The sequence below is a fragment of the Mustelus asterias genome, unplaced genomic scaffold (genome assembly GCF_964213995.1).
Source record: "Mustelus asterias unplaced genomic scaffold, sMusAst1.hap1.1 HAP1_SCAFFOLD_1918, whole genome shotgun sequence".
Lineage (NCBI taxonomy): Eukaryota > Metazoa > Chordata > Chondrichthyes > Carcharhiniformes > Triakidae > Mustelus > Mustelus asterias.
The window spans coordinates 1-70,774 of NW_027591863.1; the positions used below are offsets into that span (position 1 = coordinate 1).

A 70,774-nucleotide genomic window follows, 5' to 3' on the forward strand; every position below is an offset into this window, starting at 1 on the left:
TAGAGAGAGAGTGTGTGAAAATAGAGAGAGAGAGAGTGTGTGAAAATAGAGAGAGAGAGAGTGTGTGAAAATAGAGAGAGGAGAGAGTGTGTGAAAAATAGAGAGAGAGAGAGTGTGTGAAAATAGAGAGAGAGAGAGTGTGTGAAAATAGAGAGAGAGAGAGTGTGTGAAAATAGAGAGAGAGAGAGTGTGTGAAAATAGTGAGAGAGAGTGTGTGAAAATAGAGAGAGAGAGAGTGTGTGAAAATAGAGAGAGAGAGTGTGTGAAAATAGAGAGTGTGTGAAAATAGAGAGAGTGTGAAAATAGAGAGAGTGTGAAAATAGAGAGAGTGTGAAAATAGAGAGCGAGAGAGAGAGTGTGAAAATAGAGAGAGAGAGAGTGTGAAAATAGAGAGAGAGAGAGAGAGTGTGAAAATAGAGAGAGAGAGAGAGAGTGTGAAAATAGAGAGAGAGTGTGAAAATAGAGAGAGTGTGAAAATAGAGAGAGTGTGAAAAATAGAGAGAGAGTGTGAAAATAGAGAGAGAGTGTGAAAATAGAGAGAGAGAGAGAGAGAGTGTGAAAATAGAGAGAGAGTATGAAAATAGAGAGTGTGAGAGTGTGAAAATAGAGAGTGTGAGAGTGTGAAAATAGAGAGAGAGTGTGAAAATAGAGAGAGAGTGTGAAAATAGAGAGAGAGAGAGAGTGTGAAAATAGAGAGAGAGTATGAAAATAGAGAGAGTGTGAGAGTGTGAAAATAGAGAGAGAGAGAGTGTGAAAATAGAGAGCGAGTGTGAAAAATAGAGAGCGAGTGTGAAATAGAGAGAGAGTGTGAAAATAGAGAGAGTGTGTGAAAATAGAGAGAGAGAGAGTGTGTGAAAATAGAGAGAGAGAGAGTGTGTGAAAATAGAGAGAGAGAGAGTGTGTGAAAATAGAGAGAGAGAGAGTGTGTGAAAATAGAGAGAGAGAGAGTGTGTGAAAATAGAGAGAGAGAGAGTGTGTGAAAATAGAGAGAGAGAGAGTGTGTGAAAATAGAGAGAGAGAGTGTGTGAAAATAGAGAGAGAGAGAGTGTGTGAAAATAGAGAGAGAGAGAGTGTGTGAAAATAGAGAGAGAGAGAGTGTGTGAAAATAGAGAGAGAGAGAGTGTGTGAAAATAGAGAGAGAGAGAGTGTGTGAAAATAGAGAGAGAGAGAGTGTGTGAAAATAGAGAGAGAGAGAGTGTGTGAAAAATAGAGAGAGAGTGTGTGAAAATAGAGAGAGAGAGAGTGTGTGAAAATAGAGAGAGAGAGAGTGTGTGAAAATAGAGAGAGAGAGAGTGTGTGAAAATAGAGAGAGAGAGAGTGTGTGAAAATAGAGAGAGAGAGAGTGTGTGAAAATAGAGAGAGAGAGAGTGTGTGAAAATAGAGAGAGAGAGAGTGTGTGAAAATAGTGAGAGAGAGTGTGTGAAAATAGAGAGAGAGAGAGTGTGTGAAAATAGAGAGAGAGAGTGTGTGAAAATAGAGAGTGTGTGAAAATAGAGAGTGTGAAAATAGAGAGAGTGTGAAAATAGAGAGAGTGTGAAAATAGAGAGCGAGAGAGAGAGTGTGAAAATAGAGAGAGAGAGAGTGTGAAAATAGAGAGAGAGAGAGAGAGTGTGAAAATAGAGAGAGAGAGAGAGAGTGTGAAAATAGAGAGAGAGTGTGAAAATAGAGAGAGTGTGAAAATAGAGAGAGTGTGAAAATAGAGAGAGAGTGTGAAAATAGAGAGAGAGTGTGAAAATAGAGAGAGAGAGAGAGAGAGTGTGAAAATAGAGAGAGAGTATGAAAATAGAGAGTGTGAGAGTGTGAAAATAGAGAGTGTGAGAGTGTGAAAATAGAGAGAGAGTGTGAAAATAGAGAGAGAGTGTGAAAATAGAGAGAGAGAGAGAGTGTGAAAATAGAGAGAGAGTATGAAAATAGAGAGAGTGTGAGAGTGTGAAAATAGAGAGAGAGAGAGTGTGAAAATAGAGAGCGAGTGTGAAAATAGAGAGCGAGTGTGAAAATAGAGAGAGAGTGTGAAAATAGAGAGAGAGTGTGAAAATAGAGAGAGAGAGAGAGTGTGAAAATAGAAAGAGAGAGAGTGTGAAAAGAGAGAGAGAGAGAGAGAGAGTGTGAAAATAGAGAGAGAGAGAGAGAGAGTGTGTGTGAAAATAGAGAGAGAGAGAGAGAGTGTGAAAATAGAGAGAGAGAGTGAAAATAGAGAGAGAGTGTGAAAATAGAGAGAGAGAGAGAGTGTGAAAATAGAAAGAGAGAGAGTGTGAAAATAGAAAGAGAGAGAGTGTGAAAATAGAGAGAGAGAGAGAGAGTGTGAAAAATAGAGAGAGAGAGTGAAAAATAGAGAGAGAGTGTGAAAATAGAGAAGAGAGAGAGAGTGTGAAAATAGAAAGAGAGAGAGTGTGAAAATAGAGAGAGAGAGAGAGAGTGTGAAAATAGAGAGAGAGAGAGAGAGAGTGTGAAAATAGAGAGAGAGAGAGAGTGAAAATAGAGAGAGAGAGTGGAAAATAGAGAGAGAGAGAGTGAAAATAGAGAGAGAGTGTGAAAATAGAGAGAGAGTGTGAAAATAGAGAGAGAGAGAGAGTGTGAAAATAGAAAGAGAGAGAGTGTGAAAATAGAGAGAGAGAGAGAGAGTGTGAAAATAGAGAGAGAGAGAGAGAGAGAGTGTGAAAATAGAGAGAGAGAGAGTGTGAAAATAGAGAGAGAGAGTGAAAATAGAGAGAGAGTGTGAAAATGGAGAGAGAGAGAGTGTGAAAATGGAGAGAGTGTGAAAATGGAGAGAGAGAGAGTGTGAAAATGGAGAGAGAGAGAGCGTGAAAATGGAGAGAGAGAGAGTGAAAATGGAGAGAGAGAGTGTGTGAAAATGGAGAGAGAGAGAGTGTGAAAATAGAGAGAGTGTGAAAATGGAGAGAGAGAGAGTGTGAAAATGGAGAGAGAGAGAGTGTGAAAATGTGAGAGCGAGAGAGTGTGAAAATGGAGAGAGAGAGAGTGAAAATGGAGAGAGAGGGAGTGTGAAAATGGAGAGAGAGGGAGTGTGAAAATGGAGAGAGAGGGAGTGTGAAAATGGAGAGAGAGGGAGTGTGAAAATGGAGAGAGAGGGAGTGTGAAAATGGGGAGAGAGGGAGTGTGAAAATGGAGAGAGAGGGAGTGTGAAAATGGAGAGAGAGGGAGTGTGAAAATGGAGAGAGAGGGAGTGTGAAAATGGAGAGAGAGGGAGTGTGAAAATGGAGAGAGAGAGAGAGAGTGAAAATGGAGAGAGAGAGAGTGAAAATGGAGAGAGAGAGAGAGTGAAAATGGAGAGAGAGAGAGAGTGAAAATGGAGAGAGAGAGAGAGAGAGTGAAAATGGAGAGAGAGAGAGAGTGAAAATGGAGAGAGAGAGAGAGAGTGAAAATGGAGAGTGAGAGAGAGTGTGAAAATAGAGAGAGTGTGAAAAATAGAGAGTGTGTGAAAATAGAGAGAGAGAGAGCCGTGTGAAATAGAGAGAGAGACAGTGTGAAAATAGAGAGAGATAGAGAGATAGTGTGAAAATAGAGTGTGTGAAAATAGAGAGACAGAGTGTGAAAATAGAGAGAGGGGGGATAGAGAGAGGGGATAGAGAGAGACGGAGGGATAGGGGATACAGACAGAGTGTGAAAATAGAGAGAGAGAGAGGGATAGAAGGGATAGCGAGAGAAACAGACTGTGGAAATAGAGAGAGAGAGAGAGGGGGGGATAGAGAGAGGGGATAGAGAGAGACGGAGGGATAGGGGATACAGACAGAGTGTGAAAATAGAGAGAGAGAGAGGGATAGAAGGGATAGCGAGAGAAACAGACTGTGGAAATAGATAGAGAGAGAGAGGGGGGGGATAGAGAGAGAGAGGGGGGGATAGAGAGAGGGGGGGACAGAGAGAGAGAGAGGGGGGATAGAGAGAGAGAGAGGGGGGGATAGAGAGAGAAAATAGAGAGATAGAGTGTGTGAAAATAGAGAGAGAGAGAGGGGGATAGAAGGGATAGAGAGATAGACAGAGTGTGAAAAGAGGGAGAGAGGGGGAGAGACTGTGGAAATAGAGAGAGAGAGGGATAGGGGATAGAGAGAGAGAGACAGAGTGTGAAAATATATATATATAGAGAGAGAGAGACAGAGTGTGGAAATGGAGAGAGAGAGAGAGGGATGGGGGGTGAGAGAGTGTGAAAATAGACAGAGGGATAGGGGAGAGAGAGACGGTGTGAAAATAGAGAGCAAGAGGGACAGAGAGAGAGGGAGAGACAGTGAGGGGACAGAGAGAGAGAGTGTGAAAATAGAGAGATAGAGAGAGAGGGTGAAAATAGAGAGAGTGAGGGGGGAGAGAGAGAGAGACAGTGTGAAAATAGAGAGAGAGGGATAGGGGGGAGAGAGAGAGTGTGAATATATATAGAGAGAGGGATAGGGAGAGAGAGAGAGTGTGAATATCGAGAGAGCGAGAGAGAGATAGGGGAGAGAGGGATAGTGTGGAAATAGAGAGGGAGAGAGAGAGTGATAATAGAGAGATAGAGAGAGTGTGGAAATAGAGAGAGGGATGGGGGAGAGAGAGTGTGAAAATAGAGTGAAAGAGAGAGGGATAGGGGAGAGAGAGAGAGTGAATATATATATATAGAGAGAGAGAGGGATAGGGGAGAGATAGAGTGTGAATATAGAGAGAGCGAGAGAGAGATAGGGGAGAGAGGGATGGTGTGGAAATAGAGAGGGAGAGAGAGTGATAATAGATAGAGTGTGGAAATAGAGAGAGAGGGATAGAGAGAGGGGATAGAGAGAGAGAGGGATGGGGGAAGAGAGAGTGTGAAAATAGAGAGATAGAGAGAGGGATAGGGGAGATAGAGAGTGAGGGGGGGAAAAGAGAGAGACAGAGTGTGAAAATAGAGAGAGGGGATAGGGGGGAGAGAGAGAGTGTGAAAGTAGAGAGAGGGGGAGAGAGAAAGAGAGACAGAGACAGAGTGTGAAAGTAGAAAGAGAGTGATGGGGAGAGACAGAATGTGGAAATAGAGAGAGGAGGGAGAGGGGAGAGAGAGAGGGAGTGAGGGGAGAGAGACAGAGTGTGGAAATAGAGAGAAAAAATAGAGAGATAGGGGAGAGAGACGGAGTGAGGGGATAGAGAGACAGAGTGTGAAAGTAGAAAGAGAGTGATGGGGAGAGACAGAATGTGGAAATAGAGAGAGGGGGGAGAGAGAGACGGAGTGAGGGGATACAGAGACAGAGACAGGGAGGAGAGGGAGAGGAGTGGGTGGAGGATCCGTGCCTCCGCTGAACCGTTCCTCGTTGCGTGCGGTTGCAGGAACATGTTGATGCTGAAGTGATCCATTCATTGTGTTGACATAATTCACAATTACCTGATGCCCCTGTCAACCATTGCCCATTGCAATACTGAGGGAGCGCCGCACTGTCAGAGGGTCAGTGCTGAGGGAGTGCCGCACTGTCAGAGGGTCAGTGCTGAGGGAGTGCCGCACTGTCAGAGGGTCAGTACTGAGGGAGCGCCGCACTGTCAGAGGGTCAGTACTGAGGGAGTGCCGCACTGTCAGAGAGTCAGTGCTGAGGGAGTGCCGCACTGTCAGAGAGTCAGTGCTGAGGGAGCGCCGCACTGTCAGAGAGTCAGTGCTGAGGGAGTGCCGCACTGTCAGAGAGTCAGTGCTGAGGGAGTGCCGCACTGTCAGAGAGTCAGTGCTGAGGGAGCGCCGCACTGTCAGAGAGTCAGTGCTGAGGGAGTGCCGCACTGTCAGAGAGTCAGTGCTGAGGGAGCGCCGCACTGTCAGAGAGTCAGTGCTGAGGGAGTGCCGCACTGTCAGAGGGTCAGTGCTGAGGGAGTGCCGCACTGTCAGAGAGTCAGTGCTGAGGGAGTGCCGCACTGTCAGAGGGTCAGTACTGAGGGAGCGCCGCACTGTCAGAGAGTCAGTGCTGAGGGAGTGCCGCACTGTCAGAGAGTCAGTGCTGAGGGAGCGCCGCACTGTCAGAGAGTCAGTGCTGAGGGAGTGCCGCACTGTCAGAGAGTCAGTGCTGAGGGAGCGCCGCACTGTCAGAGAGTCAGTGCTGAGGGAGTGCCGCACTGTCAGAGGGTCAGTGCTGAGGGAGTGCCGCACTGTCAGAGAGTCAGTGCTGAGGGAGTGCCGCACTGTCAGAGGTTCAGTGCTGAGGGAGTGCCGCACTGTCAGAGAGTCAGTGCTGAGGAAGTGCCGCACTGTCAGAGGGTCAGTGCTGAGGGAGTGCCGCACTGTCAGAGAGTCAGTGCTGAGGGAGTGCCGCACTGTCAGAGGGTCAGTGCTGAGGGAGCGCCGCACTGTTAGAGAGTCAGTGCTGAGGGAGTGCCGCACTGTCAGAGGGTCAGCGCTGAGGGAGTGCCGCACTGTCAGAGAGTCAGTGCTGAGGGAGTGCCGCACTGTCAGAGGGTCAGTGCTGAGGGAGTGCCGCACTGTCAGAGGGTCAGTGCTGAGGGAGTGCCGCACTGTCAGAGGGTCAGTACTGAGGGAGTGCCGCACTGTCAGAGGGTCAGTGCTGAGGGAGTGCCGCACTGTCAGAGGGTCAGTGCTGAGGGAGTGCCGCACTGTCAGAGGGTCAGTACTGAGGGAGTGCCGCACTGTCAGAGGATCAGTGCTGAGGGAGTGCCGCACTGTCTGAGGATCAGTGCTGAGGGAGTGCCGCACTGTCAGAGGGTCAGTACTGAGGGAGCGCCGCACGGTCAGAGAGTCAGTGCTGAGGGAGTGCCGCACTGTCAGAGGGTCAGTACTGAGGGAGTGCCGCACTGTCAGAGGGTCAGTGCTGAGGGAGTGCCGCACTGTCAGAGGGTCAGTGCTGAGGGAGTGCCGCACTGTCAGAGGGTCAGTGCTGAGGGAGCTCCGCACTGTCAGAGGGTCAGTGCTGAGGGAGTGCCGCACTGTCAGAGGGTCAGTGCTGAGGGAGTGCCGCACTGTCAGAGGGTCAGTACTGAGGGAGTGCCGCACTGTCAGAGGGTCAGTGCTGAGGGAGTGCCGCACTGTCAGAGGGTCGGTACTGAGGGAGTTCCGCACTGTCAGAGGGTCAGTGCTGAGGGAGTGCCGCACTGTCAGAGGGTCAGTGCTGAGGGAGTGCCGCACTGTCAGAGGGTCCCTTAGTGTCCAAAGATGTGTGTAGGTTAGGTGGATTGGCCATGCTAAATTGCCCCTCAGTGTCCGAAGATGTGCGGGTTAGGGGGATTACCGTGGTAATTACGTTCGGTTCCGGGGATCGGGCCTGGTTAAGATGCTGTGTCTGAGAGTTGGTGCAGGCTGGATGGGCCGAATCGGCCCTCAGTGCGCTGTCGGGAGTTGTCTGATTCCCGCCGCTGTTAGAGATGTGGTGTGAAGGTGAGTTGTTGCTGGTTTCCCTGTGTTGTGTTTGGGAGAGCTGGCTGCCGTGTTTTATGTGACAACATTGATGGGAAGTGGGAGAAGATGCAGCGTGTCGGAGTGCTTTGTGACATACTCAGAACGGCCTGACTCAGGTGGCTGCTCTGTCCCTGTTATTCGTGGAGTAGTAATATTCCCGTTTCCCCCCCCCATCCCAATTCTGAGTCCAGGCACCCTGTAATAGCCCACACTGTTCTCTGAGTGGGTGTGCAATTCGGCCGTGGAGGGAGGTGACAGCGCTGCCCTGGCCCTGACTTGTCTGTCGCCCGCTTTGCTTTGCTGCCCTCTGTGTCTGGGGCCCCGTGCTGCCGGGCACATACGGTGAGCCCAGCAGTGGCCCTGCACTTGCGTATGTTGTTGCTGTGGGATGTGAGGATCTGCACAGTGAGTGTGCGCGCGCGAAGGTGATTGTGTGTCTTTACGCCGCTCCCCTGCTACTGCGATGTGTTGTTATTGTTTAACGAGAATCAGGCTCCCTCTACCCTGCCGAACACCAATATTAGGTCATGCTCGGAAACAGCTTCACTGTGAGCGGCTCTGCGCACCTTATCCACTGGCACAGAGGTGAGCGCAGGAGTCGAGTTTTGTTTGGTGAGTTGTGAGGGTGCGATTTCCGGGTGGATTCTTGTTTCTAATTCACCGTCACAGCTCCTGTCCTCAGTCGGGGGCTGTGCGTGGCCAGTGATCGCTGGTGAAGTGTCTCCTCTCCATCCCTTGCCCATCCACGTGGGGTTAAAGGAGGGTGGGTCAGAGGGCACGGAACCTCGTGGCGAAAACAAATTCTCTGTGGAAGGTGTTGTTTCATTCCGAGGGATCTTGTCAGTGGTTGTGTGTGTGTTCTGTCACAGAGCAGCCCTCGGGTTGTGGTTGCTGCAGTGATGTACACTCTGCTGGGTGTGATGCCCAGTCAGTATAAAGACTGTGTTGGTGAGGGTGGCACAGGTAACTCTCCACAAGCTACCAGCTCCGTTACTGAGCTCCGGCAGTTAGTTACCTCCCGGTGGAACAAGGCGGGCACGAGTAATTTTGTAAATTAAACTGTGAAATAGCGATGCAGCATTTGGGGCAGAGAGGGGAATCTGCGGATGGGGCAGAGAGGGGGGAATCTGCGGATGGGGCAGAGAGGGGGGAATCTGTGGATGGGGCAGAGAGGGGAATCTGCGGACGGGGTGGAGAGGGGGGAATCTGTGACTGGGGCGGAGAGGGGGGAATCTGTGACTGGGGCAGAGAGGGGAATCTGCGACTGGGGCGAAGAGGGGGGAATCTGTGGATGGGGCAGAGAGGGGGGAATCTGCGGATGGGGCAGAGAGGGGAATCTGCGGATGGGGCAGAGAGGGGGGAATCTGCGGACGGGGTGGAGAGGGGGGAATCTGTGACTGGGGCGGAGAGGGGGGAATCTGTGACTGGGGCGGAGAGGGGGGAATCTGCGGATGGGGCAGAGAGGGGGGAATCTGTGACTGGGGCGAAGAGGGGGGAATCTGTGACTGGGGCGAAGAGGGGGGAATCTGTGACTAGGGCAGAGAGGGGAATCTGTGACTGGGGCGGAGAGGGGAATCTGTGACTGGGGCAGAGAGGGGAATCTGTGACTGGGGCGGAGAGGGGAATCTGTGACTGGGGCAGAGAGGGGAATCTGTGACTGGGGCAGAGAGGGGAATCTGCGACTGGGGCAGAGAGGGGAACCTGTGACTGGGGCAGAGAGGGGAACCTGTGACTGGGGCGGAGAGGGGGGAATCTGCGGACGGGGTGGAGAGGGGGGAATCTGTGGATGGGGGAATCTGTGGATGGGGGAATCTGTGGATGGGGGAATCTGCGGACGGCGTGGAGGGGGGGGAATCTGTGGAGGGGGGAACCTGCGGACGGGGTGGATATGTCCACACGTTCAGCACCATCGAGTGATAATGGCTGTGGTTGCGGTGCAGCTCTGTAACTGAACGTGTCACACGGACCGAGATCACTGGCAACAAGGGGCAATAAGTTGAAAAGATTGTCACACAGTCCCAGCTCATTCAGTACTGGCCTGCAGGGAACTGACCGCGAGCCTCTCCGACCCACAGAGCAAATCCAACACCTGCACTGCAGCCCGGCCAAACCGAAGGGGACTGGATTCTCAATGTATACAAATCCCCGAGAGAGTGGGCTGTATATATCAACCTGAACCCCTCCCGCAGCTCCCCCAGAGTGGGCAATAAATATCACCCGAAACCCCACCCAGACCCCCCCCCCCCCACAGAGTGGGTAATAAATATCTGTCATTCTATAACACTGGGGTACAGTACTGGTGGGGACGGGTCTGTCACTGTAACACTGGGGTACAGTACTGGTGGGGATGGGTCTGTCACTGTATAACACTGGGGTACAGTACTGGTGGGGACGGGTCTGTCACTGTATAACACTGGGGTACAGTACTGGTGGGGACGGTTCTGTCACTGTATAACACTGGGGTACAGTACTGGTGGGGACGGGTCTGTCACTGTATAACACTGGGGTACAGTACTGGTGGGGACGGTTCTGTCACTGTATAACACTGGGGTACAGTACTGGTGGGGATGGGTCTGTCACTGTATAACACTGGGGTACAGTACTGGTGGGGACGGGTCTGTCACTGTATAACACTGGGGTACAGTACTGGTGGGGACAGGTCTGTCACTGTATAACACTGGGGTACAGTACTGGTGGGGACAGGTCTGTCACTGTATAACACTGGGGTACAGTACTGGTGGGGACGGGTCTGTCACTGTATAACACTGGGTTACAGTACTGGTGGGGATGGGTCTGTCACTGTATAACACTGGGGTACAGTACTGGTGTGGATGGGTCTGTCACTGTATAACACTGGGGTACAGTACTGGTGTGGATGGGTCTGTCACTGTATAACACTGGGGTACAGTACTGGTGGGGATGGGTCTGTCACTGTATAACACTGGGGTACAGTACTGGTGGGGACGGGTCTGTCACTGTGTAACACTGTGGTACAGTACTGGTGGGGACGGGTCTGTCACTGCATAACACTGGGGTACAGTATTGGTGGGGACGGGTCTGTCACTGTATAACACTGGGGTACAGTACTGGTGGGGACGGTTCTGTCACTGTATAACACTGGGGTACAGTACTGGTGGGGATGGGTCTGTCACTGTATAACACTGGGGTACAGTACTGGTGTGGATGGGTCTGTCACTGTATAACACTGGGGTACAGTACTGGTGGGGACGGGTCTGTCACTGTGTAACACTGTGGTACAGTACTGGTGGGGACGGGTCTGTCACTGTATAACACTGGGGTACAGTACTGGTGGGGACGGGTCTGTCACTGTATAACACTGGGGTACAGTACTGGTGGGGATGGGTCTGTCACAGTATAACACTGTGGTACAGTACTGGTGGGGACGGGTCTGTCGCTGTATAACACTGGGGTACAGTACTGGTGGGGACGGTTCTGTCACTGTATAACACTGGGGTACAGTACTGGTGGGGATGGGTCTGTCACTGTATAACACTGGGGTACAGTACTGGTGTGGATGGGTCTGTCACTGTATAACACTGGGGTACAGTACTGGTGGGGACAGGTCTGTCACTGTATAACACTGGGGTACAGTACTGGTGGGGATGGGTCTGTCACTGTATAACACTGGGGTACAGTACTGGTGGGGACGGGTCTGTCACTGTGTAACACTGTGGTACAGTACTGGTGGGGACGTGTCTGTCACTGCATAACACTGGGGTACAGTATTGGTGGGGACGGGTCTGTCACTGTATAACACTGGGGTACAGTACTGGTGGGGACGGTTCTGTCACTGTATAACACTGGGGTACAGTACTGGTGGGGATGGGTCTGTCACTGTATAACACTGGGGTACAGTACTGGTGTGGATGGGTCTGTCACTGTATAACACTGGGGTACAGTACTGGTGGGGACGGGTCTGTCACTGTGTAACACTGTGGTACAGTACTGGTGGGGACGGGTCTGTCACTGTATAACACTGGGGTACAGTACTGGTGGGGACGGGTCTGTCACTGTATAACACTGGGGTACAGTACTGGTGGGGATGGGTCTGTCACAGTATAACACTGTGGTACAGTACTGGTGGGGACGGGTCTGTCGCTGTATAACACTGGGGTACAGTACTGGTGGGGACGGTTCTGTCACTGTATAACACTGGGGTACAGTACTGGTGGGGATGGGTCTGTCACTGTATAACACTGGGGTACAGTACTGGTGTGGATGGGTCTGTCACTGTATAACACTGGGGTACAGTACTGGTGGGGACGGGTCTGTCACTGTATAACACTGGGGTACAGTACTGGTGGGGACGGTTCTGTCACTGTATAACACTGGGGTACAGTACTGGTGGGGATGGGTCTGTCACTGTATAACACTGGGGTACAGTACTGGTGGGGACGGGTCTGTCACTGTATAACACTGGGGTACAGTACTGGTGGGGACGGTTCTGTCACTATAACACTGGGGTACAGTACTGGTGGGGATGGGTCTGTCACTGTATAACACTGGGGTACAGTACTGGTGTGGATGGGTCTGTCACTGTATAACACTGGGGTACAGTACTGGTGGGGACGGGTCTGTCACTGTGTAACACTGTGGTACAGTACTGGTGGGGACGGGTCTGTCACTGTATAACACTGGGGTACAGTACTGGTGGGGACGGGTCTGTCACTGTATAACACTGGGGCACAGTACTGGTGGGGATGGGTCTGTCACAGTATAACACTGGGGTACAGTACTGGTGGGCACGGGTCTGTTGCTGTATAACACTGGGGTACAGTACTGGTGGGGACGGGTCTGTCACTGTATAACACTGGGGTACAGTACTGGTGGGGACAGGTCTATCACTGTATAACACTGGGATACAGTACTGGTGGGGACGGGTCTGTCACTGTATAACACTGGGGTACAGTACTGGTGGGGACGGGTCTGTCACTGTATAACACTGGGGTACAGGACTGGTGGGGACGGGTCTATCACTGTATAACACTGGGGTACAGTACTGGTGGGGACGGGTCTGTCACTGTATAACACTGGGGTACAGTACTGGTGGGGACGGGTCTGTCACTGTATAACACTGGGGTACAGTACTGGTGGGGACGGGTCTGTCACTGTGTAACACTGTGGTACAGTACTGGTGTGGATGGGTCTGTCACTGTATAACACTGGGGTACAGTACTGGTGGGGACGGGTCTGTCACTGTGTAACACTGTGGTACAGTACTGGTGGGGACGGGTCTGTCACTGCATAACACTGGGGTACAGTATTGGTGGGGACGGGTCTGTCACTGTATAACACTGGGGTACAGTACTGGTGGGGACGGTTCTGTCGCTGTATAACACTGGGATACAGTACTGGTGGGGACGGGTCTGTCACTGTGTAACACTGGGATACAGTACTGGTGGGGACGGGACTGTCACTGTATAACACGGGTACAGTACTGGTGGGGAAGGGTCTGTCACTGTATAACACTGGGGTACAGTACTGGTGGGGACGGGTCTGTCGCTGTATAACACTGGGGTACAGTACTGGTGGGGACGGGTCTGTCACTATAACACTGGGGTACAGTACTGGTGGGGACGGGTCTGTCACTGCATAACACTGGGGTACAGTATTGGTGGGGACCGGTCTGTCACTGTATAACACTGGGGTACAGTACTGGTGGGGACGGTTCTGTCGCTGTATAACACTGGGATACAGTACTGGTGGGGACGGGTCTGTCACTGTGTAACACTGGGATACAGTACTGGTGGGGACGGGACTGTCACTGTATAACACGGGTACAGTACTGGTGGGGAAGGGTCTGTCACTGTATAACACTGGGGTACAGTACTGGTGGGGACAGGTCTGTCGCTGTATAACATTGGGGTACAGTACTGGTGGGGACGGGTCTGTCACTATAACACTGGGGTACAGTACTGGTGGGGACGGGTCTGTCACTGTATAACACTGGGGTACAGTACTGGTGGGGACGGGTCTGTCACTGTATAACACTGGGGTACAGTACTGGTGGGGATGGGTCTGTCACTGTATAACACTGGGGTACAGTACTGGTGGGACGGGTCTGTCGCTGTATAACACTGGGGTACAGTACTGGTGGGGACGGGTCTGTCGCTGTGTAACACTGGGGTACAGTACTGGTGGGGACGGGTCTGTCACTGTGTAACACTGGGGTACAGTACTGGTGGGGACGGGTCTGTCGCTGTATAACACTGGGGTACAGTACTGGTGGGGATGGGTCTGTCACTGTATAACACTGGGGTACAGTACTGGTGGGGACGGGTCTGTCGCTGTGTAACACTGGGGTACAGTACTGGTGGGGACGGGTCTGTCACTGTATATCACTGGGGTACAGTACTGGTGGGGATGGGTCTGTCACTGTATAACACTGGGGTACAGTACTGGTGGGGACGGGTCTGTCGCTGTATAACACTGGGGTACAGTACTGGTGGGGACGGGTCTGTCGCTGTGTAACACTGGGGTACAGTACTGGTGGGGACGGGTCTGTCACTGTATAACACTGGGGTACAGTACTGGTGGGGATGGGTCTGTCACTGTATAACACTGGGGTACAGTACTGGTGGGGACGGGTCTGTCGCTGTGTGACACTGGGGTACAGTACTGGTGGGGACGGGTCTGTCGCTGTGTGACACTGGGGTACAGTACTGGTGGGGATGGGTCTGTCACTGTATAACACTGGGGTACAGTACTGGTGGGGACGGGTCTGTCGCTGTGTGACACTGGGGTACAGTACTGGTGGGGACGGGTCTGTCGCTGTGTGACACTGGGGTACAGTACTGGTGGGGACGGGTCTGTCACTGTATAACACTGGGGTACAGTGCTGGTGGGGACGAAGTCTGTCGCTGTATAACACTGGGGTACAGTACTGGTGGGGACGGGTCTGTCACTGTATAACACTGGGGTACAGTACTGGTGGGGACGGGTCTGTCACTATAACACTGGTGTACAGTACTGGTGGGGACGGGTCTGTCACTGTATAACACTGGGGTACAGTACTGGTGGGGACGGGTCCTCAGCTCTTGTCTCTCGGTGTCTGATGACTGGGTGTGGGTGTCGCTGGCTGGGTCACCATTTATTCTCCATGGTTATTTGCTCGATGGTTTTGCTGGGGTGTTGTGGGCTGCTTTCCTGAATCGCTGCAGTCCAGATCGCTATGAACCTGCGTATTGTCTTGAAGTTTGCATTCACACCCGCAGGGAGATGAATGATTGGAAATGTGTTACTGGCGGGGCGTTGGTGATCGAAGGGAGATTAAATGATGGAATAATGTTTGCTGTGTTTGGTGTTTGCGTGTCTCTGATGACTCATGTGAGAGCAGCTGGATCTGCCCATTGTCTCAGCATTTGGATATCCAGGCTGACATTTGCATGGATAATGATGTTGTTTCTGGGTGTGCGCTGTTCCACTCTCTCTCTCTCTCTCTCTCTCTCTCGATGTGTGGCGATTACCCCCTGAGCCTCTCATTCAGCACAGTACTCATATTGCAGTGCAGAACCGGGGGAGTGCCGCACTGTCAGAGGGTCAGTACTGAGGGAGTGCCGCACTGTCAGAGGGTCAGTGCTGAGGGAGTGCCGCACTGTCAGAGGGTCAGTACTGAGGGAGTGCCGCACTGTCAGAGGGTCAGTGCTGAGGCAGTGTCGTACTGTCAGAGGGTCAGTGCTGAGGGAGCCCCGCACTGTCAGAGGGTCAGTGCTGAGGGAGCCCTGCACTGCCAGAGGGTCAGTGCTGAGGGAGTGCCGCACTGTCAGAGGGTCAGTACTGAGGGAGTGCCGCACTGTCAGAGAGTCAGTGCTGAGGGAGTGCCGCACTGTCAGAGGGTCAGTGCTGAGGGAGTGCCGCACTGTCAGAGGGTCAGTGCTGAGGGAGTGCTGCACTGTCAGAGGGTCAGTGCTGAGGCAGTGTCATACTGTCAGAGGGTCAGTGCTGAGGGAGCCCCGCACTGTCAGAGGGTCAGTGCTGAGGGAGTGCCGCACTGTCAGAGGGTCAGTACTGAGGGAGTGCCGCACTGTCAGAGAGTCAGTGCTGAGGGAGTGCCGCACTGTCAGAGGGTCAGTGCTGAGGGAGTGCTGCACTGTCAGAGGGTCAGTGCTGAGGGAGTGCCGCACTGTCAGAGGGTCAGTGCTGAGGGAGCGCCGCACTGTCAGAGAGTCAGTGCTGAGGGAGTGCTGCACTGTCAGAGGGTCAGTGCTGAGGGAGTGCCGCACTGTCAGAGGGTCAGTGCTGAGGGAGTGCCGCACTGTCAGAGGGTCAGTGCTGAGGGAGTGCCGCGCTGTCAGAGGGTCAGTACTGAGGGAGTGCCGCACTGTCAGAGGGTCAGTGCTGAGGGAGTGCCGCACTGTCAGAGGGTCAGTACTGAGGGAGTGCCGCACTGTCAGAGGGTCAGTGCTGAGGGAGTGCCGCGCTGTTGAAGGGTGTAACTACTTTCTGAAGGAAATTCCGTCGTCTCCACACTCCAGCACCTGTTCAGGCAGAGAGCGGGGTGGGAATGAGGAGGGGGTGGGTGAATGGGGAGGCGGTTTGGATGAGAGGGAGGGGGGTGTGGATGGAGGGAGGGGGGTGTGGATGGGGAGAGGGGGTGTGGATGGGGAGAGGGGTTTTGATGGGGAGAGGGAGGAGGATTTGGATGGGGAGGGGGGGGTGAATGTGGAGAGGGGGTTTGGATGAGGAGAGGGGGGGTGAATGAGGAGAGGGGGTGTGGGTACGGATAGCGGGATACCCTGCCCCCTCCCTAGGTTGCTGTGGGAACCACGCCTGACCATGTTGAACTCCTGAGCAGCCCTTCAGGCTTTTTATAAAACTGGTGGGCCTGGTGTTTGTGTGGTCACCATAGCGACCGGTGCTCTGTGAAAGGGATCTGTGTCTCCCAGCTTGAATAGCACTCCAGGCTGGGAATCTGATACGCTGAGAGAGAGGATCCCGGCCTGGCTCTGCACAGAGCTGGTGCAGAGAGCAGGAGGGCTGGACTGTGAATCATAGCACATGGGTATCCGTATAGCCTGAGGCACAGGGCCCCGAGAGACACAGGGCCCCGAGAGACACAGGGCCCCGAGAGACACAGGGCCCCGAGAGACACAGGGCCCCGAGAGACACAGGGCCCCGAGAGACACAGGGCCCCGAGAGACACAGGGCCCCGAGAGACACAGGGCCCCGAGAGACACAGGGCCCCGAGAGACACAGGGCCCCGAGAGACACAGGGCCCCGAGAGACACAGGGCCCCGAGAGACACAGGGCCCCGAGAGACACAGGGCCCCGAGAGACACAGGGCCCCGAGAGACACAGGGCCCCGAGAGACACAGGGCCCCGAGAGACACAGGGCCCCGAGAGACACAGGGCCCCGAGAGACACAGGGCCCCGAGAGACACAGGGCCCCGAGAGACACAGGGCCCCGAGAGACACAGGGCCCCGAGAGACACAGGGCCCCGAGAGACACAGGGCCCCGAGAGACACAGGGCCCCGAGAGACACAGGGCCCCGAGAGACACAGGGCCCCGAGAGACACAGGGCCCCGAGAGACACAGGGCCCCGAGAGACACAGGGCCCCGAGAGACACAGGGCCCCGAGAGACACAGGGCCCCGAGAGACACAGGGCCCCGAGAGACACAGGGCCCCGAGAGACACAGGGCCCCGAGAGACACAGGGCCCCGAGAGACACAGGGCCCCGAGAGACACAGGGCCCCGAGAGACACAGGGCCCCGAGAGACACAGGGCCCCGAGAGACACAGGGCCCCGAGAGAGAGACAAGGGCCCCGAGAGAGAGACAAGGGCCCCGAGAGAGAGACAAGGGCCCCGAGAGAGAGACAAGGGCCCCGAGAGAGAGACAAGGGCCCCGAGAGAGAGACAAGGGCCCCGAGAGAGAGACAAGGGCCCCGAGAGAGAGACAAGGGCCCCGAGAGAGAGACAAGGGCCCCGAGAGAGAGACAAGGGCCCCGAGAGAGAGACAAGGGCCCCGAGAGAGAGACAAGGGCCCCGAGAGAGAGACAAGGGCCCCGAGAGAGAGACAGGGCCCCGAGAGAGAGCCAGGGCCCCGAGACGCATGCACTGCCACATCCCGGTCCCCCGTTCCCTCTCTCTCTCCCCCGTTCCTGTTCCCTCTCTCTTCCCCCGTTCCCTCTCTCTCTCTCCCCGTTCCCTCTCTCTCTCTCCCCCCGTTCCCTCTCTCTCTCTCCCCCCGTTCCCTCTCTCTCTCTCCCCCCCGTTCCCTCTCTCTCTCTCCCCCCCGTTCCCTCTCTCTCTCTCCCCCCCGTTCCCTCTCTCTCTCTCCCCCCCGTTCCCTCTCTCTCTCTCCCCCCCCGTTCCCTCTCTCTCTCTCCCCCCCCGTTCCCTCTCTCTCTCTCCCCCCCCGTTCCCTCTCTCTCTCTCCCCCCGTTCCCTCTCTCTCTCTCCCCCCCGTTCCCTCTCTCTCTCTCCCCCCCGTTCCCTCTCTCTCTCTCCCCCCGTTCCCTCTCTCTCTCTCCCCCCGTTCCCTCTCTCTCTCTCCCCCCCGTTCCCTCTCTCTCTCCCCCCCCGTTCCCTCTCTCTCTCTCCCCCCCGTTCCCTCTCTCTCTCCCCCCCGTTCCCTCTCTCTCTCTCCCCCCCCGTTCCCTCTCTCTCTCTCCCCCCCGTTCCCTCTCTCTCTCTCCCCCCCGTTCCCTCTCTCTCTCTCCCCCCCGTTCCTCTCTCTCTCTCCCCCCCCGTTCCCTCTCTCTCTCTCCCCCCCGTTCCCTCTCTCTCTCTCTCCCCCCCGTTCCCTCTCTCTCTCTCCCCCCCCGTTCCCTCTCTCTCTCTCTCCCCCGTTCCCTCTCTCTCTCTCCCCCCCCGTTCCCTCTCTCTCTCTCCCCCCGTTCCCTCTCTCTCTCTCCCCCCCGTTCCCTCTCTCTCTCTCCCCCCCGTTCCCTCTCTCTCTCTCCCCCCGTTCCCTCTCTCTCTCTTCCCCCCGTTCCCTCTCTCTCTCCCCCCGTTCCCTCTCTCTCTCTCCCCCCCGTTCCCTCTCTCTCTCCCCCCCCGTTCCCTCTCTCTCTCTCCCCCCCGTTCCCTCTCTCTCCCCCCGTTCCCCTCTCTCTCTCTCCCCCCCCGTTCCCTCTCTCTCTCTCCCCCCCGTTCCCTCTCTCTCTCTCTCCCCCCCGTTCCCTCTCTCTCTCTCTCCCCCCGTTCCCTCTCTCTCTCTCCCCCCCGTTCCCTCTCTCTCTCTCCCCCCCGTTCCCTCTCTCTCTCTCCCCCCCGTTCCCTCTCTCTCTCTCCCCCCCGTTCCCTCTCTCTCTCTCCCCCCCGTTCCCTCTCTCTCTCTCCCCCCCGTTCCCTCTCTCTCTCTCCCCCCCGTTCCCTCTCTCTCTCTCCCCCCCGTTCCCTCTCTCTCTCTCCCCCCCGTTCCCTCTCTCTCTCTCCCCCCCGTTCCCTCTCTCTCTCTCCCCCCCGTTTCCCTCTCTTTCTCTCCCCCCGTTCCCTCTCTCTCTCTCCCCCCCGTTCCCTCTCTCTCTCTCCCCCCCGTTCCCTCTCTCTCTCCCCCCGTTCCCTCTCTCTCTCTCCCCCCCGTTCCCTCTCTCTCTCTCCCCCCCGTTCCCTCTCTCTCTCTCCCCCCCGTTCCCTCTCTCTCTCTCCCCCCCGTTCCCTCTCTCTCTCTCCCCCCCGTTCCCTCTCTCTCTCTCCCCCCCCGTTCCCTCTCTCTCTCTCCCCCCCGTTCCCTCTCTCTCTCTCCCCCCCGTTCCCTCTCTCTCTCTCCCCCCCGTTCCCTCTCTCTCTCTCCCCCCCGTTCCCTCTCTCTCTCTCCCCCCCGTTCCCTCTCTCTCTCTCCCCCCCGTTCCCTCTCTCTCTCTCCCCCCCGTTCCCTCTCTCTCTCTCCCCCCCGTTCCCTCTCTCTCTCTCCCCCCCGTTCCCTCTCTCTCTCTCCCCCCTTTCCCTCTCTCTCTCTCCCCCCCGTTCCCTCTCTCTCTCTCCCCCCCGTTCCCTCTCTCTCTCTCCCCCCCGTTCCCTCTCTCTCTCTCTCCCCCCCGTTCCCTCTCTCTCTCCCCCCCGTTCCCTCTCTCTCTCCCCCCCCCGTTCCCTCTCTCCTTCCCCCCCCGTTCCCTCTCTCTCTCTCCCCCCCGTTCCCTCTCTCTCTCTCCCCCCCGTTCCCTCTCTCTCTCTCCCCCCGTTTCCCTCTCTCTCTCTCCCCCCCGTTCCCTCTCTCTCTCTCCCCCCACGTTCCCTCTCTCTCTCTCCCCCCCGTTCCCTCTCTCTCTCTCCCCCCCGTTCCCTCTCTCTCTCTCCCCCCCGTTCCCTCTCTCTCTCTCCCCCGTTCCCTCTCTCTCTCTTCCCCCCGTTCCCTCTCTCTCTCTCCCCCCCGTTCCCTCTCTCTCTCTCCCCCCCGTTCCCTCTCTCTCTCTCCCCCCCGTTCCCTCTCTCTCTCTCCCCCCCGTTCCCTCTCTCTTCCCCCCCGTTCCCTCTCTCTCTCTCTCCCCCCATTCCCGACATTGGGTAAAATCAGATGGCGGTATGTTCACCTTTCCCAGAATAAACCACCCCAGCGTTCGTCACTATAGCAACAGGCCGAGCGCTGGCCTGATTCCCAGTCTGAAGCTGGATAAATGTACATTGTGGTTAAGAAGGCGTATGGTGTGCTGGCCTTTATCAATCGAGGGATTGAGTTTAGGAGTCCGGGGATAATGATGCAGCTTTATAAGACCCTCGTCAGACCCCACTTGGAGTAGAACATAGAACATAGAACAGTACAGCACAGAACAGGCCCTTCGGCCCACGATGTTGTGCCGAGCTTTATCTGAAACCAAGATCAAGCTATCCCACTCCCTATCATCCTGGTGTGCTCCATGTGCCTATCCAATAACCGCTTAAATGTTTCTAAAGTGTCTGACTCCACTGTCACTGCAGGCAGTCCATTCCACACCCCAACCACTCTCTGCGTAAAGAACCTACCTCTGATATCCTTCCTATATCTCCCACCATGAACCCTATAGTTATGCCGCCTTGTAATAGCTCCATCCACCCGAGTACTGTGCTCAGTTCTGGTCGCCTCACTACAGGAGGGATGTGGAAAAGATTGAAAGGGTGCAGAGGAGATTTACAAGGATGTTGCCTGGATTGAGTGGCATGCCTTATGAGGATAGGCTGAGGGAGCTCGGTCTTTTCTCCTTGGAGAGACGTAGGATGAGAGGAGACCTAATAGAGGTATATAAGATGTTGAGAGGCATAGATCGGGTGGACTCTCAGAGGCTTTTTCCCAGGGTGGAAATGGCTGCTACGAGAGGACACAGGTTTAAGGTGCTGGGGGGTAGGTACAGGGGAAATGTTTGGGGGAAGTTTTTCACACAGAGGGTGGTGGGCGAGTGGAATCGGCTGCCGTCAGTGGTGGTGGAGGCAAACTCAATAGGGTCTTTTAAGAGACTCCTGGATGAGTACATGGGACTTAATAGGATGGAGGGTTATAGGTAGGTCTAGAAGGTAGGGATATGTTCGGCACAACTTGTGGGGCCGAAGGGCCTGTTTTGTGCTGTAGTTTTTCTATGTTTCTACACAGGGAACGGGAATGAGGGGCTGTTGGTGCGAGCGAACCGAGGATGTGGGAGGGAGACCGGGCCGGGACTCCTGGCTGTTACAGGGATGTCAATGTGTTTCCCCCAGTAACGGCTCAGAGAGGCTGACAGCACGGAGACAGGCCCCTTTGTCCACTCGGCAGGCACTCCTCGCAATGTTCCTCAGCGGTGTTTGGGCGCCAGACTGTTTCCCCTGAGGCAGCCGTTCGACAAGGCGAGGAAGGATTGCAGCGTTAAGGTGCCTGCACCCAGTCTGGATGATGCAGGCTGTCAGGCCTTCTCCTGCTCCTGTCTTTCTCACACAAGTTGGTGGTAGGTTTTTAATTTATTCTCTCCAGGTATACGGGCGTCACTGGGCTGGGCCAGCATTTACTGCCCATCCCGCGCTGCCCTTGGAGGGCGGTTGAGAGTCAACCCCATTGGCTGTGGCTCTGGAGTCACATGTAGGCCAGACCGGGTAAGGACGGCAGATTTCCTTCCCTAAAGGAACCAGATGGGTTTTTCCACAATCGATGATAGTTGTCATGGTCACCGGACTTTTACAAAATTCATTTACAGATGTGGGGTGACACAGTGGGTTAGCGCTGCTGCCTCACAGCGCCAGGGACCCGGGTTCAATCCCAGCGGCACAGTGGGTTAGCGCTGCTGCCTCACAGCGCCAGGGACCCGGGTTCAATCCCAGCGGCACGGTGGCACAGTGGGTTAGCGCTGCTGCCTCACAGCGCCAGGGACCCGGGTTCAATCCCAGCGGCACGGTGGCACAGTGGGTCAGTGCTGCTGCCTCACAGCGCCAGGGACCCGGGTTCGATTCCCGGCTCGGGTCACTGTCTGTGCGGAGTCTGCACGTCCTCCCCGTGTCTGCGTGGGTTTCCTCCGGGTGCTCCGGTTTCCTCCCACAGTCTGAAAGATGTGCTGGTTAGGGTGCATTGGGCCGTGCTAAATTCTCCCTCAGTGTTACCCGAACAGGCGCCGGAGTGTGGGCGACTAGGGGATTTTCACAGTAACTTCATTGCAGTGTTAATGTAAGCCTTACTTGTGACTAATAAATACACATTAAAGATGTGGGGGTCGCTGGCTGGACCCAGCACTTATTGCCCACCCCTGATGGCCCCTTGAGAAGGTGGTGGGTGAGCTGCCTTCTTGAACCCGCTGCAGTCCCCGCGTGGCGTAGGTACACCCACAGTGCTGTTAGGGAGGCCGTTCCAGGATTCTGACCCAGCGGATGATTTACATCGGCCGATACTCATTGGAATTCGGAAGAATGAGGGGGGATCTTATAGAAACATATAAGATTATGAAGGGAATGGATAAGATAGAAGCAGGGAAGTTGTTTCCACTGGCGGGTGAAACTAGAACTAGGGGGCATGGCCTCAAAATAAGAGGAAGCAGATTTAGGACTGAGTTGAGGAGGAACTTCTTCACACAAAGGGTTGTGAATCTGTGGAATTCCCTGCCCAGTGAAGCAGTTGAGGCTACCTCATTGAATGTTTTTAAGGCAAGGATAGATAGATTTTTGAACAGTAAAGGAATTAAGGGTTATGGTGAGCGGGCGGGTAAGTGGAGCTGAGTCCACAAAAAGATCAGCCATGATCTTATTGAATGGCAGAGCAGGCTCGAGGGGCCAGATGGCCGACTCCCGCTACTAGTTCTTCTGTTCCTGTGTTCTTATAAAACCGTGTTCCTTCCCAAGTTGTCTTTTGTGGAACAGTATTATGGGTCACCAGCACTGACGAGCCTCTCCTTCTCTTGCAGAGAATAATAACCACATCAAGGTGTTTATACCCAACAAGCTGATGGACTGTTTACCAAAATGTGCGGCCTTGCCTAAGGAGAGACAGCGATGGAACACCAATGAGGTGAGTTTGAGGTCAAAATCCCAGAAATATTAGCGATGACAAAGCTTTCCTGCTCTCCCATGTTCTAACCTCTACAAACATATTGGTTCCCCCAAATCTCTGCCCCCTGACGTTGAATTAGCACCAAGCCCTGCTCCCCAGTTACTCTGTTCTTGTCTCCCTGTCTGGCAACGCCCTGACTATACAAAGAACAGTACAGCACAGGAAACAGGCCCTTCGGCCCTACAAGCCTGTGCTGCTCCTTGGTCCAACTAGACCAATCGTTTGTATCCCTCCATTCCCAGGCTGCTCATGTGACTATCCAGGTAAGTCTTAAACGATGTCAGCGTGTCTGCCTCCACCACCCTACTTGGCAGCGCATTCCAGGCCCCCACCACCCTCTGTGTAAAAAACATCCCTCTAATATCTGAGTTATACTTCGCCCCTCTCACCTTGAGCCCGTGACCCCTCGTGATCGTCACCTCCGACCTGGGAAAAAGCTTCCCACTGTTCACCCTATCTATCCCCTTCATAATTTTATACACCTCTATTAGATCTCCCCTCATTCTCCGTCTTTCCAGGGAGAACAACCCCAGTTTACCCAATCTCTCCTCATAGCTAAGACCCTCCATACCAGGCAACATCCTGGTAAACCTTCTCTGCACTCTCTCTAACGCCTCCACGTCCTTCTGGTAGTGCGGCGACCAGAACTGGACGCAGTACTCCAAATGTGGCCTAACCAGTGTTCTATACAGCTGCATCATCAGACTCCAGCTTTTATACTCTATACCCCGTCCTATAAAGGCAAGCATTTTAGTAAGGCGTTTGATAAGGTCCCCCATGGTCGGCTTATGATGAAAGTAAGGAGGTGTGGGATAGAGGGAAAGTTGGCCGATTGGATAGGTAACTGGCTGTCTGATCGAAGACAGAGGGTGGTGGTCGATGGAAAATTTTCGGACTGGAGGCAGGTTGCTAGCGGAGTGCCGCAGGGATCGGTGCTTGGTCCTCTGCTCTTTGTGATTTTTATTAATGACTTAGAGGAGGGGGCTGAAGGGTGGATCAGTAAATTTGCTGATGACACCAAGATTGGAGGAGTAGTGGATGAGGTGGAGGGCTGTTGTAGGCTGCAAAGAGACATAGATAGGATGCAAAGCTGGGCTGAAAAATGGCAAATGGAGTTTAACCCTGATAAATGTGAGGTGATTCATTTTGGTAGGACAAATTTAAATGTGGATTACAGGGTCAAAGGTAGGGTTCTGAAGACTGTGGAGGAACAGAGAGATCTTGGGGTCCATATCCACAGATCTCTAAAGGTTGCCACTCAAGTGGATAGAGCTGTGAAGAAGGCATATAGTGTGTTAGCTTTTATTAACAGGGGGTTGGAGTTTAAGAGCCGTGGGGTTATGCTGCAACTGTACAGGACCTTGGTGAGACCGCATTTGGAATATTGTGTGCAGTTCTGGTCACCTCACTATAAGAAGGATGTGGAAGCGCTGGAAGGAGTGCAGAGGAGATTTACCAGGACGCTGCCTGGTTTGGAGTGTCGGTCTTATGAGGAAAGGTTGAGGGAGCTGGGGCTCTTCTCTCTGGAGCGGAGGAGATTGAGGGGAGACTTAATAGAGGTGTATAAAATGATGAAGGGGATAGATAGAGTGAACGTTCAAAGACTATTTCCTCGGGTGGATGGAGCTATTACAAGGGGGCATAACTATAGGGTTCATGGTGGGAGATATAGGAAGGATATCAGAGGTAGGTTCTTCACGCAGAGAGTGGTTGGGGTGTGGAATGGACTGCCTGCAGTGATAGTGGAGTCAGACACTTTAGGAACATTTAAGCGGTTATTGGATAGGCACATGGAGCACACCAGGATGGTAGGGAGTGGGATAGCTTGATCTTGGTTTCAGATGAAGGTCGGCACAACATCGTGGGCCGAAGGGCCTGTTCTGTGCTGTACTGTTCTATGTTCTATGTTCTATACCATATGCCTTCTTCACCACCTTCTCCACCTGTGTTGCCACCTTCAAGGATTTGTGGACTTGCACACCCAGGTCCCTCTGTGTTTCTATGCTCCTGATGGCTCTGCCATTTATTGTATAACTCCTCCCTACATTATTTCTTCCAAAAATCTCCTCCCGGTTTACCAATCCCTCTGTAGCCTCCCTCCTCCCCCTCCATCTCTGTAACCTCCATCCCCACCACTCTCTGAGATCTCTGCACTCATCCAGTTCCGCTCTCTTGTTTATCCCCAATTATAAGACAGCAGAAATCACGGGGGCACAGTGGGTTAGTGCTGCTGCCTCACAGCGCCAGGGACCCGGGTTCAATCCCAGCGGCACGGTGGCACAGTGGGTTAGCGCTGCTGCCTCACAGCGCCAGGGACCCGGGTTCAATCCCAGCGGCACGGTGGCACAGTGGGTTAGTGCTACTGCCTCAGGGCGCCAGGGACCCGGGTTCAATCCCAGTGGCACGGTGGCACAGTGGGTTAGTGCTGCTGCCTCACAGCGCCAGGGACCCGGGTTCAATCCCAGCGGCACGGTGGCACAGCGGGTTAGTGCTACTGCCTCACAGCGCCAGGGACCCGGGTTCAATCCCAGTGGCACGGTGGCACAGTGGGTTAGTGCTGCTGCCTCACAGCGCCAGGGATCCGGGTTCAATCCCAGTGGCACGGTGGCACAGTGGGTTAGTGCTGCTGCCTCACAGCGCCAGGGACCCGGGTTCAATCCCAGTGGCACGGTGGCACAGTGGGTTAGTGCTGCTGCCTCACAGCGCCAGGGACCCGGGTTCAATCCCAGTGGCACGGTGGCACAGTGGGTTAGCGCTGCTGCCTCACAGCGCCAGGGACCCAGGTTCGATTCTGGCCTTGGGTCACTGTCTGTGTGGAGTTTGCACGTTCTCCCCGTGTCTGCGTGGGTTTCCTCCGGGTGCTCCGGTTTCCTCCCACAGTCCAAAGGTGTGCAGGTTAGGGGGATTGGCCATGCTAAATGAACGGGGTTACTGGGATAGGGCATGGGGGGGAGGCTCTTTTGGAGAGTCGGTGTAGACTGGATGGGCCGAGTGGCCTCTTTCTGCTGTGCTGGGAGTCTATGATTGTACGATGAACATTATCTAAAAAAAATCAGCATTCTGATCAGGAGAAACAGCATTTTACAACAAACTCATCGTTGTCTTGCAATTTAAGATTTGAGCAGTCCCGAGCCCTCATCTTATTGACCCCCCCCCCCCACAAACACACACACAAACACACACACAAACACACACACAAACACACACACAAACACACACACACACACACACACACACAGATCGGTGTGCGTGCTGAGATTGTGTTGTATCTGTGAAGGAGCAGTGTCAGCCACCGTGCTGCCCCAGATATGAAGTTATCTTGATCTTTCAGACCTGAATCCTCAGCTTCATCTGTCTGGTTTTATTTGTGATTTAATCGAAGGATCCACAGCCCCTCCCCTGATTTAACACGGGCCATAGAACCATAGAAAATTACAGCTCAGAAACAGGCCTTTTGGCCCTTCTTGTCTGTGCCGAATCATTTTTTGCCTAGTCCCACTGACCTGCACTTGGACCATATCCCTCCACACCCCTCTCATCCATGAACCCGTCCAAGTTTTTCTTAAATGTTAAAAGTGACCCCGCATTTACCACTTTATTTGGCAGCTCATTCCACACTCCCACCACTCTCTGCGTGAAGAAGCCCCCCTAATGTTCCCTTTAAACTTTTCTCCTTTCACCCTTAACCCATGCCCTCTGGTTTTTTTCTCGGCAACATCCTTGTGAACCTTCTCTGCACTCTTTCAATCTTATTTACATCCTTCCTGTAACTAGGTGACCAAAACTGTACACAATACTCCAAATTCGGCCTCACCAATGCCTCATATAACCTTACCATAACACTCCAACTTTTATACTCGATACTCCGATTTATAAAGGCCAATGTACCAAAGGCAGTCTTTACGACCCTATCCACCTGTGACGTCACTTTTAGGGAATTCTGTACCTGTATTCACAGATCCCTCTGTTCAACTGCACTCTTCAGAGTCCTACCATTTACCCTGTACTTCTTTGGTTTGTCCTTCCAAAGTGCAATATCTCACACTTGTCTGCGTTAAATTCCATTTGCCATTTTTCAACCCATTTTTCTAGTTGGTCCAAATCCCTCTGCAAGTTTTGAAAACCTTCCTCACTGTCCACTCCACCTCCAATCTTTGTATCATCAGCAAACTTGCTGATCCAATTGACCACATTATCATCCAGATCATTGATATAGATGACAAACAACAATGGACCCAACACCGATCCCTGCAGCACACCACTAGTCACAGGCCTCCACTCAGAGAAGCAATCCTCCACAACCACTCTCTGGCCTCTTCCATTGAGCCAGTGCCTAATCCGTTTTGCTTTGGGGTTGATGTATCTGCCTCTGCGAGGCAGTGGCCAGCTACCGGGGCGACCCTCACCCCCCTTCACCAGCCGGTGTGCCTCGCCGATCTGACTGGCTCTGGGACGGAGCAGACTGGGAGTTGAACCGTCCCTGAAGGCTGCTGTCTGCTCTCTGCTCCCGCCCGGAGCAGTCCTGCAGGAGGCAGTGACTGTTCGCAAACAGAAACTCTCTGTTATTCCTAATCTCTCTCTCTGAGTGGAGCAGGGGAGTCGATGGCCACAGCAAGTCTGGGACTGGCACTGACAGGGTTAAGACCATGAGACTATAAGACACAGGAGCAGAATGAGGCCACTCGGCCCATCGAGTCTGCTCCGCCATTCAATCATGGCTGATATTTTTCTCATCCCCACTCTCCTGCCTTTTCCCCATAACCCCTGATCCCCTTATTAATCAAGAACCTATCTATCTCTGTCTTAAAGACACTCAATGACCTGACCTCCACAGCCTTCTGCGGCAAAGAGTTCCACAGATTCACCACCCTCTGGCTGAAGAAATTCCTCCTCATCTCTGTTTTAAAGGATCGTCCCTTTAGCCTGAGGTTGTGCCTCTGGTTCTAGTTTTTCCTACTAGTGGAAACATCCTCTCCACGTCCACTCTATCCAGGCCTCGCAGTATCCTGCAAGTTTCAATAAGATCCCCCCTCCTCCTTCTAAACTTCCAACGGGTACAGACCCAGAATCCTCAACCGTTCCTCATACGACAAGCTCTTCATTCCAGGGATCATTCTTGTGAACCTCCTCTGGACCCTTTCCAAGGCCAGCACATCCTTCCTTAGATACGGGGCCCAAAACTGCTCGCAATACTCTAAACGTATCAGCGTTCAGATTGATATAGAACGGGACTACGTGTTTTTAGTTTAAGCTGTGTGAAGTGACAGAGGTTTTTCTTCCGGACTGTAATCTAATCATTGTAACATGCAGTTCTTTGAAAGCTCCAGCTGATTTGTTGCTGGAGCCTCGAGGCTGAATCTTATCCTCTCTGATCAAACTCCCGCAGGGTTCCAGGGCTGCTCAATAACCAAGTGGAAATAAATCCTCATCCGTCCTTCTAACCCCAGCCGCAGGGGACACAGGGACCCAGGTTCGATTCCCGGCTTGGGTCACTGTCTGTGTGGAGTCTGCACGTTCTCCCCGTGTCTGCGTGGGTTTCCTCCGGGAGCTCCAGTTTCCTCCCACAGTCTGAAAGACGTGCTGGTTAGGGTGCATTGGGCCGTGCTAAATTCTCCCTCAGTGTTACCCGAACAGGCGCCGGAGTGTGGCGACTAGGGGGATTTTCACAGTAACTTCATTGCAGTGTTAATGTCAGCCTTACTTGTGACACTAATAAATAAACGTTCAAGACAATTTTCTCCATTTCTGGGTGAAACAAAGAACAGTACAGCACAGGAACAGGCCCTTCGGCCCTCCAATACTGCCCCGATCATCTTATCCTATCCAGACCTACCGCCTGTGCCCCTCGATTCCCCGTCTGTTCATGTGTCTATCCAGATAAGTCTTAAATGTCGCTAACGTGTCTGCCTCAACCCCCTCACTTGGCAGCGCATTCCAGGCCCCCACCACCCTCTGTGTGAAACACTCCCCCCCCCCCCCCCCCCCCCCCCCCCCCCGCACATCTCCCCTGAACCTTTCCCCCCTTATCCTGAACTTGTGCCCCCTGTAATTGTCATTTCTCCCCCTGGGGAAAAGCTTCCAACTCTTCACCCTATCCACACTCCAAACGACCGTATTTATCAACCACATTCACACTTCTCCGCACCGCGCAAATATTGATGCACCATGAACTCAGATCACTAATTTTAACTTGATATTCCGCAGTCATGCGCCCAAGGAATGTGACCAAGTCAGTCTCCCACCAAAACAATAGCTCAAATATCTAACACAAAACACCAGTTTGTGCAGAGAAAGGCAATTGACAGACTACGAGGAGCAAATGTTTATATAAAATCTGGAACTCTCTCTCCAAAAGGTGGAGGAAGCAGAGAATAGAACAGATTCATAGAATCCATACAGTACAGAGGGAGGCCATTCGGCCCATCGAGTCTGTACCGACCGCAATCCCACCCAGGCCCTATTCCTGTAACCCCACACATTTACCCTGCTAGTCCCCCCGACACATGCGTCAATTTAGCACGCCAGGGACCCAGGTTTAATTCCCGGCTTGGGGGTCACTGTCTGTGCGGAGTCTGCACGTTCTCCCCGTGTCTGCGTGGGTTTCCTCCGGGTGCTCCGGTTTCCTCCCACACTCCAAAGATCTGCGGGTTAGGTGGATTGGCCGTGGGAAATTGCCCCTCGGTGTCAGGGGGACTAGCTAGGGTAAATACATGGGGTTATGGGGATAGGGTCTGGGTGGGATTGTGGTCGGTGCGGACTCGATGGGCCGAATGGCCTCCTCCTGCACTGCAAATTCTATGAATCGATGCTCTAATTGGCCGATGTGGATTTTTAGCTGAAGTGTAGCTCCAACCAAGCGCTGCGTTTGGAACTGCATTATCCAATCACTTCTCAAAGTTCCCGCTGAGCCTCCCTGGATTGGTAGATTCTTCCGGAATCCTGCAATCCCATCACTGCCGCTTTCTCCCCCAAACACCCGATATCGGGATCCGGCTGTCCTCGGAATCGGGGTGTGGGTGAGGGAGTCCTGTACGGTGTGTGTCTGAGTGTGCGAATGGACGGTGAGTCAGGGCAACTGGGGATTAATCTGATTCTGTCTCCAACACACACACACGAGGTGGGCGTGTGAGTGGGCAGTGGAAGGTGGTGGTCCTGCTTGTCAGCCCAGTTGGGCCTGAGAGTCGAGGGCCCAGAGGCGCAGGTTGTCTGTCTCAGATTTGATTTCACAGTGAAAGTGAGAGAGCCAGCGTGTGACGTGTCCTTGGGTAGTTCTGCGTGTGAGAGCCGACGTGTGACGTGTCCTTGGGTAGTTCTGCGTGTGAGAGCCGACGTGTGATGTGTCCTTGGGTAGTTCTGCGTGTGAGAGCCAGCGTGTGACTTGTCCATGGGTAGCTCTGCGTGTGAGAGCTACGGTAGCTCCGTGTGTTAGAGCCAGAGTGTGGCGTGTCCACGGGTAGCTGTGTCTGTTAGAGCCGGTGTGTCTGTGGGTAGCTCTGCGTGTTAGAGCCAGTGCGTGGCGTGTCCTTGGGTCACTCTGCGTGTGAGAGCCGGGGTGTGGCGTGTCCTCGGGTCGCTCTGCATGTGCGAGCTGTGATGTGGCGTGTCTTGGGTCACTCTGCGTGTGCGAGCTGGAGTGTGGCGTGTCCGCAGGTCGCTCTGCGTGTGAGAGCGGGGGTGTGGCGTGTCTGCAGGTCGCTCTGCGTGTTAGAGCCAGTGCGCGGCGTCTCCTCTGGTTGCTCTGCATGTGAGAGCGGGGGTGTGGCATGTCCGTGGGTCGCTCTGCGTGTGCGAGCTGTGATGTGGCGTGTCCTTGGGTCGCTCTGCGTGTGAGAGCTGGGGTGTGGCGTGTCCTTGGGTCGCTCTGCGTGTGAGAGCCAGCACATGGCGTGTCCGCGGGTTGCTCTGCGTGTGTGAGCCAGTGCGTGGCGTGTCCGCGGGTCGCTCTGCGTGTGCGAGCCAGTGCGTGGCGTGTCCGCGGGTCGCTCTGCGTGTGCGAGCCAGTGCGTGGCGTGTCCGCGGGTCGCTCTGCGTGTGCGAGCCAGGGCGTGTCCGCGGGTCGCTCTGCGTGTGCGAGCCAGTGCGTGGCGTGTCCGTGGGTCGCTCTGCGTGTGCGAGCCAGTGCGTGGCGTGTCCGCGGGTCGCTCTGTGTGTGCGAGCCAGTGCGTGGCGTGTCCGCGGGTCGCTCTGCGTGTGCGAGCTGGGGTATGGCGTGTCCGCGGGTCGCTCTGCGTGTGCGAGCCAGTGCGTGGCGTGTCCGCGGGTCGCTCTGCGTGTGCGAGCCAGTGCGTGGCGTGTCCATGGGTCGCTCTGCGTGTTAGAGCCAGCGTGTGGCGTGTCCGCGGTTGCTCTGCATGTGAGAGCCGGCGTGTCTGCGGGTCACTCTGCGTGTGAGAGCCAGCATGTGGCGTGTCCGCGGTCGCTCTGCGTGTGAGAGCCAGCGTGTGGCGTGTCTGCGGGTCGCTCTGCGTGTGAGAGCCAGCGTGTGGCGTGTGGCGTGTCCGCGGGTCACTCTGCGTGTGTGAGCCAGCATGTGGCGTGTCCGCGGTCGCTCTGCGTGTGAGAGCCAGCGTGTGGCGTGTCTGCGGGTCGCTCTGCGTGTGAGAGCCAGCGTGTGGCGTGTCTGCGGGTCGCTCTGCGTGTGAGAGCCAGCGTGTGGCGTGTCTGCGGGTCGCTCTGCATGTGAGAGCCAGCGTGTGGCGTGTCTGCGGGTCGCTCTGCGTGTGAGAACCAGCATGTGGCGTGTCCGCGGTCGCTCTGCGTGTGAGAGCTAGCGTGTGGCGTGTCCGAGGGTCGCTCTGCGTGTGAGAGCGGGCGTGTGGCGTGTCCGCGGGTCGCTCTGCGTGTGAGAGCGGGCGTGTGGCGTGTCCGCGGGTCGCTCTGCGTGTGTCACTGAACGGGCTGTGATTTCTATTTCCAGGAGATAGCATCTTATTTGACAGCGTTTGAGAAACACGAAGAGTGGTTGTCGGGCGCTCCGCGGACCAGGTGAGGCTGCTCTGGCAACAGAACACATGAATGTGTGGGTGAGTGGGAGGGAAGGGTCAGGGTGTGGCAGGGAAGGGTCAGGGTGTGGCAGGGAAGGGTCAGGGTGTGGCAGGGAAGGGTCAGGGTGTGGCAGGGAAGGGTCAGGGTGTGGCAGGGAAGGGTCAGGGTGTGGCAGGGAAGGGTCAGGGTGTGGCAGGGAAGGGTCAGGGTGTGGCAGGGAAGGGTCAGGGTGTGGCAGGGAAGGGTCAGGGTGTGGCAGGGAAGGGTCAGGGTGTGGCAGGGAAGGGTCAGGGTGTGGCAGGGAAGGGTCAGGGTGTGGCAGGGAAGGGTCAGGGTGTGGCAGGGAAGGGTCAGGGTGTGGCAGGCTGCTTCCCAGAGCAGCGTAACATTCACTGGACAATCTCATTCCCCGGGCTCAGAGTCCACTCTCACTGCTATCCCTTTATTGGAGCATTCTCCTAACCTGCAGAGGAAGCAATGCAATGGGTGCTTTCGACACGATATGTTATCCCCCGCGCCCCCCCAGCGCTGCCCCAGCGCCCCCGTGCCCCCGCACCCCCCCCAGCGCTGCCCCCGCACCCCCTCTCCCCCCCTCGCGCCCCCGCTTAATCTGGCAGTGTGGACTCACTCTGTGCCACAAACGCTGGGTCAGTGTGTGACAGTTGTTGTGTAAATGCCTTTCACACCGTGAGTGTGGCCCCAGAACGCTTTACACCCAGTTAATTCCCTTTAGGAGGGGAGCCACGCTGCTGACAGACACAAACGTGGCAGCAAATCTGTGCACAGCAAGATCCCACCAAGGACAGTCAACCCGTTCAGTCCATTCTCGTGATGTGAAACTGTTCTAACTGTCTGTCGCTGGGGGTGAGACAGCAGACAGACACGCACTGGAGTTCTGTCTGTCGCTGGGGGTGAGACAGCAGACAGACACGCACTGGAGTTCTGTCTGTCACTGGGGGGTGAGACAGCAGACAGACACGCACTGGAGTTCTGTCTGTCGCTGGGGGTGAGACAGCAGACAGACACGCACTGGAGTTCTGTCTGTCGTTACTGACCAGGGTCAGGGGGTCAGTGACCAGGAGCGTGACCTCCGATCAGTCCCGTCCATTCACCTGAGCCGAACGTCACCGAGGCCACTCGGGCTGTCCCGCCTGTTCCCAAGCCAAGGCCAACCGACTCTGTACAGAGCAGGGAGAGTGCGATCTGGATTAGACCCAATTTACTCACAATCTGAGTCCAATTGTGCAGGTGGCACGGTGGCACAGTGGGTTAGTGCTGCTGCCTCACAGCGCCAGGGCCCCGGGTTCAATCCCAGCGGCACGGTGGCACAGTGGGTTAGCGCTGCTGCCTCACAGCGCCAGGGACCCGGGTTCAATCCCAGCGGCACGGTGGCACAGTGGGTTAGTGCTGCTGCCTCACAGCGCCAGGGACCCGGGTTCAATCCCAGCGGCACGGTGGCACAGTGGGTTAGTGCTGCTGCCTCACAGCGCCAGGGACCCGGGTTCAATCCCAGCGGCACGGTGGCACAGTGGGTTAGCACTGCTGCCTCACAGCGCCAGGGACCCGGGTTCGATTCCCGGCTTGGGTCACTGTCTGTGTGGAGTTTGCATGTTCTCCCCGTGTCTGCGTGGGTTTCCTCCGGGAGCTCCAGTTTCCTCCCACAGTCTGAAAGACGTGCTGGTTAGGGTGCATTGACCGTGCTAAATTCTCCCTCAGTGTTACCCGAACAGGCACCAGAGTGTGGCGACTGGGGGATTTTCACAGTAACTTCATTGCGGTGTTAATGTCAACCTTACTTGTCGCACTAATAAATAAACTTTAACTTAAATAGGTCTGGAGTTTGCTTGGGGGGGGGGGGGGGGCTGTGTGTGTGTGTGTGGGTGTGGGTGTGTGTGTGGGGGTGTGTGTGTGTGGGGGGGGGGTGTGGGTGTGTGTGTGGGGGAGTGTGGGGTGTGTGTGTGTGTGTGGGGGGGAGTGGTGTGTGTGGGGGGGGTGTGTGTGGGGGGGGTGTGTGTGGGGGAGTGTGGGGTGTGTGTGTGGGGGGGGTGTGTGTGGGGGGGGGGTGTGTGTGGTGTGTGTGGGGGTGGTGTATGTGTGTGTGGGTGGGGGGGTGCTGTGTGTGTGTATGTGTGGGGGGGGCTGTGTGTGTGTGTGTGTGTGTGTGTGTGTGTGTGTGTGTGTGGGGGGGTGCTGTGTGTGTATGTGTGGGGGGGGGTGTGTGTGGGGGGTGTGGGGGGGTGCTGTGTGTGTGTGTGTGTGTGTGTGTGTGTGTGTGTGTGTGTGTGTGTGTGTAATGGACAGTGTGTACCGCCCGGTTACTGATCCCTCTTCCTCACCCAGGCCGCTGAACGGTTCCATCATCTTGTACAACAGAAAGAAAGTGAAATATCGGAAAGACGGTTACTGTTGGAAAAAACGCAAAGATGGGAAAACGACCAGAGAGGATCACATGAAACTGAAAGTCCAGTCCCAGTGGAACGTTGCCTTGGAACGTCACCCAGGGCGAGAGCTGTGTGATCCGTTCATGGGGTGAGCTCGTGGCTGGCAAGGCTGGCGTGTGTTACCCATCCCCCATTGCCCAAGCGGGGGTGGTGGTGACCCCGTTATCCCGATAGGCTGCAGCCACTGGGGATAGTCCCATCGGCAAATGTACCTGTGAATGCTTTTATCTTCCAAACCTTTCGTACTCTGTGTTACTCAGGGTTACTGTGCGGGGAGTTTGTCGGGGTGGGGGGTGGGTGGGGGGGGGGGGGGGGGGGCAGTCGGGTGGTGGTGGGGGGGGGCGGCGGGTGGGAGGGTTGGGGGGGGCGGTTTGGGAGGTGGGGACTGAGACCGACAGCAAGGCTGTGAATATTAAAACAGTTTGTAAGGAGCACGTCTTTGGACTGTGGGAGGAAACCGGAGCACCCGGAGAAAACCCACGCAGACACGGGGAGAACGTGCAGACTCCGCACAGACAGTGACCCAAGCCGGGAATTGAACCCGGGTCCCTGGCGCTGTGAGACAGCAGCGCTAACCCACTGTGCCACCGTGCTGCCCCGGGTCCCTGGCGCTGTGAGGCAGCAGTGCTAACCCACTGTGTCGCCGTGTTGCCCCATTGAAGAGACAGTTAAAGCTGAGGAACACTGTGAGCAGCAGTCAATCCCAGAGCAGTCGCCTCCATCTTCTCGGACCGGACATGGAAGCAGCAGGAGCTCCGAGTTCTCCATCCACGGCCCGCGCGCAGGGACAGAGAGCTTCCCCCCTCCCCCCACCCCCCGCACCGCCTTCCGCCTCCTCCACCCTCCAGTGCGGCCAGGACTGGTGTGTGAGTGAACTCCATAAATCCGTACTCTGTGTGCCGGAGGGGGTGGGCCGGACTTGATCATCTCAGACAGGCCTGATGTGGTCCCCAGGGCTGTTGAGACCTCAAGCTGGTGTTAATGGACACTGACCTTTCCCTTATTTGCCTCCACAGTGTCTGTACGGCTGCTATGTGCATTCTTCCATCATTCCAACATTCCATCGAAGGTGTTACTGGCTCCTACAGGTAAGATCCCACAGTTAGATACACACCTCACAGCACGTCGGTCTTCATTGGGAAGGGACACGGTCAGACCTCTCCCAGGATGCTCCCTCGGTCGGGCAGGCACTGAAGGTGAGAGAGGGGAAAGTTCGAAGGAGATGTGAGGGGCAAGGTTTTCACACAGACTGGGGTAGGTGTCTCTCACTTGCCCTCGAGTCTTCCCCAAAGATGAACACCTCTTCCCCTCAGCTCCAAGTTCCCGTTACCCTCACTCTGGCTGAAGTCATAGAGATTTACAGCATGGAAACAGGCCCTTCGGCCCAACTTGTCCATGTCGCCCTTTTCTTTTTAACCCTGACGCTAGTCCCAATTTCCCGCATTTGGCCCATATCCCTCGATACCCATCGTACCCATGTAACTGTCTAAATGCTTTTTAAAAGATAAAATTGTACCCACCTCTACTACTGCCTCTGGCAGCTCGTTCCAGACACTCACCACCCTCTGTGTGAAAAAATTGCCCCTCTGGACACTTTTGTATCTCTCCCCTCTCACCTTAAACCAATGCCCTCTAGTTTTAGACTCCCCTACCTTTGGGAAAAGATATTGACTATCTGGCTGATCTGTGCCCCTCATTATTTTATAGACCTCTATAAGGTCACCCCTCAGCCTCCTACGCTCCAGAGAAAAAAGTCCCAGTCTACCCAGCCTCTCCTTATAACTCAATCCATCGAGTCCCGGTAGCATCCTCGTAAATCTTTTCTGCATTCTTTCTAGTTTAATAATATCCTTTCTATAATAGGGTGACCAGAATTGCACACAGTATTCCAAGTGTGGCCTTACCAATGTCTTGTACAACTTCAACAAGACGTCCCAACTCCTGTATTTAATATTCTGACCAATGAAACCAAGCATGCCGAATGCCTTCTTCACCACTCTGTCCACCTGTGACTCCACTTTCAAGGAGCTATGAACATGTACCCAGAGATCTCTTTGTTCTGTAGCTCTCCCCAAGGCCCTACCATTGACTGAGTAAGTCCTGCCCTGCCCTGAAATCTCACTCCAGCTGCAGTCACTCCCACTAGCTTGCGCAAGCTCACTGGTCATAGGGAACGGTGTCGGGGCTGGAGGAGGTTACCGAGATAGGGAGGGGGGTGTAGGGGCTGGAGGAGGTTACAGAGATAGGGAGGGGGTGTAGGGGCTGGAGGAGGTTACAGAGATAGGGAGGGGGTGTAGGGGTTGGAGGAGGTTACAGAGATAGGGAGGGGGTGTAGGGGGTTGGAGGAGGTTACAGAGATAGGGAGGGGGTGTAGGGGTCTGGAGGTGGTTACAGAGATAGAGAGGGGTGTAGGGGGCTGGAGGAGGTTACAGAGATAGGGAGGGGTGTAGGGGTCTGGAGGAGGTTACAGAGATAGGGAGGGGTGTAGGGGGCTGGAGGAGGTACAGAGATAGGGAGGGGGTGTAGGGGTCTGGAGGAGGTTACAGAGATAGGGAGGGGTGTAGGGGTCTGGAGGAGGTTACAGAGATAGGGAGGGGGTGTAGGGGCTGGAGGAGGTTACAGAGATAGGGAGGGGTGTAGGGGATGGAGGAGGTTACAGAGATAGGGAGGGGTGTAGGGGATGGAGGAGGTTACAGAGATAGGGAGGGGGTGTAGGGGGCTGGAGGAGGTTACAGAGATAGGGAGGGGGTGTAGGGGGCTGGAGGAGGTTACAGAGATAGGGAGGGGGTGTAGGGGGTTGGAGGAGGTTACAGAGATAGGGAGGGGGTGTAGGGGTCTGGAGGAGGTTACAGAGATAGGGAGGGGGTGTAGGGGTCTGGAGGAGGTTACAGAGATAGGGAGGGGTGTAGGGGTCTGGAGGAGGTTACAGAGATAGAGGGGGGTGTAGGGGGCTGGAGGAGGTTACAGAGATAGGGGTGTAGGGGTCTGAAGGTGGTTACAGAGATAGAGAGGGGTGTAGGGGGCTGGAGGAGGTACAGAGATAGGGAGGGGTGTAGGGGGCTGGAGGAGGTACAGAGATAGGGAGGGGGTGTAGGGGGCTGGAGGAGGTTACAGAGATAGGGAGGGGTGTAGGGGTCTGGAGGAGGTTACAGAGATAGGGAGGGGGTGTAGGGGTCTGGAGGAGGTTACAGAGATAGGGAGGGGTGTAGGGGTCTGGAGGAGGTTACAGAGATAGGGAGGGGTGTAGGGGTCTGGAGGAGGTTACAGAGATAGGGAGGGGGTGTAGGGGCTGGAGGAGGTTACAGAGATAGGGAGGGGGTGTAGGGGCTGGAGGAGGTTACAGAGATAGGGAGGGGTGTAGGGGGCTGGAGGAGGTTACAGAGATAGGGAGGGGTGTAGGGGGCTGGAGGAGGTTACAGAGATAGGGAGGGGTGTAGGGGGCTGGAGGAGGTTACAGAGATAGGGAGGGGGTGTAGGGTCTGGAGGAGGTTACAGGGATAGGGAGGGGTGTAGGGGCTGGAGGAGGTTACAGAGATAGGGAGGGGTGTAGGGGTCTGGAGGAGGTACAGAGATAGGGAGGGGTGTAGGGTCTGGGGGAGGTTACAGAGATAGGGAGGGGTGTAGGGGTCTGGAGGAGGTACAGAGATAGGGAGGGGTGTAGGGGCTGGAGGAGGTTACAGAGATAGGGAGGGGGTGTAGGGGCTGGAGGAGGTTACAGAGATAGGGAGGGGGTGTAGGGGGATGGAGGAGGTACAGAGATAGGGAGGGGGTGTAGGGGCTGGAGGAGGTTACAGAGATAGGGAGGGGTGTAGGGTCTGGAGGAGGTTACAGAGATAGGGAGGGGGTGTAGGGTCTGGAGGAGGTTACAGAGATAGGGAGGGGGTGTAGGGTCTGGAGGAGGTACAGAGATCTGCTCTGTTTTTCCATTACTTTCTTGCCCCTTCGCTGACCTTTGGTTCATATCTGGCCCTGACGATGGGGGTCACAGTCTGAGGATTCGGGGGAGACCCTTTAGGACGGGGGTGAGGAGACATTTCTTCACCCAGAGAGTGGTGAGCCTGTGGAATTCATCACCACAGGAAGTAGTTGATGCCAAAACATTGAATGTATTCAAGAGGCGGCTGGATATCGCACTGGGGGGGAATGGGGTCAAAGGTTATGGGGGGAAAGCAGGATGAGGCTATTGAGTTGGATGATCAGCCGTGATGGTGATGAATGGGGGAGCAGGCTCGTACGGCCGAACGGCCTCCTCCCGCTCCTATCCACTATGTTTCTGTGTTGATGTGTTTTCTTTGGTGACCCTTGGTTTCTATCTGGTGTTAATGTTTGTGTTACCCCGCGCTGTTTGAGTCCTCCGAGTTGATGTTTGCTCTGAACCCCCTCTCTGCAGAACCCTGACATCGTGTTGGTGCACTATCTCAACGTGCCAGTTCCCGAGGACTGCGGCAAGATGTGCGGACCTGTGCTGTGCTCGGTCAACAGCGACCGGAAGGAATGGCTCAAGTGGTCTCGGGAGGAACTCATTTCCCAGCTAAAGCCCATGTGTAAGCGACTTGGATCTGATTTATTATTGTCACACGTACTGGGACACAGTGAAAAGCATTGTTTCTTGCGCGCTATACAGACAAAGCATACCGTTCATAGAGAAGGAAAGGAGAGGGTGCAGAATGTGGTGTTACAGTCATAGCTAGGGTGTAGAGAAAGATCAACTTAATGCGAGGTAGGTCCATTCAAAAGTCTGATGGCAGCAGGGAAGAAGCTGTTCTTGAGTCGGTTGGTACGTGACCTCAGACTTTTGTATCTTTTTCCCGACGGAAGAAGGTGGAAGAGAGAATGTCCGGGGTGCGTGGGGGGGGGTCCTTAATTATGCCGGCTGCTTTTCCCGAGGCAGCGGGAAGTGTAGACAGAGTCAATGGATGGGAGGCTGGTTTGCGTGATGGATTGGGCTACATTCACCACTTTATTGAGACTCTCCCTCGTCGACCATGCCTGGGATTAGCCGCGCTCCCTCTCCCTCTGCGATTCCCGTCCCGGGACTGGGAGAATGGCGCACTGACAATGCTGGAGCCCAGGGAGAGAATCACTAGCGGCACCCTGAGCAACACTACTGCTCGTGGGAGAGTTAGCCTGTCTCTACCCTGGGGGGGAGAGTGAGCCTGTCTCAACCGGGGGGAGGGGGAAGAATTAGCCTGTCTCAACCCCGGGGGAGAGAGTTAGCCTGTCTCAACCCCGGGGGGGAGAGTTAGCCTGTCTCAACCCCGGGGGGGAGAGTTAGCCTGTCTCAACCCCGGGGGAGAGAGTTAGCCTGTCTCAACCCCGGGGGAGAGAGTTAGCCTGTCGCAACCGGGGTGGGAAGGGGGGGGGCGGAGATTGCAGGGGGAGAGTCCTGAATCTCTGCCAGATGGGGGAGAGTAGGTTGTAGTGACTGGAGTTGAGGGGGGGGGGGGGGGGCAATGACTGGAGGGGAAGTTGCAGTGAAGGGGGGTAGGGGGGATGTGGAGGGAGCCGGGGCGGGGGGGAAGGGAGGGTGGAGTTGGGGGTTGGGGGGATGTGGAGGGAGCCGGGGCGCGGGGGGGGGGGGGGGGGGGGGGGAGGGAGGGTGGAGTTGGGGGGATGGGGAGGTTTAATCCAGGCGTTGGAATTAGCGAGAGAGAAACTTTCCCCGGTGAGTGGGTGACTGAAGCAGAGTTAGCGGGTTTGTGGAGGGAAGCTGGGTCCAGTTAGAAGCCTCTTTCAGTGAGCTAGCCCTGGCGCGATGGGCTGAATGGCCGCCTGCCCCGTACAGACACAGCAGATTGATTGGTTTCTCTCTTTGTCCCCAGTCCATTGCATCAAGTGGTCGTGCGGCAATGGTAATGGAACCACAGAGTTCTCAGTCGAACAACTGGTTCACCAGGTGTTGGAGAGTCAGCAGGCGAAACCCCAGCCTCGCACTCACTCGTGTCTCTGCAGCCGTGGCCTTGGTAAGTAACCAGGCCAGGGTGGAGGAAGGTAATCTGATGTAGTAACGGGCTAGGAACAGCACCATGTAACGCAGGCAAGTTAGCATCTGAGATGTTGTATCCTCCTGCCCCAAGCCCAGCGCTGCCTCTCGGAGGAATCCATGGGAGGCACTGACTGGCCAATCTCAGCCCCAATAGCCACTCTGACTCTGGGTGTGGTGGGCCGCGTGTCCGCTTCATGCAGGATTCACCGCGAACCGGACCCATGTGTACATTGCCCGCCGCGGGACTCGACCTACAGCAAGGGAGGGACATACTGTTCACCCATTCCATCAGGCGGGGGAAGGGGGGTCGGTGCTGTGTACACTCCTACTGGCTGTTCCCCCATCTTGGGGGTTGGGGTTAGGGTCTGTTCCCCGTGTTGATATTTTGGGGGTTGGGGTTAGGGTCTGTTCCCCGTGTTGATATTTTGGGGGTTTGGGGTTTGGGTCTGTTCCTGTGTTGATATTCTGGGGGTTTGAGGTTTGGGGTTAGGGTCTGTTCCTGTGTTGATATTCTGGGGGTTTGGGTCTGTTCCTGTGTTGGTATTTTGGGGGTTTGAGGTTTGGGGTTAGGGTCTGTTCCGGTGTTGGTATTTTGGGGGTTTGAGGTTAGGGTCTGTTCCTGTGTTGATATTTTGGGGGTTTGGGGTTAGGGTCTGTTCCTGTGTTGATATTTTGGGGGTTTGAGGTTTGGGGTTCGGATCTGTTCCCGGTGTTGGTATTTTGGGGGTTTGGGGTTAGGGTCTGTTCCCGTGTTGGTATTTTGGGGGTTTGGGGTTAGGGTCTGTTCCCGGTGTTGGTATTTTGGGGGTTTGGGGCTAGGGTCTGTTCCCGGTGTTGGTATTTTGGGGGTTTGGGGTTAGGGTCTGTTCCTGTGTTGATATTTTGGGGGTTTGGGGCTAGGGTCTGTTCCCGGTGTTGGTATTTTGGGGGTTTGGGGTTAGGGTCTGTTCCTGTGTTGGGGGTTTGGGGTTAGGGTCTGTTCCCCGTGTTGGTATTTTGGGGTTTGGGGTTAGGGTTTAGGGTCTGTTCCTGTGTTGGTATTTTGGGGTTAGGGTTTAGGGTCTGTGGTTTGTGTTGATGTTCTGGGGGTTTGGGGTTAGGGTCTGTTCCCCGTGTTGATATTTTGGGGGTTTGGGGTTAGGGTCTGTTCCTGTGTTGATATTTGGGGGGTTTGGGGTTAGGGTCTGTGGTTGGTGTTGATGTTCTGGGGGTTTGGGGTTAGGGTCTGTTCCCCGTGTTGATATTTTGGGGGTTTGGGGTTAGGGTCTGTTCCTGTGTTGATATTTTGGGGGTTTGGGATTCGGGTCTGTTCCCGTGTTGGTATTTTGGGGGTTTGGGTTTAGGGTCTGTTCCCGTGTTGGTATTTTGGGGGTTTGGGGTTAGGGTCTGTTCCCGGTGTTGGTATTTTGGGGGTTTGGGATTCGGGTCTGTTCCTGTGTTGATATTTTGGGGGTTTGGGGTTAGGGTCTGTTCCCGTGTTGGTATTTTGGGGGTTTGGGGTTAGGGTCTGTTCCCGGTGTTGGTATTTTGGGGGTTTGGGGTTAGGGTCTGTTCCCCGTGTTGATATTTTGGGGGTTTGGGGTTAGGGTCTGTTCCTGTGTTGATATTTTGGGGGTTTGGGGTTAGGGTCTGTTCCTGTGTTGATATTTTGGGGGTTTGGGGTTAGGGTCTGTTCCCGTGTTGGTATTTTGGGGGTTTGGGGTTAGGGTCTGTTCCCGGTGTTGGTATTTTGGGGGTTTGGGGTTAGAGTCTGTTCCCCGTGTTGATATTTTGGGGGTTTGGGGTTTGGGTCTGTTCCTGTGTTGATATTTTGGGGGTTTGGGATTCGGGTCTGTTCCCATGTTGGTATTTTGGGGGTTTGGGTTTAGGGTCTGTTCCCGTGTTGGTATTTTGGGGGTTTGGGGTTAGGGTCTGTTCCCGGTGTTGGTATTTTGGGGGTTTGGGATTCGGGTCTGTTCCTGTGTTGATATTTTGGGGGTTTGGGGTTAGGGTCTGTTCCCGTGTTGGTATTTTGGGGGTTTGGGATTCGGGTCTGTTCCTGTGTTGGTATTTTGGGGGTTTGGGGTTAGGGTCTGTTCCCGTGTTGGTATTTTGGGGGTTTGGGGTTAGGGTCTGTTCCCGGTGTTGGTATTTTGGGGGTTTGGGGTTAGGGTCTGTTCCCGTGTTGATATTTTGGGGGTTTGGGGCTAGGGTCTGTTCCCGGTGTTGGTATTTTGGGGGTTTGGGGTTAGGGTCTGTTCCCGTGTTGATATTTTGGGGGTTTGGGGCTAGGGTCTGTTCCCGGTGTTGGTATTTTGGGGGTTTGGGGTTAGGGTCTGTTCCCGGTGTTGGTATTTTGGGGGTTTGGGGTTAGGGTCTGTTCCCGTGTTGGTATTTTGGGGGTTTGGGGTTAGGGTCTGTTCCCCGTGTTGATATTTTGGGGGTTTGGGGTTAGGGTCTGTTCCTGTGTTGATATTTTGGGGGTTTGGGATTCGGGTCTGTGGTTGGTGTTGATGTTCTGGGGGTTTGGGGTTTGGGGTTAGGGTTTAGGGTCTGTGGTTGGTGTTGATGTTCTGGGGGTTTGGGGTTTGGGGTTAGGGTTTAGGGTCTGTGGTTGGTGTTGATGTTCTGGGGGTTGGGTGTATTTCCATGCTCGGAACTGATGTGGGCTTTTCCATTCTCTCGCTGTCGTGCAGGGACCACGGGGAATCTTCCTCACAAATGTAACAGCACCAAGCATCGCATCATATCGCCCAAGGTGGACATCCGCCTGAGCTCCTACTCTGCCTTAACCGAAGTGCAGAACCTCTCGGGCACTGAGGGCAGAAACGAGGAGGAGGATGGCAGGACCGAGAGTCAGGACAGGAAGGTGGTGAAGTTACCCAAAGCTGCCCTTCAGCACAACGGCAGCATCGAGGTGTCATTGTCCAATGCCCTGGAGAACAGCGACTCTGCGTCCGAGCCCCCGGCCTGCCAACGCCCCCCGACCTCCCAGCGCCCCCCGGCCTGCCAACGCCCCCCGACCTCCCAGCGCCCCCCGACCTCCCAGCGTCCCAACGGCTTCTACGAGAGGGAGCTGGGTTCTGTTGCCATAGCCACCAGCGTGCCAAATCTGACCGTCGCCACGGTGACCTGCAGCATCCCCCAGAACGCGGTCATCTTGATGACGGGCATCGGTGAGGAAGGTGTGCCGTTGGGCAGCAGTGGCCTGACCCCCAGCCAGCAGCTCATCGTCGCTGGCCCCAACCCCCATGGTCTCCCGCTGGGCGGCCGCGAGCTGCCCCTGTCTCCCCCTCCGGCCAACGCCATCGGCCTGACCTTGTTGCCCAGCCCGGTGGGCGGCCTCATCCTCTCGCAGACCGTGGAGGCCAACATGGACACCTCGGAGACGCAGGCCCCCCCTGCCTTCGACCCCGACTCCTTCCTGAACAGCCCCAAGCAGGGCCAGACGTACGGGGGAGGAGGGGGGATCACGGAAGGTGCGACATTCGCCTCGCCCAGCCCCTCCGAGTCCGGATTCCCCACCGCTGAGCTGAAGGAGGAGGCGGATTTGAAGAGCGAGAGTTTGGATCAGGCTGGGTCAGATTATAGGACCCCCCATGTCCCCTCCAACGCCCCCCAGGGCTCGAGTCTCGTTGCAGCTCGTCACACGCTCTGTGCTCCCACCGAGGTGGGCTTGGAGCCGAGCGAGCTTGCCAGTGCTACCCTGGAGAAGATGGACTGCAGTAACACAGAGTCGCCCAAAAGCTACCCAGGCATCTTCGGCCAACCCACTCCAACCGCTACCCCCCTCCCTCCGCCCCAGAACAGGTTCTTCATCGAAGACGGGAAGACTTACCTTGGCCCACCGCCAGCGGCAGTGGGGTCTCCCGTTACGCCAGAGCGCCTGAAGGCGGAACCCATCTCGCAGTTCCCACAGGAAGGGGGCGAGGGGGCGAGCGTTAAGGAGGAGCGCCGGCCCTCCGTGCAGCTGGGGGCTTTCCAGGAGGCGGTGCCAGAGGTGGAGATGTCCGTTGACACGGCGGTGCCGCAGTTGAATGGGGACGCGGAGATGGCCAAGGCGCAGGGGACTGTGGACATGGAACAGGCTGTCAAGTCGGAAAGCTGTTACGATGCTGGCCAGAGCGTGGACAATGCAGACGGGGCCTTGGACATACAGTGCGGCCACGTGACTGACCTCTACACCATCATCCAGAACGACTTGTCCACCTCCTCCGTGACCTCTTCCAACATCGACCTCAACATCGATCACTTTGATATCTCCTTCGACAGCCAGTTCCCCGATCTAATCTCGGACTTCATAACGGAAGGCAGCGCGGACACGGCTGGGGGGTTCGGGCAGTATGATGGCAGTGCCAGCCCGGCCACACCGACAGAGAGCCCCCCACAGAACGCCTCCGCCAGTTACCCCGATCTCTCCGCTCAGATGGACAGCTACTGCCAAGGGCCGCAACCACAGACTCCCCAAGAGTCAGCGGGCACAGCCAATGACATGCCGTTTACCGAGGTGCCGGTAACCCCATCAGATTTGGCACGAGCTCCACCCGGCGGCACGGCCGAAAGCGGCCAGGCGGTGACCATCACAGACTTCTCACCGGAGTGGTCTTACCCTGAGGTAGCATGCTTTGTTTGTAACAGGAACTGCGTTCCTCCTCTTCACCGGCCTCTGGTTCCTATCCCTCCTGCCGTTAACCAGGGGCAATCATTGTACTTCTGAGGCTGTATGAGGCTCTGGTCAGGCCCCATTTGGAGTATTGGGAGCAGTTTTGGGCCCCGTATCTAAGGAAGGATGTGCTGGCCTTGGAAAGGGTCCAGAGGAGGTTCACAAGAATGATCCCTGGAATGAAGAGCTTGTCGTATGAGGAACGGGTTGAGGACTCTGGGTCTGTACTCGTTGGAGTTTAGAAGGATGAGGGGGGATGTTATTGAAACTTACAGGATACTGCGAGGCCTGGATAGAGTGGACGTGGAGATGATGTTTCCACTAGTAGGAAAAGTTAGAACCAGAGGGCACAACCTCAGGCTAAAGGGACGATCCTTTAAAACAGAGATGAGGAGGAATTTCTTCAGCCAGAGAGTGGTGAATCTGTGGAACTCTTTGCCGCAGAAGGCTGTGGAGGCCGGGTCATTGAGTGTCTTTAAGACAGAGATAGATAGGTTCTTGATTAATAAGGGGATCAGGGATTATAGGGAAAAGGCAGGAGAATGGGGATGAGAAAAATATCAGTGGAGCAGACATTATTATTCTATAGACCCTAAACTCGTAAAAAATCCCTGGATCTGCACCTTAAGAGTTTAGGGTCTATAGAATAATAAGGTCTGCTCCGCTGATATTTTTCTCATCCCCATTCTCCTGCCTTTTCCCCATAACCCCTGACCCCCTTATTAATCAAGAACCTGTCTATCTCTGTCTTAAAGACACTCAATGACCCGGCCTCCACAGCCTTCTGCGGCAAAGAGTTCCACAGATTCACCACCCTCTGGCTGAAGAAATTCCTCCTCATCTCTGTTTTAAAGGATCGTCCCTTTAGCCTGAGGTTGTGCCCTCTGGTTCTAGTTTTTCCTACTAGTGGAAACATCCTCTCCACGTCCACTCTATCCAGGCCTCGCAGTATCCTGTAAGTTTCAATAAGATCCCCCCTCCTCCTTCTAAACTCCAACAAGTACAGATCCAGAATCCTCAACCCGTTCCTCATACGACAAGCCCAAAACTGCTCACAATACTCCAAATGGGGTCTGACCAGAGCCTTATACAGCCTCAGAAGTACTAATGCTAACATTCCATTTGCCTTCTGAACTGCCGACTGAACCTGCACGTTAACCTCAAGAGAATCTTGAACAATGACTCCCAAGTCCCTTTGTGTTTCTGATTTCCTAAGCATTTCCCCATTTAGAAAATAGTCTATGCCTCCATTCCTGCTTCCAAAGTGCATAACCTCACACTTTTCACACTGTATTCCATCTGCCACTTCTTTGCCCACTCTCCTAACCTGTCCAGGTCCCTCTGCAGCCCCCCTGCTTCCTCAATACTACCTGTCCCTCTACAGATCTCTGTATCATCTACAAACTTAGCAACAGTGCCTTCAGTTCCTTCCTCCAAATCGTTAATGTATATTGTGAAAAGTTGTGGTCCCAGCACCGACCCCCTGAGGCACACCACTAGTCACCGGCTGCCATCCTGAAAAAGACCCCTTTATCCCCACTCTCTGCCTTCTGCCAGTCAGCCAATCCTCTCTCCATGCCAGGATCTTACCCTTAACACCATGGGCACTTAACTTATTTAACAGTCTCCTCTGCGGCACCTTGTCGAAGGCCTTCTGGAAATCTAAATAAATCAGGTCCACTGGTTCTCCTTTATCTAACTTCCTTGTTACCTCCTCAAAGAACTCGAACCGATTTGTCAGACATGAGCTCCCCTTGATGTAGCCACGCTGACTCAGTCCTACTTCTTCATGGTGATAAAGGACTTCAGCCCAGTCAGGGTCAGTGAATGGTGCGCCCGTTCCCCAGGACAATGCGGGGGGCGGAGGGGGGGGGGGGTGGGGAGGTAGAGATGCTGTTCCAAAGGGGGAGGTTTGATCTCCTCACTGAGAACCAACACTCAACCACTCAGGGAGGAGTCCCTCGCTTCATAATCTGTTGAAGTGCGTGTGAGAAGGGGGATTATCTGCCCTTCAACAGCTTCTCGTGATTAAACCAATTAACTCCCTGACTCTCTATAATCAACAAGTAACACTTTATTTATCTAACTAACAGTGAACAGGTTAACTAAACTATTAACAAACCCAATAAAACACGCTCCTAATGGAATGCTGTTTAGATCATTACAATTCCCACTTAGTAACAAAAAAAATAGAATCTTTAGTCTCCAAATTTTAATCAGGTTTGTCACCTTCTGGAACCTTCTAGAACATAGAACATAGAACAGTACAGCACAGAACAGGCCCTTCGGCCCACGATGTTGTGCCGATTTCTTCTGTCTTCACTATCTTCTGTTGCGATTGAGATGAAGCTTTCTTTTAAGACATAAATGCAGCTATGAGAGATTCAGCAAGTCTCTCTCTCTCTCAGAGTCGAACTAAGCTGTTACTCAGCAGGTGGCAGGCGTTCCTCTGCCCCTAATGACATAACAAACATCCCCACGACAGGACTGGCGTACAGGTTACCGAAACATCAAATTCAAATCTGATAGGCTGCTGTTATTCAAATGCCGAGTTCAAACAGATTGGTTAGACCTCTAAAAACAACCCGTTGCCCTTGGCAGCAGAACCGCCTAGCCTCGCGATACGTTGTTTGCAAACACCGGGGGGGTGGGATTGGAGTCCGATCCTGTCAGTGCCGCGACTGACAAATACTCGGCAGGTCAGGCAGCCTCTTGGGGCAGGGAGGAGCTACTCTGGTTTGTGGCAGTGGGTTAAGCATCACCATATTGGAAAGGTTTGCATGTAAGTGTGGGGTGGCACAGTGGGTTAGCGCTGCTGCCTCACAGTGCCAGGGACCCGGGTTCAATCCCAGCGGCACGGTGGCACAGTGGGTTAGTGCTGCTGCCTCACAGCGCCAGGGACCCGGGTTCAATCCCAGCGGCACAGTGGGTTAGCGCTGCTGCCTCACAGCGCCAGGGACCCGGGTTCAATCCCAGCGGCACAGTGGCACAGTGGGTTAGCGCTGCTGCCTCACAGCGCCAGGGACCCGGGTTCAATCCCAGCGGCACGGTGGCACAGTGGGTTAGCGCTGCTGCCTCACAGTGCCAGGGACCCGGGTTCAATCCCAGCGGCACGGTGGCACAGTGGGTTAGCGCTGCTGCCTCACAGCGCCAGGGACCCGGGTTCAATCCCAGTGGCACGGTGGCACAGTGGGTTAGCGCTGCTGCCTCACAGCGCCAGGGCCCCGGGTTCAATCCCAGCGGCACGGTGGCACAGTGGGTTAGTGCTGCTGCCTCACAGCGCCAGGGACTCGGGTTCAATCCCAGTGGCACGGTGGCACAGTGGGTTAGCGCTGCTGCCTCACAGCGCCAGGGACCCGGGTTCGATTCCCGGCTTGGGTCACTGTCTGTGCGGAGTCTGCACGTTCTCCCCATGTCTGCGTGGGTTTCCTCCGGGTGCTCCGGTTTCCTCCCACAGTCTGAAAGACGTGCTGGTTAGGGTGCATTGGCCGTGCTAAATTCTCCCTCAGTGTTACCCAAACAGGCGCCGGAGTGTGGCGACTCGGGGATTTTCACAGTAACTTCATTGTTTAGTTTAATTTATTTATTTATTCGTCACAAGTAAGGCTTACATTAACACTGCAATGAAGTTACTGTGAAAATCCCCTAGTCGCCACACTCCGGCGCCTGTTCGGGTAACACTGAGGGAGAATTTAGCACGGCCCAATGCACCCTAACCAGCACGTCTTTCAGACTGTGGGAGGAAACTGGAGCACCCGGAGGAAACCCACGCAGACACGGGGAGAACGTGCAGACTCCACACAGACAGTGAGCCAAGCCGGGAATCGAACCCGGGTCCCTGGCGCTGTGAGGCAGCAGTGCTAACCCACTGTGCCACCGTGTCGCTGGGATTGAACCCGGGTCCCTGGAGCTGTGAGGCAGCAGCGCTAACCCACTGTGCCACCGTGCCGTCCTATTGCAATGTTAATGTAAACCTTAGTTGTGACACTAATAACTAAATTTTAACTTTAAGTGGGTAACCGTGCCATGTTTCATTGTGGACAGGGCGGTGTGAAGATTCTGATCACAGGTCCGTGGAACGATGGCAGTGATCGCTACTCCTGCATGTTCGACAAGATTACCGTTCCAGCTTCGCTCATTCAGTCTGGTGTACTGCGCTGTTACTGTCCCGGTAGGTACCCTGGTACACAGAACCCTCCCTTCTTACTGAGGGATAGAATGGGCTGGAGGGCCTAATGGCCTTCCCTGCACACACACACACACACCTCCCCCCCCCCCCCCCCCCTCCCTCCCTGCGGCCCCCCTCTCCCTGCGGCCCCCCCCTCTCCCTGCGGCCCCCCCTCTCCCTGCGGCCCCCCCTCTCCCTGCGGCCCCCCCCTCTCCCTGCGGCACCCCCCTCTCCCTGCGGCACCCCCCTCTCCCTGCGGCCCCCCCCTCTCCCTGCGGCCCCCCCCTCTCCCTGCGGCCCCCCCCTCTCCCTGCGGCCCCCCCCTCTCCCTGCGGCCCCCCCCTCTCCCTGCGGCCCCCCCCTCTCCCTGCGGCCCCCCCCTCTCCCTGCGGCCCCCCCCTCTCCCTGCGGCCCCCCCCTCTCCCTGCGGCCCCCCCCTCTCCCTGCGGCCCCCCCCTCTCCCTGCGGCCCCCCCTCTCCCTGCGGCCCCCCCTCTCCCTGCGGCCCCCCCTCTCCCTGCGGCCCCCCCCCTCTCCCTGCGGCCCCCCCCCTCTCCCTGCGGCCCCCCCCCTCTCCCTGCGGCCCCCCCCCTCTCCCTGCGGCCCTTCCCTCCCCCCCTCTCCCTGCGGCCCCCCCCCCTCTCCCTGCGGCCCCCCCCCTCTCCCTGCGGCCCCCCCCTCGCTCCCCAGGGCCCCCAGTCTGAGAGCTGTGAAGCCCCCTCCCGGTGTCCGTTTCCCTGGGCTTTGAGCCTGTTCTGTGTGTTTTCAGCGCATGAAGCTGGCCTGGTGAGTCTGCACGTGGCCCGAGAAAACCAGCTCATCTCCAACTCGGTGCTGTTTGAATACAGAGCTCGCAACTCCATGGCGATGCCAAGCTCGCAGCTGGACTGGCTGTCACTGGACGGTAGGTGCGGGGACCCCCCTGACTGGGTGGGCGGGCGGGGGGCGTGAATCGGCCGTCGGACAGAACGGACAAGGTGGGGATTAAACTGAGCGCCGTCCTGCAGGGTTCAACTCCGAACCGAGAGCTCTGCAAGATCCTCTCCGTCTCCCGCTGTCCGTGTGCTGGGAGGGGGTGCTGGCAGGGGGAGGGGGTGCTGGGAGGGGACGGGGTGCCGGGAGGGGGAGGAGGTGCCGGGAGGGGGAGGGGGCGCCGGCAGGGGGAGGGGGCGCCGGCAGGGGGAGGGGGCGCCGGCAGGGGGAGGGGGCGCCGGCAGGGGGAGGGGGCGCCGGCAGGGGGAGGGGGCGCCGGCAGGGGGAGGGGGTGCTGGCAGGGGGAGGGGGCGCCGGCAGGGGGAGGGGGCGCCGGCAGGGGGTGCTGGCACATGGTAAAGACGCTGCCAGACTGGGGGAGGGGGTGGACCGAGCCCGTGTTGGGGGAGAGGGAGGGCGGGGAAACGCTGTCCGTGTCGGGGGGGTGGGGAGATACACACGCAGCCATGCAGTCGGGGGGAGTGGGGCTGGCGACATGTGACGGACCCCAGCACACGCGGAGCCGGGCAGATCCCGTGTTTATTCCGAGCAGATCCCGTGTTTATTCCGAGCAGATCCCATGTGTATTCCGAGCAGATCCCGTGTTTATTCCGAGCTGTTGCCTTCTCCACGTTAGTCTCCTTCCCTCGGGATTAGAAACCTGAACAGGAACCTGGCAGGATTCCGGCTTCCAGTCATGACCTGAGGAGGGCGTCTGGGGGCCAGCTCAGTGTCTGTGGGGGGGAGGCACAGCTCAGCGTCTGGGGGTGAGGGTGTGACGGGTGGGTTTAGGGATGTGATGGGCGTGGGAGCGTGGACAGGGGTTGTTTAGGATGCCGGGGGGCAGTGGGGGGTGTGGGTTAGTGTGGGGTTGTGACGGGTGTGGGATATCGGGGACGGGGGGGTTAGTGTGGGGTTGTGACTGGGGGGATATCGGGGACGGGGGGGTTAGTGTGGGGTTGTGACGGGTGTGGATATCGGGGACGGGGGGGCGAGTGTGGGGCTGTGACTGGGGGGATATCGGGGACGGGGGGGTTAGTGTGGGGCTGTGACGGGTGTGGATATCGGGGACGGGGGGGTTAGTGTGGGGTTGTGACGGGTGTGGATATCGGGGACGGGGGGGTTAGTGTGGGGTTGTGACGGGTGTGGATATCGGGGACAGGGGGGCGGGTGTGGGTTAGTGTGGGGTTGTGACGGGTGTGGATATCGGGGACGGGGGGGTTAGTGTGGGGTTGTGACGGGGGGGATATCGGGGACGGGGGGGCGAGTGTGGGGCTGTGACGGGGGGGATATCGGGGACGGGGGGGTTAGTGTGGGGTTGTGACGGGTGTGGATATCGGGGACGGGGGGGTTAGTGTGGGGTTGTGACGGGGGGGATATCGGGGACGGGGGGGCGAGTGTGGGGTTGTGACGGGGGGGATATCGGGGACGGGGGGGTTAGTGTGGGGCTGTGACGGGTGTGGATATCGGGGACGGGGGGGTTAGTGTGGGGTTGTGACGGGTGTGGATATCGGGGACGGGGGGGTGGGTGTGGGTTAGTGTGGGGCTGTGACTGGGGGGATATCGGGGACGGGGGGGTTAGTGTGGGGTTGTGACTGGGGGGATATCGGGGACGGGGGGGTTAGTGTGGGTTGTGACTGGTGTGGATATCGGGGACGGGGGGGTTAGTGTGGGGTTGTGACGGGTGTGGATATCGGGGACGGGGGGTTAGTGTGGGGCTGTGACGGGTGTGGATATCGGGGACGGGGGGGTTAGTGTGGGGTTGTGACGGGTGTGGATATCGGGGACGGGGGGTTAGTGTGGGGCTGTGACGGGTGTGGATATCGGGGACGGGGGGGTTAGTGTGGGCTGTGACGGGTGTGGATATCGGGGACGGGGGGGTTAGTGTGGGGTTGTGACTGGGGGGATATCGGGGACGGGGGGGTTAGTGTGGGGCTGTGACGGGTGTGGATATCGGGGACGGGGGGGTTAGTGTGGGGTTGTGACGGGTGTGGATATCGGGGACGGGGGGGGGGGGGTGTGGGTTAGTGTGGGGCTGTGACGGGTGTGGATATCGGGGACGGGGGGGGGGGTGTGGGTTAGTGTGGGGTTGTGACGGGTGTGGATATCGGGGACGGGGGGGTTAGTGTGGGGTTGTGACGGGTGTGGATATCGGGGACGGGGGGGGGGGGTGTGGGTTAGTGTGGGGCTGTGACTGGGGGGATATCGGGGACGGGGGGGGGGTGTGGGTTAGTGTGGGGTTGTGACGGGTGTGGATATCGGGGACGGGGGGGTTAGTGTGGGGTTGTGACGGGTGTGGATATCGGGGACGGGGGGGTTAGTGTGGGGTTGTGACGGGTGTGGATATCGGGGACGGGGGGGTTAGTGTGGGGTTGTGACGGGTGTGGATATCGGGGACGGGGGGTTAGTGTGGGGCTGTGACTGGGGGGATATCGGGGACGGGGGGGTTAGTGTGGGGCTGTGACTGGGGGGATATCGGGGACGGGGGGGTTAGTGTGGGGTTGTGACGGGTGTGGATATCGGGGACGGGGGGGTTAGTGTGGGGCTGTGACGGGTGTGGATATCGGGGACGGGGGGCGAGTGTGGGGTTGTGACTGGGGGGATATCGGGGACGGGGGGGTTAGTGTGGGGTTGTGACGGGTGTGGATATCGGGGACGGGGGGGTTAGTGTGGGGTTGTGACGGGTGTGGGATATCGGGGACGGGGGGGTTAGTGTGGGGTTGTGACGGGTGTGGATATCGGGGACGGGGGGGCGAGTGTGGGGTTGTGACGGGTGTGGATATCGGGGACGGGGGGGTTAGTGTGGGGTTGTGACGGGTGTGGATATCGGGGACGGGGGGGTTAGTGTGGGGTTGTGACGGGTGTGGATATCGGGGACGGGGGGGTTAGTGTGGGGTTGTGACGGGTGTGGATATCGGGGACGGGGGGGTTAGTGTGGGGCTGTGACGGGTGTGGATATCGGGGACGGGGGGGTTAGTGTGGGGTTGTGACGGGTGTGGGATATCGGGGACGGGGGGTTAGTGTGGGGCTGTGACGGGTGTGGATATCGGGGACGGGGGGGCGAGTGTGGGGTTGTGACTGGGGGGATATCGGGGACGGGGGGGTTAGTGTGGGGCTGTGACGGGTGTGGATATCGGGGACGGGGGGGTTAGTGTGGGGCTGTGACGGGTGTGGATATCGGGGACGGGGGGGTTAGTGTGGGGTTGTGACGGGTGTGGGATATCGGGGACGGGGGGGTTAGTGTGGGGCTGTGACGGGTGTGGATATCGGGGACGGGGGGGCGAGTGTGGGGTTGTGACTGGGGGGATATCGGGGACGGGGGGGTTAGTGTGGGGCTGTGACGGGTGTGGATATCGGGGACGGGGGGGCGAGTGTGGGGTTGTGACTGGGGGGATATCGGGGACGGGGGGGTTAGTGTGGGGCTGTGACGGGTGTGGATATCGGGGACGGGGGGGCGAGTGTGGGGTTGTGACTGGGGGGATATCGGGGACGGGGGGGGGGTGTGGGTTAGTGTGGGGTTGTGACGGGTGTGGATATCGGGGACGGGGGGTTAGTGTGGGGTTGTGACGGGTGTGGATATCGGGGACGGGGGGGTTAGTGTGGGGCTGTGACGGGTGTGGATATCGGGGACGGGGGGGGGGGGTGTGGGTTAGTGTGGGGCTGTGACTGGGGGGATATCGGGGACGGGGGGGTTAGTGTGGGGTTGTGACGGGTGTGGATATCGGGGACGGGGGGTTAGTGTGGGGTTGTGACGGGTGTGGATATCGGGGACGGGGGGGGGGGGGTGTGGGTTAGTGTGGGGTTGTGACGGGTGTGGATATCGGGGACGGGGGGGGGGGGGGGGGGTGTGGGTTAGTGTGGGGTTGTGACGGGTGTGGATATCGGGGACGGGGGGGGGGGGGGTGTGGGTTAGTGTGGGGTTGTGACGGGTGTGGATATCGGGGACGGGGGGGCGGTGTGGGTTAGTGTGGGGTTGTGACGGGTGTGGATATCGGGGACGGGGGGGTTAGTGTGGGGTTGTGACGGGTGTGGATATCGGGGACGGGGGGGGGGGGGGTGTGGGTTAGTGTGGGGTTGTGACGGGTGTGGATATCGGGGACGGGGGGGCGGTGTGGGTTAGTGTGGGGTTGTGACGGGTGTGGATATCGGGGACGGGGGGGTTAGTGTGGGGTTGTGACGGGTGTGGATATCGGGGACGGGGGGGTTAGTGTGGGGTTGTGACGGGTGTGGATATCGGGGACGGGGGGGTTAGTGTGGGGTTGTGACGGGTGTGGATATCGGGGACGGGGGGGTTAGTGTGGGGTTGTGACGGGTGTGGATATCGGGGACGGGGGGGTTAGTGTGGGGCTGTGACGGGTGTGGATATCGGGGACGGGGGGGTTAGTGTGGGGTTGTGACGGGTGTGGATATCGGGGACGGGGGGGTTAGTGTGGGGCTGTGACTGGGGGGATATCGGGGACGGGGGGGTTAGTGTGGGGTTGTGACGGGTGTGGATATCGGGGACGGGGGGGGGGGTGTGGGTTAGTGTGGGGTTGTGACTGGGGGGATATCGGGGACGGGGGGGTTAGTGTGGGGTTGTGACGGGGGTTTGCTGCTGCTTTGGGGTGGCCTCTGCGCCGCAGATTCCTCGGGGGGGTCTCGGTGACTGTGGTTTGGTTAAAGCGGTCACTGTGCAGAATGAGGCTCGATTAGCAGAGACTGGCAGCAATGATCAGAATCCGGAACATTCTCCCACTTGTTTCCGGGCACTCAGTTCAGGAAAACAAACCGAAGGACCAGAGGCAAATCAAACTCTCTGAAACACACTTTCCTTTGTTCAACACTTATTGGTCACAGTCTGTGTGGGGTCTGTGACGGTGTGTGTGTGGGGTCTGTGACAGTGTGTGTGGGCTCTGTGACGGTGTGTGTGTGGGGTCTGTGACAGTGTGTGTGGGCTCTGTGACGGTGTGTGTGTGGGCTCTGTGACGGTGTGTGTGTGGGGTCTGTGACAGTGTGTGTGGGCTCTGTGACGGTGTGTGTGTGGGCTCTGTGACAGTGTGTGTGGGGTCTGTGACAGTGTGTGTGGGCTCTGTGACAGTGTGTGTGGGGTCTGTGACAGTGTGTGTGGGGTCTGTGACAGTGTGTGTGGGGTCTGTGACAGTGTGTGTGTGCGCTCTGTGACAGTGTGTGTGTGGGGTCTGTGACGGTGTGTGTGTGGGGTCTGTGACAGTGTGTGTGTGCGCTCTGTGACAGTGTGTGTGTGGGGTCTGTGACGGTGTGTGTGTGGGGTCTGTGACAGTGTGTGTGGGGTCTGTGACGGTGTGTGTGGGGTCTGTGACGGTGTGTGTGGGGTCTGTGACGGTGTGTGTGGGGTCTGTGACGGTGTGTGTGAGGTCTGTGACGCTGTGTGTGGGGTCTGTGACGGTGTGTGTGGGGTCTGTGACGGTGTGTGTGGGGTCTGTGACGGTGTGTGTGGGCTCTGTGACGGTGTGTGTGTGGGGTCTGTGACGGTGTGTGTGGGGTCTGTGACAGTGTGTGTGGGGTCTGTGACAGTGTGTGTGGGGTCTGTGACAGTGTGTGTGGGGTCTGTGACAGTGTGTGTGTGGGGTCTGTGACAGTGTGTGTGTGGGGTCTGTGACGGTGTGTGTGTGGGGTCTGTGACGGTGTGTGTGGGGTCTGTGACGGTGTGTGTGGGGTCTGTGACGGTGTGTGTGGGGTCTGTGACGGTGTGTGTGGGGTCTGTGACGGTGTGTGTGGGGTCTGTGACGGTGTGTGTGGGGTCTGTGACGGTGTGTGTGGGGTCTGTGACGGTGTGTGTGGGGTCTGTGACGGTGTGTGTGGGGTCTGTGACGGTGTGTGTGGGGTCTGTGACGGTGTGTGTGGGGTCTGTGACGGTGTGTGTGGGGCCTGTGACGGTGTGTGTGGGGTCTGTGACAGTGTGTGTGTGGGGTCTGTGACAGTGTGTGTGTGGGGTCTGTGACAGTGTGTGTGTGGGGTCTGTGACAGTGTGTGTGTGGGGTCTGTGACAGTGTGTGTGTGGGGTCTGTGACAAATTTGGTGGAGTTTTTTGAGTAAGTGACAAAAATGGTTGATGAAGGAAGGGCCGTGGATGTCGTCTATATGGATTTCAGTAAGGCATTTGACAAAGTCCCACATGGCAGGTTGGTTAAGAAGGTTAAGGCTCATGGGATACAAGGAGAAGTGGCTAGATGGGTGGAGAACTGGCTTGGCCACAGGAGACAGAGGGTAGTGGTCGAAGGGTCTTTTTCCGGCTGGAGGTCTGTGACCAGTGGTGTTCCGCAGGGCTCTGTACTGGGACCTCTGCTATTTGTGATATATATAAATGATTTGGAAGAAGGTGTAACTGGTGTAATCAGCAAGTTTGCGGATGACACAAAGATGGCTGGAATTGCGGATAGCGAAGAGCATTGTCGGGCAATACAGCAGGATATAGATAGGCTAGAAAATTGGGCGGAGAGGTGGCAGATGGAATTTAATCCGGATAAATGCGAAGTGATGCATTTTGGAAGAAATAATGTAGGGAGGAGTTATACAATAAATGGCAGAGTCATCAGGAGTATAGAAACACAGAGGGACCTAGGTGTGCAAGTCCACAAATCCTTGAAGGTGGCAACACAGGTGGAGAAGGTGGTGAAGAAGGCATATGGTATGCTTGCCTTTATAGGACGGGGTATAGAGTATAAAAGCTGGAGTCTGATGATGCAGCTGTATAGAACGCTGGTTAGGCCGCATTTGGAGTACTGCGTCCAGTTCTGGTCGCCGCACTACCAGAAGGACGTGGAGGCATTGGAGAGAGTGCAGAGAAGGTTTACTAGGATGTTGCCTGGTATGGAGGGTCTTAGCTATGAGGAGAGATTGGGTAGACTGGGGTTGTTCTCCTTGGAAAGACGGAGAATGAGGGGAGACCTAATAGAGGTATACAAGATTATGAAGGGTATAGATAGGGTGAACAGTGGGAAGCTTTTTCCCAGGTCGGAGGTGACGATCACGAGGGGTCACGGGCTCAAGCTGAGAGGGGCGAAGTATAACTCAGACATCAGAGGGACGTTTTTTACACAGAGGGTGGTGGGGGCCTGGAATGCGCTGCCAAGTAGGGTGGTGGAGGCAGGCACGCTGACATCGTTTAAGACTTACCTGGATAGTCACATGAGCAGCCTGGGAATGGAGGGATACAAACGATTGGTCTAGTTGGACCAAGGAGCGGCACAGGCTTGGAGGGCCGAAGGGCCTGTTTCCTGTGCTGTACTGTTCTTTGTTCTTTGTTCTTTGTGTGTGTGGGGTCTGTGACAGTGTGTGTGTGGGGTCTGTGACAGTGTGTGTGTGGGGTCTGTGACAGTGTGTGTGGGGTCTGTGACGGTGTGTGTGTGGGATCTGTGACGGTGTGTGTGTGGGGTCTGTGACGGTGTGTGTGGGGTCTGTGACGGTGTGTGTGGGGTCTGTGACGGTGTGTGTGTGGGTCTGTGACAGTGTGTGTGGGGTCTGTAACAGTGTGTGTGGGCTCTGTGACGGTGTGTGTGTGGGGCCTGCGACGGTGTGTGTGGGGCCTGCGTCAGTCTGCGCGGGGCCTGCGTGGGGGTCTGTTTAATATCCGCTATATTCTTTGCCGTTAAGGTTTACGATGACTGTTCCGGGAGAGTTAGAAGTGGATTAGCCGAGTGATTTAACCAGGGATTTGCTGTCAGATTGTGTGGAGTTCTCTCACCACCTGGTGTCCACCAGCCGACACTGCGGCTCAATGTCTCCGGTTCCTGTGTGAGAGGAAGCCAATCGGCCCATTGAGCTGGTTCTAGCCCTCTTCACTCCCCTGTCCTTTCCCCCTAAGCTTGTCATTGGGAGCAGGGACAGAGGTCCCAGTAAATTAGCTTGTTTCTGTCTGAATCTCTGTAGTTCGGAGCTGTGGAGCACACAGCTCTGTGCCATTAACCTCTGTAGTGTTTATATTACAGCTCAGTGTGTCCGGAATCCAGACACAGCGCATGTGGTATTTGTCTGTTTGTCACAGGGACGATGAGCTGGGGCACTGTCCCTGCTGTGGGTGTGTGAGAGACAGGCCATCCCTCCCTCTGTCACAGGGACGATGAGCTGGGGCACTGTCCCTGCTGTGGGTGTGTGAGAGAGAGAGGCCATCCCTCCCTCTGTCACAGGGACGATGAGCTGGGGCACTGTCCCTGCTGTGGGTGTGTGTGAGAGACAGGCCATCCCTCCCTCTGTCACAGGGACGATGAGCTGGGGCACTGTCCCTGCTGTGGGTGTGTGTGAGAGACAGGCCATCCCTCCCTCTGTCACAGGGACGATGAGCTGGGGCACTGTCCCTGCTGTGGGTGTGTGAGAGAGACAGGCCATCCCTCCCTCTGTCACAGGGACGATGAGCTGGGGCACTGTCCCTGCTGTGGGTGTGTGTGAGAGACAGGCCATCCCTCCCTCTGTCACAGGGACGATGAGCTGGGGCACTGTCCCTGCTGTGGGTGTGTGTGAGAGACAGGCCATCCCTCCCTCTGTCACAGGGACGATGAGCTGGGGCACTGTCCCTGCTGTGGGTGTGTGTGAGAGACAGGCCATCCCTCCCTCTGCTAACCTGACTGTTGCATTGTACAGATTGGACAGGCCCTCTCTGGACACACCCCCTGCCCCCCCGGCTCACTGCGGAATTCCTCCCCCCGACCACGATTGCTCCCCCCCCAATGCCCCCCTCGAACTCCCCCTCCATCCTCACCCTCCCACCCGGCTGTGTGGATTCCCCCCCTCCCCCAATCCCCCCATTGATTCTCCCCCGCTTATCTCTGGCTCACTGCGGATTCCCGCACCCCACAACACTACCCCTGCCGCTGGCTCTCTCTCCGCCATCACCTGTTGGGCGCCTCCCTCCCCGATGTCCTGTTAACACAGTTTGACTTGAGGGTGGGCTGTGGGCCTGGGTGGGGGGAACAACGGAGTGGGGGTTCGCTGTGACTGGTTCGTGCGACGAGTGAGTTACAGCCCAGCTGAATTCATTCTGCCCCCCGCCACGCCCCCGTGACCCCGCCCTGCCCCCCGCGTCCCCGCCCTGCCCCCCGCGTCCCCGCCCTGCCCCCCGCGTCCCCGCCCTGCCCCCCGCGCCCCCGCCCTGCCCCCCGCGCCCCCGCCCTGCCCCCCGCGTCCCCGCCCTGCCCCCCGCGCCCCCGCCCTGCCCCCCGCGCCCCCGCCCTGCCCCCCGCGTCCCCGCGTCCCCGCCCTGCCCCCCGCGTCCCCGCCCTGCCCCCCGCGTCCCCGCCCTGCCCCCCGCGCCCCCGCCCTGCCCCCCGCGTCCCCGCCCTGCCCCCCGCGTCCCCGCGTCCCCGCCCTGCTCCCCGCGTCCCCGCCCTGCCCCCCGCGTCCCCGCCCTGCCCCCCGCGTCCCCGCCCTGCTCCCCGCGTCCCCGCCCTGCTCCCCGCGTCCCCGCCCTGCTCCCCGCGTCCCCGCCCTGCTCCCCGCGTCCCCGCCCTGCTCCCCGCGTCCCCGCCCTGCTCCCCGCGTCCCCGCCCTGCCCCCCGCGTCCCCGCGTCCCCGCCCTGCTCCCCGCGTCCCCGCCCTGCCCCCCGCGTCCCCGCCCTGCTCCCCGCGTCCCCGCCCTGCCCCCCGCGTCCCCGCCCTGCCCCCCGCGTCCCCGCCCTGCCCCCCGCGCCCCCGCCCTGCCCCCCGCGTCCCCGCCCTGCCCCCCGCCCTGCCCCCGCGTCCCCGCCCTGCCCCCCGCGTCCCCGCCCTGCCCCCCGCGTCCCCGCCCTGCCCCCCGCGTCCCCGCCCTGCCCCCCGCGCCCCCGCCCTGCCCCCCGCGCCCCCGCCCTGCTCCCCGCGTCCCCACCCTGCCCCCCGCCCTGCTCCCCGCGTCCCCGCCCAGCCCCCCGCGTCCCCGCCCTGCTCCCCGCGTCCCCGCCCAGCCCCCCGCGTCCCCGCCCTGCTCCCCGCGTCCCCGCCCAGCCCCCCGCGTCCCCGCCCAGCCCCCCGCGTCCCCGCCCAGCCCCCCGCGCCCCCGCCCTGCCCCCCGCGTCCCCGCCCTGCCCCCCGCGTCCCCGCCCTGCCCCCCGCGTCCCCGCCCTGCCCCCCGCGTCCCCGCCCTGCCCCCCGCGCCCCCGCCCTGCCCCCCGCGCCCCCGCCCTGCCCCCCGCGCCCCCGCCCTCCCCCCCGCGTCCCCGCCCTGCCCCCCGCGTCCCCGCCCTGCCCCCCGCGCCCCCGCCCTGCCCCCCGCGCCCCCGCCCTGCCCCCCGCGCCCCCGCCCTGCCCCCCGCGCCCCCGCCCTGCCCCCCGCGCCCCCGCCCTGCCCCCCGCGCCCCCGCCCTGCCCCCGCGCCCCCGCCCGCCCCCCGCGTCCCCGCCCCGCCCCCCACGTCCCCGCCCTGCCCCCGCGTCCCCGCCCTGCCCCCCGCCCTGCCCCCCGCCCTGCCCCCTGCACCCTGTTGGATGTCTGGGAGGTTGCGAGAGCGATGGAAATACCCTGATTTGTGCCACAGGAATTGTTTAATGAAGCTCCAGCTGTTCTCTGACACATGGTGACATTGTCGAGCTGTCTGTATTTCCCGATAGGCTCCAGTGAAAGTGATTTGAGCAGAGGCTGCGACTGCAGTATGCTGCAGCGGGTTTCCCCCTGGCCTTGAGTGAACCCCACAGACACACCCACAGACACACAACCCACCCGCAGACACACCCACAGACACACAACCCACCCGCAGACACACCCACAGACACACAACCCACCCACAGACACACCCACAGACACACAACCCACCCACAGACACACCCACAGACACACAACCCACCCACAGACACACCCACAGACACACAACCCACCCACAGACACACCCACAGACACACCCACAGACACACAACCCACCCGCAGACACACCCACAGACACACAACCCACCCGCAGACACACCCACAGACACACAACCCACCCGCAGACACACCCACAGACACACAACCCACCCGCAGACACACCCACAGACACACAACCCACCCACAGACACACAACCCACCCGCAGACACACCCACAGACACACAACCCACCCGCAGACACACCCACAGACACACAACCCACCCACAGACACACCCACAGACACACAACCCACCCGCAGACACACCCACAGACACACAACCCACCCGCAGACACACCCACAGACACACAACCCACCCACAGACACACCCACAGACACACCCACAGACACACAACCCACCCACAGACACACCCACAGACACACAACCCACCCACAGACACACAACCCACCCACAGACACACCCACAGACACACAACCCACCCACAGACACACAACCCACCCACAGACACACCCACAGACACACAACCCACCCACAGACACACCCACAGACACACAACCCACCCACAGACACACCCACAGACACACAACCCACCCACAGACACACAATCCAGACGCACAACCCACCCACAGACACACCCACAGACGCACAACCCACCCACAGACACACCCACAGACACACAACCCACCCACAGACACACCCACAGACAGACAACCCACCCACAGACACACCCACAGACACACAACCCACCCACAGACACACAACCCACCCACAGACACACAACCCACCCACAGACACACAACGCACCCACAGACACACCCACAGACACACAACCCACCCACAGACACACCCACAGACACACAACCCACCCACAGACACACCCACAGACACACAACACACCCACAGACACACAACCCACCCACAGACACACCCACAGACACACAACCCACCCACAGACACACAACCCAGACGCACAACCCACCCACAGACACACCCACAGACACACAACCCACCCACAGACACACAACCCACCCACAGACACACAACCCACCCACAAACACACATCCCACCCACAGACACACATCCCACCCACAGACACACAACCCACCCACAGACACACAACCCACCCACAGACACACATCCCACCCACAGACACACATCCCACCCACAGACACACATCCCACCCACAGACACACATCCCACCCACAGACACACATCCCACCCACAGACACACATCCCACCCACAGACACACAACCCACCCACAGACACACATCCCACCCACAGACACACAGACACACATCCCACCCACAGACACACATCCCACCCACAGACACACATCCCACCCACAGACACACATCCCACCCACAGACACACATCCCACCCACAGACACACATCCCACCCACAGACACACAGCCCACCCACAGACACACAGCCCACCCACAGACACACAGCCCACCCACAGACACACATCCCACCCACAGACACACATCCCACCCACAGACACACAGACACACATCCCACCCACAGACACACATCCCACCCACAGACACACATCCCACCCACAGACACACATCCCACCCACAGACACACATCCCACCCACAGACACACATCCCGCCCACAGACACACATCCCACCCACAGACACACAGCCCACCCACAGACACACAGCCCACCCACAGACACACAGCCCACCCACAGACACACAGACACACATCCCACCCACAGACACACATCCCACCCACAGACACACATCCCACCCACAGACACACATCCCACACACAGACACACATCCCACCCACAGACACACATCCCACCCACAGACACACATCCCACCCACAGACACACATCCCACCCACAGACACACAACCCACCCACAGACACACAACCCACCCACAGACACACATCCCACCCACAGACACACATCCCACCCACAGACACACAGACACACATCCCACCCACAGACACACATCCCACCCACAGACACACATCCCACCCACAGACACACATCCCACCCACAGACACACATCCCACCCACAGACACACATCCCACCCACAGACACACATCCCACCCACAGACACACAACCCACCCACAGACACACATCCCACCCACAGACACACAACCCACCCACAGACACACATCCCACCCACAGACACACATCCCACCCACAGACACACAGACACACATCCCACCCACAGACACACATCCCACCCACAGACACGCATCCCACCCACAGACACGCATCCCACCCACAGACACACATCCCACCCACAGACACACATCCCACCCACAGACACACATCCCACCCACAGACACACATCCCACCCACAGACACACAACCCACCCACAGACACACAGCCCACCCACAGACACACAACCCACCCACAGACACACAGCCCACCCACAGACACACCCACAGACACACAACCCACCCACAGACACACAGCCCACCCACAGACACACAGACACACATCCCACCCACAGACACACAGCCCACCCACAGAAAGTAGCTGAGGCCAAAACTTTGTGAGATTTCAGGAAGAAATTAGGTATCGCTCTTGGGGCGAAAGGGATCGAGGGATATGGGGCAGGGAGGGGGGATCAGGATATTATAGAGCGATTGAGGTTTACAGCATGGAAACAGGCCCTTCGGCCCAACTTGTCCATGCTGCCCTTTTTTTTAAAAACCCCTAAACTAATCCCAATTGCCCGCATTTGGCCCATATCTCTCTCTACCCATCGTACCCGTGTAACTGTCTAAATGCTTTTTAAAAGACAAAATTCTATCCGCCTCTACTACTGCCTCTGGCAGCTTGTTCCAGACACTCACCACCCTCTGTGGGAAAAAATTGCCCCTCTGGACTCTTTTGTATCTCTCCCCTCTCACCTTAAACCAATGCCCTCTAGTTTTAGACTCCCCTACCTTTGGGAAAAGATATTGACTATTTAGCTGATCTGTGCCCCTCATTATTTTATAGACCTCTGTAAGATCACCCCTCAGCCTCCTACGCTCCAGAGAAAAAAGTCCCAGTCTATCCAACCTCTCCTTCGAACTCAAACAATCAAGTCCCGGTAGCATCCTAGTAAATCTTTTCTGCACTCTTTCTAGTTTAATAATATCCTTTCTATAATAGGGTGACCAGAACTGCACACAGCATTCCAAGTGTGGCCTTACCAATGTCTTGTACAACTTCAACAAGACATTCCAACTCCTGTATTCAATGTTCTGATCGATGAAACCAAGCATGCCGAATGCCTTCTTCACCACTCTGTCCACCTGTGACTCCACTTTCAAGGAGCTATGAACATGTACCCCTCGATCTCTTTGTTCTGTAACTCTCCCCAACTCCCTACCATTAACTGAGTAAGTCCTGCCCTGGTTCAATCTACCAAAATGCATCATCTTGCATTTATCTAAATTAAACTCCATCTGCCATTCGTCAGCCCACTGGCCCAATTGATCAAGATCCCGTTGCAACCGGAGACAAGTTTCTTCACTGTCCACTGTGCCACCAATCTTGGTGTCATCTGCAAACTTACTAACCATGCCTCCTATATTCTCATCCAAATCATTAATATAAATGACGAATAACAGTGGGCCCAGCACTGATCCCTGAGGCACACCACTGGTCACAGGCCTCCAGTTTGAAAAACAACTCTCTACAACCACCCTCTGGCTTCTGTCAAGAAGCCAATTTTGTATCCATGTAGATACATCACCCTGGATCCCATGAGATTTAACCTTATGCAACAACCTACCATGCGGTACCTTGTCAAAGGCCTTGCTAAAGTCCATGTAGACAACATCAACTGCACTGCCCTCATCTACCTTCTTTGTTACCCCTTCAAAAAACTCAATCAAATTTGAGAGACAAGATTTTCCACTCACAAAGCCATGCTGACTGTCCCCAAACAGTCCTTGCGTCTCTAAATGCCTGTAGATCCTGTCTCTCAAAATACCTTCCAACAATTTACCCACCACAGATGTGAGGCTCACTGGCCTGTAGTTCCCAGGCTTTTCCCTGCAGCCCTTTTTAAACAAAGGCACAACATTTGCCACTCTCCAATCTTCAGGCACCTCACCCGTGACTATCGATGATTCAAATATCTCGGCTAGGGGATCCGCAATTTCCTCCCTAGCCTCCCACACTGTCCTGGGATACACTTCATCAGGTCCCGGGGATTTATCTACCTTGATGCGCTTTAAGACTTCCAGCACCTCCTTCTCTGTAATATGTACACTCCTCAAGACATCATTATTTATTTCTCCAAGTTCCCTGACATCCATGCTTTTCTCAACAGTGAGTAATGTTGAATTCAATGATCAGCCAGGATCAAAATAAATGTCGGAGCAGGTTCGAAGGGCCGAATGGTCGTCTCCTGCTCCTAGTTTCTGTGTTAAGATGGGGAATGTAATGGTCTCTAAGGGAAATGTTTGATCATGCTTTGGTCTGTATTCAGGTGAGGGACTTGTCGATTCTATTTAAAGTTTCCACATTCTGTCACTGAATAACTCTCTTATCAGAAGCCAGCAGGATTGTATGGAGTTTAATTCTGACCTGATGAGACTGGGTACACACATGCCTAGCAGCTTAGGACCAGGCTAACCGCTTCTTTATTTAGCTTGCTGTTGACATCTCTCCTTTTATCTGAGTTTATTCTGCTGCTGTTGTCTGCATGCCTGTGTGACCACTTCAACTCCAGATCCTTTCATTTATTCCTGTACATTCTTCCCTGCTGTCCCCCTCACACCAGCTGCCCTCCGATATCCCCGACCCAATCCGGCATTCACCCTCCGAGCCTCAGCGGCAATTCCCAGCGCGCTATTTCACTGTGGGGGCAGCACAGCCACGGAGATACACCGTGGGTGTGGATGATCTGGGTGGATCTCTGCACCAGATCCCAGTTACTGGTCTGGGTGGATCTCTGCACCAGATCCCAGTTACTGGTCTGGGTGGATCTCTGCACCAGATCCCAGTTACTGGTCTGGGTGGATCTCTGCACCAGATCCCAGTTACTGGTCTGGGTGGATCTTTGCACCAGATCCCCATTACTGATGGTGGATTCTACACCAGATTCCTGTTGTTGATCTGGGTGGATCTCTGCACCAGATCCCCGTTACTGATCTGGGTGGAGATATCTCTACATCGGATCTCCATTACTGATCTGGGTGGAACATAGAACATAGAACAGTACAGCACAGAACAGGCCCTTCGGCCCACGATGTTGTGCCGAGCTTTATCTGAAACCAAGATCAAGCTATCCCACTCCCTATCATCCTGGTGTGCTCCATGTGCCTATCCAATAACCGCTTAAATGTTCCTAAAGTGTCTGACTCCACTATCACTGCAGGCAGTCCATTCCACACCCCAACCACTCTCTGCGTAAAGAACCTACCTCTGATATCCTCCCTGTATCTCCCACCATGAACCCTATAGTTATGCCCCCTTGTAATAGCTCCATCCGCCCGAGGAAATAGTCTTTGAACGTTCACTCTATCTATCCCCTTCATCATTTTATAAACCTCTATTAAGTCTCCCCTCAGCCTCCTCCGCTCCAGAGAGAACAGCCCTAACTCCCTCAACCTTTCCTCATAAGACCTACCCTCCAAACCAGGCAGCATCCTGGTAAATCTCCTCTGCACTCTTTCCAGCGCTTCCACATCCTTCTTATAGTGAGGTGACCAGAACTGCACACAATATTCCAAATGTGGTCTCACCAAGGTCCTGTACAGTTGCAGCATAACCCCACGGCTCTTAAACTCCAAACCCCGTTAATAAAAGCTAACACACTATAGGCCTTCTTCACAGCTCTATCCACTTGAGTGGCAACCTTTAGAGATCTGTGGATATGGACCCCAAGATCTCTCTCTTCCTCCACAGTCTTCAGAACCCTACCTTTGACCCTATAATCCACGTTTAAATTAGTCCTACCAAAATGAATCACCTCACATTTATCAGGGTTAAACTCCATTTGCCATTTTTCAGCCCAGCTTTGCATCCTATCTATGTCTCTTTGCAGCCTACAACAGCCCTCCACCTCATCCACTACTCCACCAATCTTGGTGTCATCAGCAAATTTACTGATCCACCCTTCAGCCCCCTCCTCTAAGTCATTAATAAAAATCACAAAGAGCAGAGGACCAAGCACCGATCCCTGCGGCACTCCGCTAGCAACCTGCCTCCAGTCCGAAAATTTTCCATCGACCACCACCCTCTGTCTTCGATCAGATAGCCAGTTACCTATCCAATCGGCCAACTTTCCCTCTATCCCACACCTCCTCACTTTCATCATAAGCCGACTCTGCACCAGATCCCCGTTACCGATCTGGGTGGAGATATCTCTACATCGGATCTCCATTACTGATCTGGGTGGATCTCTACATCGGATCTCCATTATTGATCTGGGTGGATCTCTACACCAGATCTCTGTTGTTGCTTCCCAGAAACATTACCTTTCACTGTCAGACATTTTCTTTATCTCTCTCCTCCTGTCCCCCCGCCCTGAGTATGAAGCAGCCTCAGTCTGTACCTGGATGGTGACCAGTGGATGGGAATGTTTGCACTGCGGACCTGGGCTGGCATCGCTGTTTGTGCCACCATTGCCAATCAGAGGTTTAACTGCAGGATGTGATTGCACTAGAGGGGGTTACAGAGGAGGTTCACCAGGATGCTGCCTGGGATGGAGCGTTTGAGCGATAAGGAGAGACTGGATAGGCTGGGATTGTTTTCTCTGGAGCAGAGAAGGCTGAGGGGGGACATGATTAAGGTGTATAAGATTCTGAGGGGTGTGGACAGGGGGAGTCGGAAGCAGCTGCTCCCCCTGGTTGAAGGGTCAGTCACAAGGGGACATAGATTTAGGGTGAGGGGCAGGAGATTGAGGGGATTTGAGAAAAATACTTTTCACTCAGAGGGTGGTGGGAATGTGGAATGCACTGCCTGGGAAGGGAGTGGAGGATGGAAACCTTACAACCCTCAAAAAATATTTGAATAAGCACTTGGAATATCAGAACATTCGGGGATCTGGGACAAAATACAAAGAAAATTACAGCACAGGAACAGGCCCTTCGGCCCCTCCAAGCCTGCACCGACCATGCTGCCCCGACTGAACTAAAACCCCCGACCCTTCCGGGGACCGTATCCCTCTATTCCCATCCTATTCATGTATTTGTCAAGACGCCCCTTAAAGTCACTACCGTTTCCGCTTCCACTACCCCCCCCGAACCCACCACCCTCTGTTTAAAAAATCTGCCTCGTACATCTCCTTTAAACCTTGCCCCTCGCACCTTAAACCTGTGCCCCCCTAGTAATTGACTCTTCCACCCTGGGAAAAAGCTTCTGACTATCCACTCTGTCCATGCCCCTCATCATCTTGTAGACTTCTATCAGGTCTCCGCTCAAGTGCAGGGAAATTGGATTTTTTATTCATCCCTGGGACACGGGCGTCACTGGGCTGGGTCAGCATTTATTGCCCATCCCTCGCTGCCCTTGGAGGGCAGTTGAGAGTCACCCACATTGGCTGTGGGCCTGGAGTCACATGTAGGCCAGACCGGGTAAGGACGGCAAATTTCCTTCCCTGAAGGAACCAGATGGGTTTTTCCCACAATGGACAGTGGGTCATCAGTAGATTTTTATTTCTGGATATGAAGTGGTGGTTATTGTTGACTCGATGGGCCAAAGGACCTTTGCTGCGCTGTGTGAGTCTACGCAGCGTGTCTCCAAGGACTGGTCAGCGTTTGGGAATTCCAGTCACAAAGCCTGTCCAGTGCCGACACAGGGACCGACTGCTCCTCGCTCACCTGGAAGGGGCAGCGGCAACGACAGTAACGCCATCGGAGACGGAGCAGCCCACCGCTCGAAGACCCCAGCACTGGGCCCACAATCCCCCCACCCCACCCCACCCCCACCGCTCGGAGACCCCAGCACTGGGCCCACAATCCACCCACCGCTCGGAGACCCGAGCTCTGGGCCCACAATACCCCCACCCCCACTGCTCGGAGACCCCAGCACTGGGCCCACAATCCCCCCCCCCCCCCCTGCCGGCACTGGGTCCACCCACCCCACCCCCACCCCCACCCCCACCGCTCAGAGACCCCAGCACTGGGTCCACAAGCCCCCCACCCCCACCCCACCCCCACCGCTCAGAGACCCCAGCACTGTGTCCACAATCCCCCCCCCCCCCCCCCCCCCCCCGGCACTGGGTCCACCCACCCCACCCCCACCCCCACCGCTCAGAGACCCCAGCACTGGGTCCACAATCCCCCCACCCCCACCCCACCCCCACCGCTCGGAGACCCCAGCACTGGGTCCACAATCCCCCCCGCCTCCCGACTGTGACTGTAATGTGTCGGATCCGATTGGAGCGGGAGGGGGGAGAGACTGTCCAACGCTCCCGCTCGATTCCCTCTCCTGACTCAAAGACACAATTAGAATGGAATAGAATCCCCGCAGTGCAGAAGGAGGCCATTCGGCCCATCGAGTCTACACCGACCACAATCCCACCCAGGCCCTATCCCCACAACCCCACATGTTTACCCTGCTAATCCCCCTAACACTAAGGGGCAACTTAGCACGGCCAATCCCCCTAACCTGCACATCTTTGGACTGTGGGAGGAAACCGGAGCACCCGGAGGAAACCCACGCAGACACGGGGAGAACGTGCAGAGTCCAGACAGACAGTGACCCAAGCCAGGAATCGAACCCGGGTCCCTGGCGCTGTGAGGCAGCAGTGCTAACCCACCGTGCCGCCCCATTAGAGAGTAATGGAGGCCCCCAGTGAGGGATGGTGGGGGTGGCTGATTCAGCACCCCCCCCCGACCCCGGTCCGTCGCCCTGTCAGACAGACACTGGGTGGAATCCCTGCTCCATCGACACGTCCCAGACAGATTAGACTTTGTCATTCTCTGGTCTGCAGCTGTCCAGCCCCCTGCTCAGTTTCTAATTTATTGGCTTATCAATAACAACTCTTATCAGAAAGTTCCCAAACTGGAGCCGGCTGCATGGCCTAATTAGGGCAAATCCTGGCGGCCTCTTTGCGAGTATCTGGGACAGGGAGCCTGCCCCCGGCGACACTCACTCAGGGTGTTTATACAGCGGTTAGACGTGGGGCCTGCCTGGGAGGGGGAGATTGTGGGGGGCGAGGTGTCGAGGATTCTGTACGGCTGCTGTCAGCAGCAGCGACAGCTCTCGAGTGAGAATCGCTGGCCGTCTCCCCCTGGCTCAGAGCTGTTTGAACCCGGGGCGGGGGTGGGGGGGGTTAATTGGGGTATCGCAGGGGTTCGATCAGGCTGGGTAACTGAGATGGTGAGCAGGCTGGGGGAACAGGCGCCAAGAAACCCAGCAAAGTAGGAAGTATACAGCAAGAGAAGCAGTGATGAAATAGTGTACGCGTGCTCCCCCCACCCCGCGTACCCGTGCTCCCCACACCCCGCGTACCCGTGCTCCCCCACCCCGCGTACCCGTGCTCCCCCACCCCACGTACCCGTGCTCCCCCCACCCCGCGTACCCGTGCTCCCCACACCCCGCGTACCCGTGCTCCCCCACCCCGCGTACCCGTGCTCCCCCACCCCACGTACCCGTGCTCCCCACACCCCGCGTACCCGTGCTCCCCCACCCCGCGTACCCGTGCTCACCCACCCCACGTACCCGTGCTCCCCCACCCCACGTACCCGTGCTCCCCCACCCCACGTACCCGTGCTCCCCACACCCCGCGTACCCGTGCTCCCCACACCCCGCGTACCCGTGCTCCCCCACCCCGCGTACCCGTGCTCCCCACCCCGCGTACCCGTGCTCCCCACACCCCGCGTACCCGTGCTCCCCCACCCCGCGTACCCGTGCTCCCCACACCCCGCGTACCCGTGCTCCCCACACCCCGCGTACCCGTGCTCCCCTACCCCGCGTACCCGTGCTCCCCCACCCCCCGCGTACCCGTGCTCCCCCACCCCGCGTACCCGTGCTCCCCCACCCCGCGTACCCGTGCTCCCCCACCCCGCGTACCCGTGCTCCCCCACCCCGCGTACCCGTGC

At 56.7% G+C, this 70,774-nt stretch overlaps 1 protein-coding gene across 1 annotated transcript; it reads left to right on the forward strand.

Annotated features, from left to right (window-relative positions):
- Positions 1–7,688: 7,688 nt before the first annotated feature.
- On the forward strand, positions 7,689–49,899 carry LOC144489007 (calmodulin-binding transcription activator 1-like; the record flags this gene model as incomplete). The annotated part of the gene is made up of 10 exons (XM_078206956.1): positions 7,689–7,761; positions 22,631–22,732; positions 31,692–31,759; positions 34,100–34,238; positions 35,217–35,288; positions 38,591–38,744; positions 40,023–40,163; positions 42,862–44,780; positions 48,873–48,999; positions 49,765–49,899. Coding segments are annotated over 10 exons (2,930 nt in total), but the record flags the coding sequence as incomplete, so codon positions are not given.
- Between the last annotated feature and the right edge of the window lie 20,875 nt (positions 49,900–70,774).